The 72,089-nt window shown below is 44.6% G+C and overlaps 1 protein-coding gene across 2 annotated transcripts; it reads left to right on the forward strand.

The window, feature by feature from the left end:
* Positions 1 to 27,901: 27,901 nt before the first annotated feature.
* Positions 27,902 to 53,404, forward strand: POU2AF1 (POU class 2 homeobox associating factor 1). 2 transcript variants are annotated; one of them, XM_070425949.1, is made up of 5 exons: positions 27,902 to 28,008; positions 47,468 to 47,598; positions 48,098 to 48,140; positions 48,223 to 48,488; positions 51,084 to 53,404. In XM_070425949.1, exons 1-5 carry the CDS (start codon positions 27,993 to 27,995, stop codon positions 51,396 to 51,398), a joined length of 771 nt encoding a protein of 256 aa, XP_070282050.1. In that variant the 5' UTR covers positions 27,902 to 27,992; the 3' UTR covers positions 51,399 to 53,404. The 2 variants fall into 2 exon arrangements, with proteins under 2 accessions (XP_070282050.1, XP_070282049.1); XM_070425948.1 differs by lacking the exon at positions 27,902 to 28,008 and adding an exon at positions 43,406 to 43,742.
* The last annotated feature ends 18,685 nt before the right edge of the window (positions 53,405 to 72,089 follow it).

Raw genomic sequence — 72,089 nt, forward strand, 5'->3', positions numbered from 1 at the left:
CCATTTCGACCTGACCGGGGTCGTCCCTACCACACCGGGACCGTTTCAACCTCACCGGGGCCATCCCAGCCTTACCGGGGAAACAGGATGTTTGGCCCTCTGTCCCCTGCCGGCGGCTCCCCACTAGTCAAAATCTCCAGGCATTCCTGGTGGTTGCACATCCAGCGCTCCTGCCCTCCACCAAGTGCACAGACTGCCTGTCTGCTGTCCCGCAGTGCCCCACCAGAGACTGGGACCAGTGGGCATGTTTGTGCGCTTGCTGGTACAGCAGTTCCACAGTGCCGGCCGAGTCAGGCCCAGCCCTGGCCGGCCCCGGACCCGACTCTGCCCCCGCGATTGCATCCCTCCCAGATGCAAGGAGCTGAAATCTGCAGCCTGCTGGGATGGGCTCTGTACTTGGTGCTTCAGCACATCCTACTCAGTCTCTATGCGCTTCTTTCTATGCGAGGAGTTGAAATCTGCAGTTTGTTGGGTTGGGCTCTGTACTTGGTGTCACATCCTACTCAGTCTCAATGTTCTTTCTCTCCTTCCAGTTGTAGAGCTTCCACTGGGCCAAGTTTCCCGTGGTTCTGTATGATAGGTGTTTGTCTGATATTTGGTAGTTTCGATGTTGTTGTGCGAGGTAGCACGCACAGGTCTCTTCCTTATGCCGCCATCCTGGTTCTCCTGGGTCTGCTTCTTGAGTGTGTCTCTCATGGCTGCGAGCAGTTGAAGTCTGCAATTTGTTGGGATAGGCTGCAAAAGCGCAGGTGGGTCTTTTTGTGCACCTGGCACAGCTTGGATGGGGATGTAAATTGATTAAGGCTGAGACTCAGGGAGTCGCCATGGCGGAGCAAATAGCACTGGCTGAGTCTCCGCGGCCCCTTGACTCTCTGCCAGGGCTTTGTGTCCCCCAGTGCCGGCGAGCAGCTGTGCAACAGAGTCTCCCTCGCTTTCTGATGGCTGCAAGGCCGTGCTGCCTCTCCCCGTAGGGTCTGGTGCTTCATGATCCCGCCTGAACCAGCTCAGTGGATTTGAAAGTTTGCAGAAGAAAAGGCGCTTCTACTTGTGGGTCTGGCACAGCCCAGATGGGAATGTAAATTGCGTAGGGCGGGGTCACAGGGAGTCGCCGGGGGCGGAGACTCAGCGGCCCCTTGCCTATCCAGAACTCCAGGACTTTGTGTCCCCCAGTGCCAGCGAACAGCCGAGCGCCAGAGCCTCCCTCGCTTCCTGACCGCTGGAAGGCCGTGCCGTCTCTCGCCTTGGGGCCTGGGGCCTCAGAGACCCGCCCGAACCAGCTCAGTGGATTTGAGAGTTTGTAAAAGCACAGTCATTCCCTCTTGTGCCTCTGGCACAGCCCTGAGGGTAGGGCGGGGTCACAGGGAGTCACCAGCATGGATGAAATAGCGATGGCGGCGTCTCCGCGCCCCTCGCCTCCCCGGGACACCAGGACTTCTTGTCCCTCGGTGCCGGCGAGCAGCCGCGTATCAGAGCTTCCCTCGCTCTCCGACCACTGCAAGGCCGTGGCCCGCCTCTCCCTGTGGGATCTGGGGCCTCAGAGACCCGCCCCGAGCAAGCCCAGAGGATTCGAGGGTTCGTAAAAAACCGAGAATCCATTTGCAGCCCGCGTGGCGTGTGACTGCGTACCTCTGGTTTTGGTGCCTCCGTAGCTCCCACTCAGTCTCACTGCGCTTCTTTCTTTTCCTCCAGTTGTAGATCTCCCACTGGGCCAACTTCCCCATGGTTCTGAGTGGCGGTTGTTTACTTCATAGTTGATAGTTTCAATGATGCTGTGAGAGAGCAGCTCACACAGGTCCGCTCCCTACGCCGCCATCTTGGTTCTCTCTGGTTCAGTATTGTTAACTAGGTTGTAGACTTTATTTGGATGTCATGAGTTTTTCTATTTATCTCTTGTTTCTGTTCCAAGATCCTCTCCAGGACACCCTGTTGCATTTAGCCATCATGTGTCAGCCTCCTCCAATCTGTGGCAGTTTCTCAGTCTTTCCTTGCTTTTATAACTTTGACAGTTTGGAAGATTGCTGGTTAAGGATTTGGGGGAATGTCAAACTGAATTTGGGTTTGATGGCTTTTTTCATTATTACACGGGGCTTGTAATGTTTGGGGAGGAATGTCACAGAGGTGAAGTGCCCTTCATATCAGGGATGCAGGACATTAACATGACTTCTCACTGGTCATGTTGACCTTGGCCTGTTGGTTACAGTGACTGCAGGTTTCTCTGCCATAGTCATTTCCCCCTTTATATGCTCCATATGATAGAAGTTAGTCACTAAGTTCACACTCAAGGGGAGGGGGTATTCCACTCTACCTCCTGGAAGAAGGCTTCCTTTCTTCTTATTTTTTTTCTCACTTACATGTTCTAACTTTGGGATTAAGGGCTTTAAGAATGATATATTATTTTCCTTTTAAGTGATGTTAGTAAAGTTCATAAATTTAATCTGTTTGTACATCACCTTGTTTAGACAATCCTTCATCATTTAACATGAACTCTTATCAGAACGAGAGCGAGAGAGAGAGAGAGAGAGAGAGAGAGAGAGAAAGAGAGGTGTTTCTTTGGAGGGATCTAAAGTTCTTGTTACTTGTAAATTAAATCCAACACTATTGTATCATAAATCAGCTAATGAGATACAAGATGCATTAATAAGCCAATTAATTAGGAGTTGTTCATTACGCACAGCTCAGAGGGAGGTGTCTCTTCTAAATCTCTGAGCACCACATACAGGAAGTTTCCAGTATTTATACTTTTCAAGCTTCTTTGTTTGCAGATATTACAAAGGGCTCTGTGTGAGTTATTGTTACAGACAGTTGTAACCTTGAATACATAATGAGTTTGTACTTGGCATAAGAATATGGGAATTATTATCAGTATTAGTCCATATTAGTCTATTACATTGGATGGCTAGCTTGAAAGGTCAGACAGTTAAGTTTATCTTTTTCTATTATTTGAACTAAAAACAAAGTCATTTTATAGAATAAGAGATTGTCTTAAAGTGACAGAATTTACAATGACAATTTACAGTGACTAAGAACTACCTAACAATAGCAGAGAATTCAAACAGCAGTTTTTTATACAACATGGAGGCTACTATATGCTTCAACACTACAGATGAAATTCCTTTTAAGTTTAATACAGCTGTAACAACTGCTTATCGTATGATTGTAAAGTAGCTGACTCAATAACAATTCAGTTCACATAACTGTGGAATCATAGGGAACATACAAGAATTATTTGGTCCACCCTCCTCAGTTTATACATGAGGAAACTGAGGCCCAGAGAGGAGGCACCAGTTTTCGGAGTCAATTAGAGGGAATCTAGGCTTTCTGCTTCTTAGGATTCTTTTCCTATAAATACCTCTGTCTGATCTCCCCAGCACAGAGGGAGTCTGTACTATCTCTCCCCAACCCCACACCAGCTCTTTCCACAGTGCAGGTCATGAATAAGGCCTGATTCAGGCCATTCCTAGGACACCACAGGATTAAGGAAAATCCAGGTCTTCAGTCAGAATATCTGACCAGCTGTGTTTTCATGTTGCCCATTTTCACAGTATTGGCCGCCATCAGTGGGACTTAGAAACAAAGGAGTGAGAGTCCAAGGAAGTGGCTGCAATTGCAGACTCAAGGGCTCCTCCTGCAAAGGCTTTCATACCCCTCTTGGTAAAGTGAGTGAAGGCAGTTTTTGGCTGCCTCAATTTCCCTCTCCCTGGTGTGCCTCATCCATATCGTCCTTCTGTCTAGGGGCCTTCAATACTCACCCCCTTTCCATTCACTAAAATCTTTCAGAAAAGCTGGGGAACTCACTCACACTAGCATGTAAATCACTGGTTCCACTTTAAAAATGTTAGCCCTTTGAAGGGGCATTGCTTTAAAGAGGCCTAAACACCTACACGCGGTTCTCAGCCTTGGCATGCACCAGCCTCACTGGCGGTTCACTGATAAACATGGAAGCCAGGCCCCGCTCGAACTCTGTACTGTTGGAAAGCTCCACAGGCGATTCTCATGCACAACCAGGGCTGGAAACCATTCCTAGTTTAAGTGAGAGGTCCTCAGTGTGTGGTCCCTGGACCAGAAGCATCGGTATTGCCTGGGAACTCAGGAATGCAAATTTGGGGGCCTGAATCAGACCTCCTGAATCAGAATCTCTGAGAGTGGGGCCAAGCAATCTGTTTTATTGTTTTCCAGATGATTCTATTGCACACTAAAGTTTGAGAACCACTGCTTTAAGCAAAAGGAGCAAGGTCCAACTGGGACATTTTGGTCAGGAGGTGTATCAATGTGGATGGAGGACAGGGGAGACCTCTGAAACCTCACTCCTTAAATCAGCGGTTCTCAACCTGTGGGTCGCGACCCCTTTAGGGGTCGAACGACCCTTTCACAGGGGTCGCCTAAGACCATCGGAAAACACATATATAATTACATATTGTTTTTGTGATTAATCACTGTGCTTTAATTATGTTCAATGTGTAACAATGAAATTGGGGGTCAGCACAACATGAGGAACTGTACTAAAGGGTCGCGGCATTAGGAAAGTTGAGAACCACCGCCCTAAATGGTTGGCTAGTCTGTGTAATAAAGCCTTCTCTGCTTACTTGTGGATCAACTGAGGCTGCCTCAGACTCACAGACCATCAGCAGTGTTAGAACCTTTTGTCCCAGTAGGAAGGACAGATTTAATTTACTTAAGGTGGCCACAACATACATATGGTTGGTGGTATTGATTGGTGGTGGTTATGCTGGTGGCCATAACTCCCCTCTTCCTTCCTCTTCTGCCCCCAAGCCACAGACCACAGTGAGGCTGGTGGACAGGGCAGAGACAGAGAATAAGGGTGCTGTAGGGGAAGCAATTTGATTTGTTAAGCTACATTGGACTAAATTAGAGGCCATGGAACTCTTCTGCAAAGTATTTCTTTATTTTTATGAATTAAATTTATTTTGGCAACATTTGTTAATAACAACAACATATAAGTTTTAGTGCATCTATAATAATAAAAGCATATGCTAATTAGACAGGACATCCTTCCGGACGACCTTCTGGATGAAGCCGGGGCTTCGAGGCAAGCCAGGGTCCCAGGTGCCTGCCAGCAGCCAGAGGGAAGCCCGAGTCCTGGGTGCCAAAGGGAAGCAGTGCTGGCATCCGAGGGAAGGAAAGCCTACTCTTGCACAAATTTTGTGCATCGGGCCTCTAGTATCTTTATAATACAACATCTGTGTATGTTATTGTGCTCTTTAATTATAAACTTTATCTCAAAACAATAGCCCCAAAGCACTCACTTGATGGATAGTATCTTCATCCCTGAAGCATCCTATGTGGGGAATATGTCCTGAAAATTGGCTGAAATTAGAAGATATTTCAGTTTTATTCAACAAGTACTGGGGGATGCATCAATGAACAAGAGGGACACTGTTCATAACCTCAGAATCTCAGAGAGAAAACAAGCAGGTGAGAATGCTGCTGATGAAGAGGAGACACAGAAAGGATGCTGGCTAGCTCCTGGCAGTTTCTCTAATCTTAGTTCTGGGGCTCAGGTAAATCTTTTCTGGATGAGTGATGTTTAATCTGAAAACTGAAGGTTGAAGTGGAATCAGTCAGGTGAATGGGTGCAGGGAAGGGAAGAAAAGAGTGGGAGAAACATTGTAGACAGAGACAGAGCTTGTGTGAGCCCTTGAGTTGAAAGAGAGCCTCGTATAGACATTTTAAGAAGTTCAAACTGAATATGTGGGACTCCAGAGAGCCCAGGCAAAGGCAATACAGGATGAAGTTAGAGAGGTAACAAGTCCAGGTCCCTCAGTGCCAAGGAAGTCAGATGAAGAATTTGGACTAGGGCTTACGGGCAATTGGAAGCCTCTGAAGGGTTTTAAGCAGTGGAAGAAAATGACAGATTTGCATTAAAAATAAATTTCTTGGCTCCATTTTGGAAAGTGGATTGGAGGGGGAAGAGTGGATATTGGGAGACAGGATATGTATGTTTATACAGACTAAACTTATCCATATTTGCTAAGGAAAAATATTAAATGAACTAAGAAATTATGAGATTAAAATAATGTGTATTCCTCATGTTCTTTTCAGCCCTAGTTTTGTTTCTTTGATTGAAACCTATCTGTGGCAACCATCTTCAAAATTGTATGTGTATTTGACACATGGAGTATGTGGCCAATGGAATGAGTAAGTCAACTAATGCTAATTGAACTGGAAAATAAAGTTCACAATTGTTCCATCTGACTCCAGGGATAAACATAAAGGTAACAGATAAACCTGCTGTCCTTTTGCACCCGCCTTGCCACAGAACGGGAAGAATGACAAGAGACAGGACAGTGCAGTGATAAAGGCACGTGTGACAAAGCCCACCTCCCACTGTGCCCCACAGACACAAACCACAGCTGCCTGGCATAAAACATAAAACATAACTTACAATCACCAATTCATTGTTCCTGTATTTCTTGTGTAAACTCCCTGGAATTGAGCTGGTTAATGTGTAATATGGAGGAGTGGCTGCAAAATCTCTCAGATCATGAAGTCTCATCATTGTTTGATATTGGCAAGATGCAATTTTTTAAAATAAAAACCACACGTCACAGCACACTCTGGCCACGTCGGAAGGGCCATGGCCTAGTGCGCCCGCGGGTTGTTCAGGTCCAGCTGGCGGGCTCTGGCCAGCAGTCTGCAGCTGGAGGGCTCCGAGGGTGCGGGTAGGTGACAGGTGGGTGACAGGCAGCCTCCTGAGGACTCAGCGGGGCCCGGCGCGGGGGCGGGGGGCGGGGGGGAGGATGTGATGACGCTGTGCCTGTGCCGCTGCGCAGCGGGAACCCGGCCTTTAAAAAGCTGAGGAAGCGGCCCTGAGCAGGCAATGGCTACACTGGAGGAAAGCACACCCAGGTCTCACATTAAAGAAGCCAAACTGTCTGCTTCAAAGAAACAAGGCAACATCCTGTCATGTAGTTGACAGTCCACCGGGGCTGTGGGGCATTTGCACACCACAAAATAAAACACTGTGCTGGACATCATGGGGGGATTCTAGGAAGGCTTGATCCTTGCCCACAAGAAACGAACAATGGAGTTATGGAAATAAATAAAAACACTGAAACGTTCACTGAAAATGCAAGCAGTATGTGATTAATTATCAAGAAGTGAGGATGGAACCATCAACACTCTTAAAGGAGTTGTAGAAGTCCCTTCACGAAAGACGTCAGTCTTGGGCAAGGCTCTGAAGGGTCCTGGGAGCAAACATGGGGAGGCCAGTGCAGGTGGCGGTGGTGGAAGCAGTAGGCCTTGTGGTGGGATCCAGATTTGTGGTTTCAATTTGTCTTGGTTTTAAGGGAAAGTCGACTGAACCTCAAAGATAATAAAAGCTCAGTAAGTAGGTTTTTGTAAAAAATAAGGGGGCAGTAAACATTCCCATCTTAACTAGTAATCACTTTTCTGCTGCACCTGCTGACAACGTCAGAATAGGGGCCCGTGGGTGCACTTGGCTGGATAGGCTTGTGGCGTTGACTCAGAAGATGCCTGGGAGGGCAGAGGGGCCCTGGCACTGCCTCAGGGGAGTGCGGTGGGTCTTCTGTAACTCTGACTGGTCACCCCAGAGTTCAGTCTGCTTTGGTTTTTAGAACATTACCTTAGTGCCAAGGCAGTTTGGGGAAGTTACATATAACGGAAGGGGGCAATTCTAAAGTCACACCCACCAGAAGCCCCAACTCTTTGCCCCTTGACACTGAGACAATCTTCTTTTGCACGAGTTGAACTGTTTTGAAGGGTAGAGGTGGCTCATAATTGCCCTCAAGTCCCAGGTACAAGTTTTCTCTTGATGGCTACCTGCCACCACCCTGGGCAGCAGGTGGGGAGGAGAATAAAGGGCAGAGTGACTGAAACTGGACCTGCAATGGCAGCAGCAGGTTTGGGCCAGCCTGAGAGAAGACATTTGTCTGCAAGATGAATTAGGGGGTGTCATGGACAGAGCATTTCTAACCCTGGAAATTCCCTGGAGATGCTTGTGGGGCTGCCTGGACCAACGGCCAGACACCCAAAAAGAGCCTATGTGCCCCCCCACCCTGTTCTCACTGGAGTGGGTCCTCTTCTGTTTTATATTTTGGAGGATCTGCCTAATAATTCATTTAAAAAAAGGATTCTGGGAAGACTGTATGGAGTTTCCTCAAAAAGTTAAAAATGGAACTCTCATTTGACCCAGTGATCCCACTTCTAGGAATATATCCCAAGAAACTACAAACACCAATCAGAAAGGATATATGCACCCCTATGTTCATTGCAGCATAATTCACCATAGCTAAGATCTGGAAACAGCCTAAGTGCCCATCAGCAGATGAATGGATTAGAAAACTGTGGTACATCTACACAATGGAATACTATGCTGCTATAAAAAAAAAGGAATTCTTACCATTTGCAACAGCATGGATGGAACTGGAGAGCATTATGCTAAGTGAAATAAGCCAGTCAATGAAAGAAAAATACCACATGATCTCACTCATTTATGGATAATTAAGACCGTTATAAACTGATGAACAAAAATAGATACAGAGGCAGAGCAACATCGAACAGACTGTCAAACTACAGCGGGAAGGCCGGGGAGGGTTAGAGGGTTAGAGGGGTGGGTAAGAGATCAACCGAAGGACTTGTATGCATGCATATAAGCATAACCAATGGACACAAGACACTGGGGGGCATGGGAGGCTAGGGGAAGGTCAAGGGGAGAAAAAAAGGGGGGACATATATAATACTCTTTGTAATACTTTAAGCAATGAAACAATTAAAAATAAAATAAATAAAAAATAAAAAAGGATTCTGATGGCAGAAATGAGTTGAAAATCCTTGTCAATAGAAAGACCTTTTCACAACAGGCTGTGTTGGTCCCTGCTTGAAGGAAGGTCCCCACAGGAGGGAAGAGACTTGCTGAGCACTCCAATGTGGCACCCACTGGCGTGGCAGCAGTGAGCAGTAAGCCCAGGACCTGCCCAGCATGTACAAAGCCGCTGAGGCTCTGCAGGGGTCGCTAGGGGCAAGGATGGGGAGCTGGGCTCCAGAGCTGCCAGGGAGGAAGAACAATGGGCTAGTGTGAGTGCTGCCTGAGGGGCCCAGCGGAGGTGACAGTCCACCAGGGTTGTGGGGCGTGTTTGTCCAGGCAGGAAGCCACAGGGGATCCCAAGCCAGCCTCCCCTGGCACATATCCTGACCACACCTGCTGTGGAGCCTCTGGGCACCTGGAAGATGGCAGGAACGGTTGCTGGAAAGACCATCCCAAACCACCTGGCTAGGCCAATTCCTTCCTTATTCCCTGGTTTGCTTGAAGATTGCACTCCCCCACTGACCCCCCCCATCCCTACCCCCCAGCTTCTGGAATGGTTCTTCATTGTGTTCAGGTTGCTCAGCCTTCTCCCTTAGCTGCCTCATGGCCTCACTCTCTGAGACACTCCTGAGCTGGGTGGATTAAGATCTAATGGAACAGCTTCCAAGAGGGAAGGGTCCCCTGGGGATGGGACACCTCATAGGCTCTCATTGCCATTTATGTGAAATGAATGATTTTTATAAGTGTGCCAGGGCTGTCCCACTGTGTTAAGACTGTTAGGCCAACGCAGGTATAACTGCACTTGGGTGAGTGGGAATAGTATGACAAGACAACACCATTCCTAGTATCAGTCCTTGGGGTGGAGCCTGCCTCTCAGACCAGGCATGGGGCTGGGGTGTAAGGATTGGAGGAGGGAGTCAGGATGGGCCCACGTGGAGTTAAACAGTAGGAATGAGGAGGCAGTGGAGACGGGCTGCACATCTGCCATTAATTTGAACACCATGAATGGAAACAGCAGGATCTGTGAACCATGGGAAAGAGCTGGTTGTAGCAAGCTGGGCTTTGCTGGCTGGATTCCTCACCACGCCTGGTGTCTTCGAGCTCCTTTCTAGTGGAGTCTCTGGCTGTGTTTAGTAATGTAATGGTGGCTGTTTGTTGGGCACCTACTACCACTGGCATTGTGGTGCTCCTTTTCATGCAGTATTTGATTTGATCTTGACAACAGCCTGGTGAGGAATTGTTTAACAGAAGTGGAAATCAGGACACAGAGTGTTAAGTGACCTGCTCAAGGTATCATAGTTCTAAATGGTAGAGCCAGGATTTGTACCTAGCTCTAATTCCACAGATCAAATTCTTAATTGCTTTTTGCCTGTGTCGTCTGTGCTGAGTGTTGCTAAGGGCAGCGTTTGAGTTCAAGCTTGGAGGGAGCTTTTTAAGGGGTGGCCGAGCTCCCTGGGAGGACAAAGTTGCAGTGTGCGGTGGAACTTGGGAAATGGGTCCTATCCCTTGGTCAGTCATCCTTCCTTCCTCGAGTGTTCTTTCCGCACTGGACCTCAGACACTCTGATCTTACTTTTATAAGTTGGGAGCCATCCCCATGGCTTCGTTCTGCAACCCTGCCCAGCCATCCCCCAAAGATGGGAGTGACTAATGAGGAAACTTTGCTAGGAGTCTAGTGGTGCCTCCAAGATTTAGGGCTAAAGTAGATCTCCAAATATATAGTTCTCTAGGTGGCCAGCGTCTCAGGGACCCACACTCAGGTACTTCTTGGTTTCAGCATCTGTTTCTCAGGCATCCATGGGAACTGAGATACAGTCAGCTGCTGAGGAAGTCTGAGGGCATTGGGAGGGCTGGACAGGAGCAGGTGTTCAAAAGTTTGATGTCTGTCATTTGCTTTGGTCAATCTACTCAGTCCAAGCTGGTACCTCAGCCTCTGACAGATGGGAGCAGATAGCTGCCTAGATTAGATTATGTGGCTCACTGTCACTTATGAACTTGTTCCTGAGAAATAACAGGAGAGTGCCATGTCAACATGAACATGGAGGAATCCTGGAAAGCTCCATATAGCACCAGCCCACAGTGATCCTTCGGTGCTTCTAGCAACCTTTGTATTCGTTTATGACTATATCATGTAGTCTATCATCACTTGGTTACCTGGTCTCATACCTCTCTGACCCAGGCAGTACCACAGGACTTCCCTGAGGTCAGGTTATAAGCCCATCCATAATATTGCAAGAGTAGAAGCTATCCCTTTGAGATACTTACTATTTTCCAGGCACTGTTGAGTTGTTTTACACATATGAACAAATCTAATTCTTACAACTTTTTGTAACATATGCACTGAACCCAGATTAGATAAGTAATCAAACCCAGGCATTGGCTGCAAGTCTGGGCTCTCAGTCATCCAACTGTACAACACTGCACTGGCTGGATTAGGCTGGGGCACTTCTTCTCCCCAAATTTTAGAGCCAAGCAATGGGGGATGAAAGAGACAGGCCAGGCTCTGCTTCCTGACAGTGAAGGCTAGGTGTGGTAGAGGGAGAACTGGAAAAGGCAGGGGTTCTCAGATGTGATCCGCAGACCAGCGGTATCTGCATCACCTCAGAATTTGTTAGACATGAAAAATCTCCAGCCATATGCCTGACCTATCAAGTCAGAAACTCTGGTAGTCCTGATTCTGATGCATTGGAAAGCTTGCAGATGGCTGGAACAAGGAGTCAGGAAGCTAGGTTCTAGGCCCATCTCTGCTCTTGCCTAGCTAGATGACTATGTGCAGATAATTTCATCTCTCTGATCCTGGTTTCCTATCTCAAAAATGAAGGGCTCACTCCAGGTTCATTAAATTTCCTTAATCCAACAAGCATTTCTTGAGTGCCTATCATATGGCAGATTCTGAGAAGAAGAAGACACTCTACCTCCTGATTGGAACACAGTGACAGCCAGGTGGCTTGGGAGCATCTATGGTCATCACTCCAAGTTCAACCCTAGTTAATTCTTGCTGGGGCAATTGTTAAAAAGACTCTCTCTCTCTCTCTCTCTACCTCTCATTTCTACTGTCTCCAATATAGCTCCACCCCATTGTCAAAGCCACATTTAAAGGGAGCATGATTCTGACCTTGTTACTCCTCAGTTAAAAACTTCCAACGACTCCCTACTGTCTATGCTTTCCAAAGGGAGTGCAATGAGGGCCCTGCCTGCCTCTGATCCTTGGAAATGACAGAGGCCACAGACACAACTCTGCTTGCAGGCCTGTAGGATGGTTAGAAGGATGGACTCTAGGCCTGCAGAGGTCCTGGGTTCTACAGAACAAGTGGCTGAAAGATGAAAAGAGTAAGATTCTGGTGCAAAAGTTGGCAAGGCTCTGCTCTTCTTTGGGGCTCACGTGATATTTCCCTGAAAAAACCTGGTTAAATTTCCTGCCTGTATTTCAAAACCTTCAAAAAGTTTGGAGCAACAGAAAATGGAAGTGTTAGTTTAAGTTTTGTGTGTGTGTGTGTGTGTGTGTGTGTGTGTGTAGGTGTTTTAAGTATATTTTATTGATTTTCACAGAGAGGAAAGGAGAGAGATAGAAAGTTAGAAACATCAATGAAAGGGAAATATCAATCAGCAGCCTCCTGCACAACTCCCACTGGGGATCAAGCCCACAACCAAGGCACATGCCCTTGACCTCAGTCCGCAGGCTGACACTTTATCCACTGAGCAAAACTGGCCAGGGCAATAAGAGTAAGAGTTTGTCTATTGTGGTAACTGGAGCCATTATAGTCATCAATCAGCATCCTGACTAAAGTCTTGGGACTTAGTGCCTGCAGTTCACCGGGATGGTCTGGGGAACTTGCGCCTGACTTCAGGTGCAGTCACTGATGTCTAACATAATTGTCTCATTCTGAAACAAAAAGGGGCCAATGATTAATTGATCCATGAGACTTTATGGAACACATGCATTGCAATTGGCATTATATACAATTTTCTGGACATAAGAGAAACCCGAGGTGCTTCCCTAAGGAACTCACACTTCCTGCACCAGAATAGGCCATCTGCCAAGGTTTCTGCATTCCATGGCTTGGCATCATCTGGACATTGGACATTCCATACTCAAGCTGAGATGGGTCTGGGACTGCTCAGCCATTATCTGGCACTTTGCCCTGGAGTCTGTGTATCTGACTGTGAAGGCCACCTCATTGGTGCAAAACAGTTGCCTCATTTCAGAGAGATAGGTGGTCTGAGTTGAATCCTAGGCCGTGTATATGGGACTGAAATCCCTTGGAAAAAAGAGGGAAGGTGAGGATGTTCAGGGTCCCATTTAGACTTGTAGCTTCTGGGCTCAGCCTCCCCTGGTAAAAAACGTTTTAAGCATCTGTGACAGAGCCATGGTCCCCACTTCCCGCTATCTGTGTGAGCCTGGGCCTTCCTGTGCTCAGTTTTCATGTTGTCATTATGAGGACAGTGGCTGGTGTCCAGCTGAAGTTTGTTGAATTTGCTAAATGTAGACTATCTAGCTGTAATGCCATTGATGATTTTTGTGTCCCTTAGCTGGGATTTTAGAGGTTTCTTTCTTTCTTTCTTTTCTTTTCTTTCCTTTCCTTTCCTTTTCTTTTCTTTTCTTTTCTTTTCTTTTCTTTTCTTTTCTTTCTTTTTCCTCCCTCTCTCCTTCTCTTCCTTAATATTTGCATTTCCCCCAGCTTTATTGAGATATAATAAACAGATAACATCATATAAGTCTAAGGTGTACAACGTGTTGACATTTATATATTGCAAAATGATTACCATCATAGCCTTAGCTATTATCTCCATCACATCACATAATTACCATTTCTTAATTGCTATTTCTTTTTGGTAGTGAAACGTTTAAGATCCACTCTCTTCACAACTTCCCAAGTATATAATAGAGTATTAATAACTATAATCACCACAGAAATGATTTTCTGAATGTGCTCTGTGGAAATATAAGGCTTGAGGCCTCAAGAGGTTGATTTGGAGAGATATTTTTGATCCACTGCTTTCCTTCTTCTGGTGGTATGGTATTTGTGATATCTCTCCTCCACCCCCCCTGACTCCACTCCAACCAAAATGTGAGCTCTTTGAAGTCAGGGACCTTACTTTTCTTTTTCACTGCTGTATCAGTGCCAGATAGTAGAATAATAGTCAACAAATATTTGCTGAATGAGTGGATAGATGAATGAATTAATTAATGAGCAAATGGATGGATGGATTGATGGATGGATAGATGGATGGATGAATGGGTGGATGGATGGATGGATGGATGGATGGTGGATGGATGGATGGATGGATGGTGGATGGATGGAGAGATTAATGCAGGGATGGATGGATGGATGATTGTGGGGGAGATAGTGTCATGTAGTAGTAAGAGCTGTTCTTATCACAAGAAAACATGTAACTATTTGTGATGATGGATGTTAACTATACTTATTATAGTGATCATTTCAATATATATATCAAATCATTGTGTTGCCCACATGGAAATAATATGTCAATTATATCTCAATTAAAAGAAAAAAGAAAGAAAGAAAAGAGCTGTGCAGTCAGATTGCCCAGGTTGGATCTCTGGCTCTTTGTATGGCTTGTGTGTTTGAGACAAGTTTCTTAACCTCATTCTGTCTGTTTCCTCATCTGTGAAATGAGACTACTACTTCAAAGCATTGCTATGAGGATACAACAAAATAATATGTACAAAGTATTTAGAATAGTTCTTGGCATATAGTCATTGGCCAGAAATCTTGGCTATCACTGGCTTTTCACACTGAACATGTGAAGCTCCTGAAGTTGTTTGATCTCCATTCCCCCTGGCCACCCGCCCCCCCCCGACACACACACACTTTTTAAAAATAGTTTGACTGTGTCTATTTTTGGAGCATGCTAACTAATGGAGATTTTGTTTGTTTGTTTGTTTGTTTGTTTGTTTAGAAACTAGTACTCATGTCAATCAATTTATACTTATTGTGTGCCTGTTATATCTCTGACCCTGTCTTTGGTTTGTACTTTCTCCTGGAGAGAACAGTGGTGACACTGGGCCCAGGTCAAAAGCTTTCATATTCATTATTAATTACAATGATGGTAACAGCAATAATGGCTACCACTTTCAGAGTCTTCGCTATGTGTGGAGCATTGTATACTTTGGTGGCTAAGTCATTGCCTGGACCAGGAGATCATGGATACTCAGGTACTGATTGACTGTCAGTATCTGACTTTGTCCCTGGACTCCCTGAGGCCAGGCTTGGCTCACTGGTCTCTCTCTGTTGTTACCATGGTCACACATACCTCACATAGAGTTACTGCTTGATTGAATTAACTGTTTTGTCTGTGGAGGCAGATCTTTGTTTTGCCTTTGAACCTTCAAAATGTCTAAAATTCTGAATTGTCTTCCTCCATTTCTTTCCCTTTTCTTCTTTATCCACTTATAGTTCTATCTCCTTTTCATCGTCCACATCTCTTCACTCATTCATTCAAGTTGCTCCCCCTTCAAATTAGAGAAGTGGCAGTTCAAAAAAAGCAGCCCAGCTGCCCGCCCAACAGCTCCACCCGTGACTGAAAGTAGCCCAGGACCATGGCACGCATGCAAATAGACTTGTCTTGACATGCTGGAGCCTTCTCCTTTTTGCAGTACACTAAACTTTTGATTCACCAGGAAATGGACTTGGACTTTAATGAACTTCTTATTTCCATAGTGTTTGGAAAATGGTGACCTACACTGGTGAAAACCCTGTCACCAGAGGGCTAGGTGTTTCGGGAAGAGGAAAAGAAGGGGGTTCTTTGTTGCATTTTCAGGACAGATGGTTGACATGCATCACCTCAATCACGGGACAAACTCCCTTCACTTTACTCCTTTGAGCCTGTGGCCCAAGTAGAATAGGGGCCAACTGCCTCCCTTATGTCTACTGTTTTGGTGTCTCTCATCACTTGGGGGTCTTTAAATGCTATACAGAGAAGCAGTGCAGTTCAGTGTTTTCAGTCATGGGCGTGCAGATCGGGTGCCAGGTCACCTGATCACTAGTCCTTGGCAGGGTGCTTGGCTGGGGGGTGGGGTGGGGGGGAGGGGAGACTATAGGGAAGGGATTGCATCTGGGTGTAGAGCATTCATGGTGCCAAGCTCCCTCCTGTGTGTGGGAAATAATGGTTATGTGCTTAGTTAGACAAAGGATCTACCATGCTACACTTAAACTGGAGATTATTTTTCTTCTTAATCTGGGCTTTCTAGGGGCATTCCAATGAATAAAAGTTGAAAGAGGATAGATGGGAAAAGAGGCATTGAGAAAAAAGGGATGACTAATTCTTGATTGCCTAGGTTAGTGCTTCCTAAATCTCAAAGTTATGCCACCCAGATCTTTTTAAAAAAATCCTCATCCAAGATGTTTATTGATTTTTAGAGAAAGGAAGGGGAGAGAGAGAGAGAGAGAGAGAGAGATCAGTTGCCTTTCATACATGCCACAACCAGAGATTGAATCCACAACCTAGGTTTGTGCCCTGACCCGGGATCAAACCTGTATCTTTGGTGTACAGGTTCCAACCAACAGAACCACCCAGCCAACCCTTTTATTTTTTTAAATATTTTTTACTATAATGACCGACCAAGTCATAGGTTACTCCAGATCTACTGAGTCAGTTTAAAAACAACAACAAAATAAAAACCACAGAAATTTATTTACACACTTTAAGAAAAATCAGAGCTGACTATAGCCTTGAGAAAATGCAGAATATAAAAACTTTATCACTTAAATGAAATGTTAAATTGTGGTTACAACTATTCACATAACTGTTCCATGTAGGACTCAGTAGTCAACACTAAGTACAACTTTATTTTCATATGCATCTTTAAATCAGAGCATTCATGGCACATTGCCTCTTAATCCCTAAATATGCAGTTAAAGATGTTTTCAGAAATTACTACAAAACTGATAAGAAAGCTAAAATAATTTCTGAAGGCAAATAGCTATGAAACCTGGACAGAAATCTATAAAGAGACTCACAAATCATTTGGAAAATCAGCCTAGATGTAAACATAATAAAGCATACTTCCTGTCCATTCTTGAAGTTGATCGTTCTCCAGCACCTGTCTTTGAAGATGGCAGTAAGGCCTGACCCTGATACTCAAGCTCTGGTTCTGGGTCAGTTTCCTGGTTTGGATTGGTCAGGAGTCACTTCCTTCTGCATCTTCATCAGTGAACCCAAGTGAGTGCGCCTTAGTCGTATCTTCTCTTTCCGCTCTGCAACCTTTTCCGCCAGCGGCATGATGTGAATATCCATCTCAGATGCATTCACAATGGATGTTGTTTTTAAGAGCTAGCACACCGTTTTGTTGCTGGAAAGGCAGAAGTGACCTCTCCAGGCAGGCAGGGCAGCCTGGGTAGAATACAGATGGAAACCAACGGGAATCCAACAGGAACTACAGAATAAAAGGTCTTAAGTGCTGCCTTTGAGTAAACCTTCAGTGCCAACCAGGAAGGGAGCTTCCGAAACCACGTCATTTGTAACCCTCCAGGAGATAACCAGGCGCCCCGAGTCAGGGAGCCAGGCATGGCACTGCGCGCACTGGCATGAGGCGCACCTTGGGCGGCGAGGACCCCTTCACACTGCGTGTCCCACTCCGTGGAAGTTTACAAGAAGGTTCGTCAGGTGCCATCACAGAAGTCACCCTCCCGCCACTTTGCATACCGAGCGATGGTGCCCCAGGCCCTAAAGTCGGGTGTTTTGAGGCTAGGGCTCAGGAATATCCCTTTATAATCATTATCCCGTGTAACTTGGCTGGGAACTACTCTAGGAATTCTTGTGGGACTTTCCATTATGTTTTAAAAATTAGATTTTCCACACCAGTGATAATTCCTTGAGCACAGGGATTGTGGCTTCCTCACCTTGGTACCCTCAACATCTAAATTAATTCCCAGCACAGAGCAAAAGCATTTGTAGAAGCATCATGGAATATTTTTCTCAAAGGTGGCCATCAACTGTGCAGGCTGCTGGGGAAGGTATTATTGGCAGCATGAAGGTGAAACTGTCAAGTTAAGACTATTATTCAGGGTGTGGTGTCAAATAATAGTAAAACAAAACAAACAAACAAATAAAAACATCTCCCTACCTCCCTCCACCACCACCCCCCCCCCCCCCCACCCCACACACAAAATAACCCTCTTTGCCTTCGAAGGACCACAGGGTGGGTAAAATAGCCTAGAGATATTTTCTTTGGCAAAGGCTGTTTTCCAAAGCTCCAAAGCTCCAAGGGCATCAAAGTAGTAACCACTAAGTTATTTTTTAAAAACTATCTTCCAGGATTATTATGGCAGTCTTAGGCTATCGATAATGATTAAAGACACCTGGCCCTTGGCTTTCTCGTTGGCAAATGGGGACATGAACACTTTCCAGCTGCCTATGCTCAAGAGAGTTGTCAGTATGACTAGACTTCACCTGTCTAGCATCAGACGGCATTCAAAGAAAGCCATGAAGAGAGCTGGGCCCCCTCCCGCCTGCGCAGAGCTGTTACATACAATAAAGCTTCTGAGCACTGGCGTCCGTCCAGGCCACTCCGGCTTTGGTCTGTGCAATCTCTATCTCATCAGAATAAATGTGACTTCCTTTTTAATTGCTCCTAGTCATAACCTCTATTTGAGGCACAATAAAGCTGGAAATCCCAACCATTATGTCTGTTCCTAAATTAGGACCAGCTGTCAGTCATGTTTGCAGATGGTGGGTGGGAGCTGGCATTGATGAGGTGTGCTCAGGACGCTACGATTTCTTTGACGGAGGCAGGGGCACATGCTTTTCTTTTGGGAAAGTACAAATTGGCAAAGCTTGAAGGGATAGGGACCTTTGTGCATGAATTTTGAGAACAAAAACAAGAAAGGGAATTGAGTTATGTAGTCTCTTGATTGGAACAAAACAATGAAAATTAGTGTGTGTAGAGGACTCTACACTAAGCTATTACACTTCAGCATTGCAACAATAACAACTATTATATTATTGTTATTATTATTATTTGGAAAAGAAGGAAACTAAAACTGGGAGAGTTTAAACAATTTACCCAAGACCATGGTACTAGCAGTGCAGCCAGATTCCAAACCAGGTTCCTGACTCTAAATTAAGTAACCTCATCACTATGCCCTGCTGCCTTGTCCAGAGGCAAATTCTATGGAAGAATGAAGTGATAGTCATTGGCAGGAGAGATGGCAAATGGACTTACCTGACTTAGTGACTATCATACTTAGTGTGTGAAGGAAACATGGGAGATTGCCTGCAGGCAGCAATGGAGTTTGATAGTCTACCCACATCACTGGGGGCCCATTACTGTTATAACTGTAATTTTTTACATAAATTTTGTAAAAAATTTATGTAAAAATTTGATATCATAGTATTTCTCTAAAATAAACAGTGGTTTTTAACCTTGGAATCCTCAGGAACTCTGTGGACTGTCTGCCAAGGAAAATGTATATGTGCACACAGGACCCACTTGCCCCCCCCCCACCCCCCCCTTTTAAAATTACCCAGGTTCTCCCCTCTCTCCTACCTCATCTCGATGATCAAGAAATCTTTCTCTAGATACTTGACTTTACAAATTGTTCTGAATTTCTGATCCAGAGACAATCTTTATAGTCTAGGAGTTGCTCAACCTGTAGGCCATCAATTTTTCTATGCTCTAGTCTGTCCATATCTGCATTTATGATAAATCATTTATTAAAATGTCATATGGATTTTTTTGTCTACCCAACACCAAATATTTGGCTTTTGATGCTAACAACTTTCTGTTTAGTTTGTTGCTGTATCCCTAAAGCCTAGAACAGAACTTTGCACAATTACATGATATAATCTATGTGTTTTATTTTTTTGTGTTTAATGCATGTTTCAGAAAATTGTTGTGTGAAAAATATTTAGAAATTAATCACATAAATGTAAAAGATCAACTTGTTCTTAATGGGATTTTATCTATAATTTCTTCATTATATACATCACTGTAGGTTGTTGGTATATAAACTTTACTAAGCTAAGAAGTTTCCTTCTAGTCCTAATTTTCTAAGAGGAATTTTTGTTTTTAATTACAAATAAATGTTGGGCTTTATCAAGTGTTTAGAGATTGATTGAGATAAATTCATAATTTTTATCTTACAGTTTAGTGTGGTGAATTGATAAAATTTCTAATAAATCATCCTTTTATTCTTAGGATAAATTCTACTTTATTTTAATGTATTATTATTATTATTTATTATTATATCACCAGACATTATTTCTTAATATAACATTGAACTCAGCAAACTAATTATTTTCTTTAGGATTTTTGTTAAATTAAATTTTTCATAAATTAAATGGGCCTATAATTTTCTTCTCTTGTATTGACCTTATTTAGTTTTGAAATCAAGAATTAAATCAGTCTTTTATTTGAAAAATACCTGAGATTTGGTTTTTGTTTTAACTATATCTAAGAGTCAACATATTGTTGGATCTTTTTAAAAATTTAAATTCAATCCAGGAATCTGTATGTTTTAATTGGTGAGCTTAATTTTTTTTTATATATTCATTATAGTTGCTGTACTATGCAGACTTATCCTGTTATCTTATTTCTATTTTCCAGTCACTCTATGATTTTTAATACCCTTTCCTGTTTTTATAGAAAGACCCAGTTTTTTTTTTCAGCTGGCTCTAAAAGTAAACATTCTATTTCTGTTCTGGTAGTAAGAACAAAAGTGGCAGTTGCCCCTTACCTCAAACTTACATTTATTTTTCCCTATTAATTTCTTAAATTTATTAATAGCCATTTTCCCCCTTTATAAAACAAAAACATTGCTACATTTAAATTTCCCCTTGATCTCCACTCTAAACACTCTTACCACTACACTCCACCTCTATAATGACTGAAGTCACACAAAAATTTCCATGCAATCCAAGCTCAAATTCTCCAAGAAAACTGTGGCCACAGAGCCCAGTAAGAGAGACTCTGAGATATCCACAGCCGGACACCTAGAGGCATTTGCCCTGGTTCTTTCAGCCTCTTGCACACATGCTGGAATCCTGGGCATTCATTACTTGGTGCCCAGCGAGCCTTTGCAAGATTCAGGAGGGCAGAGCAGTAAAGTGTGCTGCTAGCAAAACCCCAAGTCAAAGGGGAGGCCAACTTGATGTTGAATTTGCATTTGGTAGTTCAATTATTAGTTTGTCGTAGAATTTCACACAGAGGCCAACCCACAGTCACAACTGCACAAATAAATTCAGACCAGGTTAAATAAATAAATAAATAAATAAATAAATAAATTTCCCTTTGATCTCCTTTAGGCCCACACATTTCACTCCTGCACAAATAAAATTTAAAAAATGGTGTTCCCCGAACTTGTGCAATCAATGTGAATATTTTCTATACATTTTGTTCTGGGTTCTTGTGGATGTATTTTTTTCTTTTTTCAGCTTTAAGAGAATTCCTATAATAAACTTTATCCAGATATTTGCCCACCTTTTGCTCCCACGTTTTTTTGTAATATTCTCCTGGATTGCCTTTTTTATTTGAGTGCTTCCCCCAACAGCAATTGTAATGTGAGACCTTGTATGCTTGAGAATATTTTTGTTATGTTACAATATTTAAATCACAGTTTGGTTATATTAAATTTATAGGTTCAATATTCTTTTCAATACTTAAAAATATTTCTTAATTGTCAGTTTGCATCTGTTTTTTCTGTTGAGAAGTATATCATCAATACAGTTCTTTTCCTCAGCTATTAATATACTTTTTGCCCTCAGTAAGCTTCTAGAATTTTCTCTTTGTATTAGTTTTTCTTTAAATTGCATTATAACATATACAGGTGTTATTTTTTCTTTATCTCTACAGTTTGACTATTCATGAACAGTTTTAATTTTACATATTTCATATTTTTAAAAAATGTTAGGTATTTATCTTCATTGTAACTTCAAGACAAGGATAAGACACAAATCCCCACTATCATCATTTATCATAGGACTGGCCAAAACTGTAAGGAAATGAAAGAATTAGAGATGTAGGATTGGAAGGGAAAAGATAAAACTGGCATGGTTTTCAGAAGAGATGATCATCTACCTAGAAAGATCATCATAACCAATGGGCAAACTATTGAAACTAATGAGAGGTCAACAAGTTTGCCAAAAATAAGATAAACTCACAAATATTAGAATTTTCTTACACCAACAATAACCAACTTGAAAATATAATAAAAAGTGAGGGGCTATTCACAATGTCAAAAGTAAGTAATTAAGTAAGAAATTAAGAATTAACTTATCTAAGAATACACTACACTTCCATGGAGAAAATTTTAAAACTCTACTAGTAAAGAACATAGAATATGATCTCAGTAGATAGAGAGCTAGCCCATGCTTAGAGGGGCCAAATTACTCTTATAATGATACCAACCATCCTTAAAGCAATCAGTAAATTAAATAAAAACCAATCAAAATTCCAGTTGGATTTTTTTAGGAACTTAATAAATTTATTCTAAAATTTTAAGATTCACTATAATAAGTAATAATTAAACCTGTAAAGTGTTGGTACAAGAACAGACAATGAAGTCAATGAAATAAAATATAATTCAAAGGCAGGCCCATATACATAATGTAAGTATATCTATTTTAAAAAAGGACGCCATGAGTGAAGTTTACAGATTACAGATTAGGAAGATAAATTTGCATTGATTAAAACTGATGATATCTAGAATTTCACTTGTAGAGTATACAAAAGACTGCTCATCAATAAGAAAAATACAGCAAACTCAGTAGAGAAATTGGCAAAGGAGTGAACAGAAATTTTAGAAAAGAGGAAATGCAGAAGGTTAGCAAACATATGAAGAAATGCTCAAATTTATTGCTGTTAGTAATGTAAAATGAAACAGTGAACTATCACTATACCTATTAGGTTGGTAAAAATTAGAAAGCTGCTGATGCCAAGTCTGGTGGTGACACAGGAAGCTTCATGAGCTGCTGCAGGGAGCCTGGAGAGCAATTTGGTTGTATTTAGTCAGCCCACATTTATGCATATTCTTTGACCTAGGAGTTCTACCTCTGTGCATGTAACCCCAAGGAAATTTTCACATGTCTCTGTATAAGGGTACATAGCAGCATGTTTATTGATGCTTTGCTTTGTGGAGGGAGAGTTGGAAAGAATCTGGTTATGTAAAAGGCAGTGCTTGCATTCCATGAAAAACTTTCAAGTGTTTAGAAATGACAGATGGAAAGTATGCATAGCAATGTGGATGGATCTTACAGCACAGTGATGAGATAAGAAGCAGTATGAGCTCTCTAACACTATAGCACCTACATCAATTAAAAATCCAGGAGTGCAAAACCATACAGATTTTACAAGAACAGGTTACGAATATATTTTATTTACAAATAAAAGATTTAACATCATCCAGGTGAAAATCGTTGCTTTGATTGAAATGACAGGTGACTATTGGAGGTGAATGGAAACAGGAAAAAGAATATGCATGGCCGTAGCGGTTTGGCTCAGTAGATAGAGCATCGGCCTGTGGACTGAAGGGTCCCAGGTTCGATTCCAGTCAAGGGCACATGCCCTGGTTGCAGGCTCAATCCCCAGTAGTGGTGTGCAGGAGGCAGCCAATCGATGATTCTCTATCATCATTGTTGTTTCTATCTCTCTCTCCCTCTCCTTTCCTCTCTGAAATCAATAAAAATGTAAATAAATAAAACAAACAACCCCCTTCCCCCTCAAATTAGTGAAAAAAACTAATATGCATGGAAGGTACACAGAAAAGTGAATGAATGAATGAATGAATGAATGATGAATAAACAAAAGAATGAATGAATAAACAAAAGAATGAATGAATAAATAAGAGAGGGACCTTTTATGGACCAATGGTGATAAAGTGCTATGGATAAAGAGGACAATAAAAACCCAAATGAAAAGAGAAAAATAAGGCCTGATATAGATGATAGCACATAATGAGCACTTAGTAAATATTTGTTGAGTGAAGGAAGAAATGAAATCTGTGGTGAATCCTTTTTGCAAGATAAGAGTTCTTTTTGAAATATGGATCAGTGCTCTTCACTGAATTATTTTAGGAGTTTTCATTTTGGTATATCAATTTTTTGAAAATGTGAGCACATCTGGATGGCATTATCAGATTTTCTTTTATTTCTCTGCTTCTTGAGATATTGCATAAACATGGACAGCTTGTCCTTTTTTTGAACTATGCCATGTAGTTCGACTTCTTTAAAAAGTTATATGTTTATCTGGTTGTCTCAGCGTAGATTTGGTGATGATGGTGATGATGAACAATTATCCATCCGAGTTCCTCCAGAGCTAATAAGACTGCTAAAAAAAAACACAGACAGAATATTTGAGATATTTTTTAAAAGACCAAGAAGAAATTTGAAAAGCCAGCACTAACATACTCATCACATTGTCTTAATTATGTTTTTGTTAGTTATTTCAGAGACTTTTTATTGCCTACTCAATGTGTATCCTCTTTTTAATAAAAAGATTCTCAGGTTTTCTGGGAAAAAAAAATAAAAAATAAAATAAATAAATAAATAAAAAATTATATGTTTATATTGATTTTAAAGCAGGGGTCGCCTAAGACCATCCTGCATATCAGATATTTACATTATGATTCATAACAGTAACAACATTACAGTTATAAAGTAGCAACGAAAATAATTTTATGGTTGGGTCACAGCATGAGGAACTGTATTTAAAGGGCCAGAAGGTTGAGAACCACTATTTTAGAGACAAAGAAAAGGAGGGGGAGGGAGAGAAACATCTATTGGTTGCCTCCAGCATGTACCCCTGTCCAACCCGAGCATGTGCCCTGACCGAGAATTGAACTGGTGACCTTTTGGTGCATGGGACCATGCTCCACTAACTGAGCCACACCGGCCAGGGCTGTAGTTTGACCTTTGATCTGAGTCACAGGAAATGTCTTTTCAGCAAATATTGCCATTTTGATCAAGTCTTGGTTCCCAAGTATCTGCCCATGTGTGGTCATTGATGTCTAAGGTCTTTGTTGGGAGCTCTGAGCTGGAATGTGCTTCCTGAGTTTCGTGGTTGTCTAAGTGGTAGGGTTTATTGCTGGCCATGATGGTGGACTTGCCAATTGAGATTTTTTTTCCCTGACACTGTACAAGATTTGACTTGTCAGAGCACTTCTGGGTTTGTCTTCTTCCTCCCCTCTTTCCAGAGGACAAGGATTTATCCCAGGGGATGTAAACATCTATAGATCAGCTCCAGGTTTTAAGAGCAGTGATCCTATGTTACTACTAATAAACATGGCTAACATTTGGCTTTCACTGATCTCAATTTAATGAATATCTATTAGTATTTAAAGCTCTGTCTCTAGTTATATGAGCTGGGTTCTAACACCTAGCCTGCATCTAACAGCCCTGTGGCACTGAGTAAATCAAATTTCCTAAAAATTTGCTTGTTTCTCTGAACAATGTGGATAGAAGTTTCCTCAGAGCTGTGGTGACTAGATAATGTACAGTGGGGCCTTGACTTACGAGTTTAATTCGTTCTGAGACCGAGCTCGTTAAGGAGCTCGTTAACTCAAATTACTCTGTCAACTCAATGCAAAAAATCGGCCAAGAGACAGCTGGTATCTCAAAAAACTCGTTAGTCAGGACACTCGTAAATCAAGGCCCCGCTGTAGTTAAGGCTTAACATGGAGTTTGGGGCATAATAAATAATTATTATTATGACTTCATGGAAATCATTATGCTAGCTAGGCTTGTGAAGAGAATCAAAGATGAATTTTGAAAAGTTCTCAATGTTGTGAACTTGGAGAGAATAAGACAAATGCCCAAAATACAGATCAATGTGAGGGGACCCGTGAGGTCGCATTCCCCCTAAGAACCGAATGAAACGTCCTGAGAGCAGCTTCTTCAGTTCATAAGCAAGGAGACTGAGGCTCGGAAGGGTTACCTGACATGGTCAAGGGGGCACAGCCAGTGAGTGGCAGAGCCTCGATGGGAACCAGCATCTCCTATGACTGAGCCAGGCCTGATGGATGTGTGTTTCCAGTGGACACGTCTCAGTGTGGCTCAAGGCCTTGTGACACTGCTTCCTGCCAGGCCACTGACCACATGGGGTCTTCCCTGTCCTGAAGTCCAGAGGCTTTGGGGTGAGGGCTCAAAACCCAGCCAAGAGGTAGACTTCTCAGTTTTCAGTGAGTCCTTCATGTGGACAACATTTCTCAAGACCTGCCCTCAAACCAACCCATTAGCAGACAGTAATTTATTAAATCCGTTACTTCCTCAACTGAGCTTTTATTGAGGGACAGATATGCTCCAGGTCGCATGTGAGGTAGCAGGAGACAGGGGAACCCTCCTTGAGGAACCTACAGTCATGTAACAATTTGCTGTCATACAAGGAACAAAGCACTCCAAGAGCTGAGAAAAGGGAGCCTGATATTTTCTCGGCTAGGAGGTTTGGTGGGTCAGAACATTTTTCATCAAAAACGGTACTACTTGAGCTAGATATTGAAAAAGAAGGAACTGGGGAAGAGGAACCGGGCAAGAGAGGATTGTAAGATCGAACGCAGGAAATTGCATGAATGTGCAGAGTGGAGCTTAGAAGTCACTGGGGACCAGTGGAGGGGGTGGTGGTGGGAGGGGTGGTGGTGAGTGATGGAGCTGGAAAGACAGAAAGGGCTAGATTGTGAAAGGCCTTCTGTGCCTCCAGCTCTGGACTGAAGGGATTAGGGGAAAACTTTTTTTAAATATATATATATTTCTTTTCTTTATTGATTTCAGAGAGGAAGGGAGGAGAGAGAGATAGAAACATCAATGATGAGAGAGAATCATTGATCAGCTGCCTCCTGCACGCCTCCCACTGGGGATCGAGCCCGCAACTCAGGCATGTGCCCTTGGCCGGAATCGAACCTGGGACTCGTCAGTCCGCAGGCTGACGCTCTATCCACTGAGCCAAGCCGGCTAGGGCTAGGGGAAAGCTTTTAAAACTGGGAATGGCATGATCCAATCTAGGTTGTGTAAGATGGTGCTGAGGCAGCCGTGGGATACAGCAGCAAGGTCTGCCCTAGGTGGTCTTGATCCCAAGCTGTGGGTCACTGGGGCCCAAGCATGTGGACTTCACATACACATGGCTGAAGGCTTCCAAACTGGGAAGGAGCCCATAGCCTAATACCCTAAACCAGGGGTGGGCAAACTTTTTGACTCGAGGGCCACAATGGGTTCTTAAACTGGACCGGAGGGCCGGAACAAAAGCATGGATGGAGTGTTTGTGTGAACTAATATAAATTCAAAGTAAACAACATTACATAAAAGGGTACGGTGCCCTAAACACTCCCTGATGATGGACCCCATTACCTTCCTCCGAGGGCTTCATGCTGACAGGTGGGGGGCCCTGGGAGAGAGGCCTGTTCACACTGCGCCTGCAGATTCCCACTGTGGAGCCAGCCCAGCTGCAGAGCAGAGCATCCTCTCCTCTCTCCCCTGAGTGAGTTGCCTCCTCTGTGGGCCCATGGACCATCAGAACAGTGTCCCCCTACTTAACCATGAGTAAAACTTGCCATTTGGTGGTGGTTGGGGGGCAAGGAGAGGGACTGCTGTGTTTCAAAATGGCATCAACAGAAAAGCAATATTAAAAGAATGAGGAGGTTGTTTAGTGAGGCTTGAAGAGGCTACAGGTGTTTCCTCCAGCAAGTGAGAATTAGTGACCCCATGGGGATAGCATTTCCCGTGAGCAGGGCCCATGGCAGACCGAGTCCCCGCTCACATCCTGGTGGTGTAGAAGCCTGGAGGGGGGACCACAGCAAACCCAGAGTTTTCCATGGGGAACTTTGGGGCTCCTCGTTTGTGTGGGGACACAGAGGACTGGACACACATCGCACACAGGTCGCCCTCATTCACCCTTTCCCACTCACCACACGTCACAGCACACTCTGGCCACGTCGGAAGGGCCATGGCCTCGTGCGCCCGCGGGTTGTTCAGGTCCAGCTGGCGGCTCCGGCCAGCGGTCTGCAGCTGGCGGGCTCCGAGGGTGCGGGTGGGTGACAGGTGGGTGACAGGCAGCCTCCTGAGGACGCGGCGGGGCCTGGCGGGGGGAGGATGTGATGACGCTGTGCCTGTGCCGCTGCGCAGCGGGAACCCGGCCTTTAAAAAGCTGAGGAAGCGGCCCTGAGCAGGCAGTGGCTACACTGGAGGAAAGCACACCCAGGTCTCACATTAAAGAAGCCAAACTGTCTGCTTCAAAGAAAAAAGGCAACATCCTGTCACAGGCCATGCTCTGGCAAAAATGTAAGTGCTGTGCCTGTCGCTGTCAGAGCCCCATCAGCGTGAGTAGGGGCGGGGGGCTCACCAGTTAGCCTGAAACTGGGAGGTGGTGGTAGTGAAATGGGGGGCGGGGGAGGGGAACAGGGTCTGGGGTCCCACCCAGGAGCGCAGGGAGGAAGGAGGTGGGTGAGACAGAGCCCGTGGAGAAAGCACCCTGTCAGGGTGATCAGGGTGATGCTGATTTTCCAGGTTGGAGGGGAACGAACTACTGTTCCCAGGTGGGAAGGCTGTGGTCCCTCGGCTGCTGGGCATGAATCACTGCGCGGAAGAAAGGGCGGTTTATGATTCACAAAAACAAAAGTCAAATGTGATATTGGTTTGGGGCAGGGAGGGGAAAGCCAGGGAGGTCTTTGCATGACTTTATTTTATAAACAGCTGCTCTGTAGCCCACGGTTCAGTTCCGTGGGCCCGCTGCTCTCTGACTCGCTTAGCCTCTGCCAGGCAGGTGTGGTTTGTATCTGTGGACGCCGGGCGGACAGGGGAGGTGGGCTTTGTCACCCGTGACTTTATCTCTTCACTGTCCTGCCTCTTGTCATTCTTCCCGTTCTGTGGCAAGGCGGGTGCAAAAGGACAGCAGGTTTATCTGTTACCTTTATGTTTATCCCTGGAGTCGGATGGAACAATTGTGAACTTTATTTTCCATTATGTGGGACTGAACGGAGACTCGTGTTATTAATAATTGAAATCATACAGAGATTATCTACAACATTTCTTTCTTGAAATAAGAAAGTCAACTCAGTGGCCGCATGCGAGTTGAACCTTATTGGGGCTCAGATCTGGACTTCCTCAAGAAAGAAGTATTACTAAAAAATGGCTCTATCGATCATTTTAAAATGCTTTTTCATGAATTCAGGCATGCTCTACCTCAAGCAAACTTAATATAAGAAAATCTAGATTTACAGAAAAAGATAAATTAGGGAGTGTATTTATTTTACCAAAGATATTCTATTGGAGCCCTTAAAGGTCTGAAAATATACCTTCATTGATTAAAACATAACTTACAATCCCTTTATCACCAATTCATTATTCCTGTATTTCTTGTGTAAACTCCCTGGAATTGAGCTGGTTAATGTGTAATATGGAGGAGTGACTTCAAAATCTCTCAGATCATGAAGTCTCATCATTGTTGGATATTGGCAAGATGCATTTTTTTTTTAAATAAAAAGAAATGAATTCTAATTTGGGTTTGAGAGTCATGGAATCCTTCCAAGAGAGTTGGGGATATTCTAGTATGGGTGGTGTGTAACTGCTACCAGAGGAGGATTGGCCAGCCCCCTGGGCATGCCTATGGCCAAGGGTGGGTGGGCATCACTGCCTCTACTGGGAGCTGCTGTGGGTCCCTACACCCTGACACTCAGAGCTGAGTCAGTGGGGGTCTATGTGAGCCCCCTGGAGGGACTTCTGCTTTGATTCTTATCTACTCAGAGCAAGGCACTCTTCTTTTATTTGTAATTTTTAGGGTTATCCATGTAAAATGGGGCACAGGTAATAGCCATTCTGCAGCGGCCCCCTGAGTAAGCTGAGATGCTGTGGAAATGATGTTGATTGCCCGGGTTTTGCTTCAGTGTCTGAGACAGGGACTGCTTCTTGCATTCATATTCTCCCCTCTTGGTTACACACTACATTTCTCCTTCTTTAATTCCTCCTAAGAGACTAGAAGTTTTATAATATGGGACGCTAGAGGAATGTGGTCTGCTCATACCCTGGAGGTCAAATCAGGGACCACAAAACCCCATCCTTAGGGAGACCGCGCTATAAGCTCATCAGTGGAATAACTGGGCAAACTTTCTCCATGACAGAGGCACATAGTGAAGATTCTCTCTCATTGTCCTCTGGCACCTTAAAGGGACTTAGGGAAGGCCCCAGGCACCAGAGCCATGCTCTTACCCTGGATCCAAGTAAGGCCCTTGTCTAGGGCACTGAGGGCACCTAGGTGACTAAGCCCTGTGGGAAAACCAGTAAAAACAGGGCAGCATGTGTCAGCCCACTTCGAATCACCTGGTGGAAGGGCAGGGTTTGAAATCAGACACCAAGAGTGCTGAAAAGGCACTTTCTTTTTTCAGAAAACATCCTGGAGGCATGAGCTGAAATGACTGTGCTATGAGGTTCTGGAAAGGGTTAAGAAAACATTCACTTTGTAATTGCTGCCTCCTCCCTACCTGGCCCATGACCCTTGTTTGTGGACTAAATATGAACATGGGCTTTAGTTCAGATCAGCTCAGAACTGCTGGCACATAGACATGGAAATCTTCAAGCCTCATTCATGGACTTGAGCTCTGCTTGACTGATCAATTGGATAAAGTAGTCACTCAACCTGCAAATTCTCCCCCTGGCTTCTGCACTTGGTCCTGCAGGCTCCGTGCAGAGGTGAAGCACTAACATCCACCCCAACAAGAAGCCCTTGTTCAGGCCATTTACTAACAGTCAGTGAGCGGAAACGGCAGGAGAGGAGCGATGGAGTGAGATGAGTCTGGGGTTGAAAATCGGCTCTTCAACCGAATTATCTCACCTTATATTCTTAAAAGCCTAGCAAATGGGGGCTCTAATCACCACCTTACAAGGTTTTTGTCAGAGCTAAATGAATGTCGTCAAGTCTCCTGATAAGTAATGATAGTGATGAGCGAGCCCTTTCCTCCTGCGACACCTCCGCAGACCCATCTCGAGTGATCAGGGTTGCTGCAGATTCCTTCATGCCCTGTCCTTCCCCACAGTTTGATTAGAATGGTTAAAAGGGCACAAAATATTCTTGAGTGATAGGATCTTACAATTAGTTTTCCAAGGCTCTGTCTAACTCAGGGGTCTGCACGCAATGGCCGGTGTGCTAAATATGTTCCAACACATCTGTTTTTGTAAACACAATTTTACAGGAGCACATCCGCATCTATTCGTTTACATGCTGTATGGGCTGCTTTTGTTACAACAGGAGAGTTGAGTAGTTGCCACAGGGATCATCTGGCCTGCAAAGCCTAAAAAAGTTTGCTGACCTCAGGTCTAAGCTAATTTGGGTAGTTCTTTTGGTATTCACTTCCTTAGGTCACTCAATATCCTGGGCTTGCACAAAGCCAACACCAATGGAGACAAAGCTTGCAGTCAATTGATAAAATGAGTTGGGCAATGCCTGAATTAGATCTGGTTGACTTCCTCTTTAAAAGCAATGAGATTGTGTATAATGAACTCAATACCACCTATAGAAAATGAATATATTGAACAACTTTTTTTTTTTTTTTTTTTTTTTTACTCTTGTTACTTGTGTAGGGTAAGACCCATGTGATGATGAAAGGCAGGCCTGAGTGATTGTTTTTGAATTGTCTGGTTGTCTTGATGTCCCATAGACTTAGCTTTGACATTTCTTTGCTGTGGTGCTCAAGGAGGCACCTTAGGAACGGGGAATAGTTACATCAAATTTTATGGTATGGATGTGCCTTTGCTTTTCGACAACTGGAACAGGGCAGAGGTTCAGCGGACAGATAAATTAAGGTCTCAAAATTCTCATTAACATAGACCTCCGGATTTACTCCAGGTTTCCTATAATGGCCAACTCTTTTGAGGCAGTTAAAAATGCAGTCATGCCCTGGCCGGTTTGGCTAGTGTATAGAGCATCGGCCTGTGGACTGAAGGGTCCCAGGTTCGATTCCGGTCAAGGGCTTGTACCTTGGTTGCAGGCACATTCCCTGTGGGGGGTGTGCAGGAGGCAGCTGATCAATGTTTCTCTCTCATTGATGTTTCTAACTCTCTATCCCTCTCCCTTCCTCTCTGTAAAAAATCAATAAAATATATTTTAAAAAATATATAAAAATGCAGTCAAAGATAAGAAAAATCTATAACATACATACACTTTTTGGAACTCTTTCTCCTGTGTAAGTTCAGGCAAACTTACAACAAGAAGTAATTTAGGTCTGTGGAGTGCCTCTAAATATTTCTATTCTGTTATCATCTTTTCTTACTTAATAAGCCTAATAAGCACCTTTATTTCTTATCAAGTTTATTGATTGATTCAGTGGTTTTCTTGATAAGGGCAAGTAGGGTCTAAAAGACACACCGGGATTCAATAAGTGACACACAGGTACTCAGCACACAGATTAATTGGTAAAAGAGCAGATGATTTTCAAGGTGGGAACTTTACTTTGTTTTCTCTATATTTACAAAAAAAAAAATGCCAACTTTGTCTCCCTCTATACCCAGAAAGTCCCTGAGTCAGAGATTGTGAAAGCTTTCTTCCAGTTCAAAGCTGCAAATCTGTTCTGTTGTGAGGATCAAAAAAGAACCAAGGTCATCTACAATTATTAGCTAAATATCTGGATATTTAAGTCAATTCATTAGAAGTCCTGATTATTTTTGCTTTTAAGCTTTTCAAAGTAAAGGTTTAGGTTTTATTTTTTTCCTCTGACTTATTTCTAAAGTTTATTTTCCCACGCAATCAAGATATCCATCAATTTCTCATTTTGAGCCAACCAAACCAAAGTTGGCCAATTGATTCTGATCATTAACATAATTTTCGCCTTTCTGATATATTTAGCAACATTCCAGTTTTTGCATTTTTATAGAACAACTGCTTGATCAGAGTGGGCCTGCCTGGGATGGAGAGGCCTTCTCTGAACCCTGTGGTCCTGGTTGTATGAAGCTGTGGATGAAGCTTCAGGCACAACACGTGATCCTACTTTTGAGTCCATGGGTAGTAAGTGTGGGGCTTAGGCAAGCCACCTCGTTGCTCTGGGTCTCCCGTGTTCCTGCTGTAAAATGGCCTCACATTTCCCTGTTCAGGGAAAAGAGGTTGACCTTGACTGAACTCCTTTTCCAGCTCTAATTGCTGAGCTTTCATGGGTGCTTATAAGAAATCAATATATGCTTTCAAACACAAGTCCCTAGTTTAACAAAAAGGATTCTTGCATCTGCTTGGAGCAGTGCTTTTCAACCTTGGCTACACATCGGAATGCTCCGGGAGATTTAAGAAATACTGATGCCTGGGTCCCAACCGGAGGTCCTCTTTAAATTGCCCCAGGCATTCAATTTTCAGATGCCTCCCAGGTGATTCTAACGGGTGGTCAATGTGAAAACGCCTGACCTGGAGGTTGAAATTGATGACTTCCAATACACTTTTGCTCAGTGTACTGCTGAGAGCAGAAAATGTTCAATCCTTTTCATGGGGGCAAATATCAGCTATGGGGCACTGAGTACTTATTTGATGCTGTGCAGAGTACCAGATGTTCTGTTGGATCACTCTGGATTAGATTTGGTTGCTAGTGAAGGGACTTGAAGCAATATGGATTGAAATAAGACAGTGGTGTACATTCTCTCACATGAAAGAAGTTGCAGTGGGCTGGGCAGGACTGTATGGAGTCTCTACAGTGCCCACAGGGTCCCCGGCTACTTCTGTCATCCTGGCCTGTTTTCCTTCACATGGGGCTTTTATCCTCAAGATTGCTTCATAGTTGCCACTGTAGCTCTAGCCATCACATCTGTGTTTGGAGAAGTAAGAAGAAGAAAAGGGAAAGGCAAAAAAAAAAAAAAAAAGCATACCTCTCTATCATTGCCCCTCCCCCAACACGCAAAACATGTGAATCAGACCCCGAATATTGTCTTGCTAAGCTGTCCCATCTCCTTGTTCTGCTTCTTGTCTCACACGCAGGGCTTAGGTAAAAGCACAGGCCACCTTCCATGTTAGACAAAGAACCAATGGCAAACAAAAATAAAAAATTGCAGCACCTGGCAGATGTCTGTTCATGTCTTAAAAACTTAATTTTGAGGGGGGAGGAGGGAAGATGTTTTCATTAAACATAAACAAAGAAGGATTCCTATCAAGATATATAAAGAACACTTTCAAATCAATGAAAAATTTAAGTTACAGTCAATTACAAATTAGTAAGATGATCTAATAAAAATTGCAAGAAATTTGAAAAGGTACTTCGTAAAATGGACAATAATTATATAACACTATATTAATTCCAGTAAAATAGAAAGTAAAATAATAAATGAGATTTCTCTTCACATTCACCAAAATGCTTAAAAATAAAAATTTTCATTCTCAGCGCGGCTGCATTAAAAAATAAATAAAATAAATAAAATTTTTGATCATTTAAGTTTAGTAGGAATGTGGATCAAACATTCCTCCAAACATTTTAGAAAACATATTGGCATTATTAACTAAACTTGAACATAACATATAATCTGGCAGTATCTACCAGAAATTCATTAGTGTGTATAAGAAGAATACACATATACAATACTATTGATAGCATCATTAATCACAATAGCTAAAAACCAATAACCACACAAATAGCCATCCAGTCTAAATAATAAGTCAATGAAACACTAGCAACAATAAAAACGTTAACTGTAACTGCATGTAAAAATATAAGCGAATCCGACAGTTTTAGCCAAATAATGCCAAAACAAGCAATTATTTACTGGGTTATTCTCTTTATGTAAAGTTAAAAATAAAAAAAAACCCGAATCTACAATGTTAGAAACCATGCTTCTTATAAGCTTTGGAGAGGCAAGAGAGGAACGTTTGGGAGGGAATATGAAGGAAACGTCTGGGATTCTCAGTATTCTGTTCCTTGAACTATTTATCTAGTTAATAATAATTTATTGAATTCCATATACATTTTAATGTACTTTTCTGTGTATATGTTTATATTGATATGGTAAAAAATTGAAAAGGATGTTTGATGCACTTTAGGATAAAGAAAAATGGAAATAGATGTAAATGCCCTTCAATATATTGAAAACTTATTTTTGATGCCTGTGTTTCAGCTCACCTTTTGAAGGAAATGAGGCCTATGCCTGCTGCTATACCTCCTCTGTGGGGCTCTTTGCAGATATTTTAGCTGCAGTGCAGGGCAGAAAAAGGAGAGAAGACCAAGAATCTCCCCAGAATAACCCAGCCCGCCTGTTTTTGTGGACAGCACTAACGGGAAGTCCTGTGTGGCAGTCTGTGCTGGGGGCCAAGGCTTCCTTCTCCTTGCACGTCTCCTTTTTTCTGAACTGATCAGACTTCAGAAGAGTCAGGGTATCCCTTCGTGTGTGTGTGTGTGTGTGTGTAGGTGTGGGTGTAGCTGTGGGTGTGGAAAACAAGGCGTAGGGCAGGGGTCCTCAAACTTTTTAAACAGGGGGCCAGTTCACTGTCCCTCAGACCGTTGGCGGGCCGGACTATAGTTAAAAAAAAAACAAACTATGAACAAATTCCTATGCACACTGCACATATCTTATTTTGAAGTAAAAAAACAAAACGGGAACAAATACAATATTTGTATTTGCATGTGGCCCGCGGGCCGTAGTTTGAGGACCCCTGGCGTAGGGCGTAGGGTTTAATTTTGAATTAGAGAGCGACATCTTTGTTCATTCTTTGCCTTCAGTGGTTTACAGTTGGCCTCTGGGGCAGGCAGACCTGAATTTGAACCCTAGATTTATGCCTTATTAATGTATGATACCGGCAAGTCCATTTGCCTGCTCTGTGGCCATTTCCTTACATATATGGTGGGAATACGGTTCTTCACAGGGTGTGATAGGTGCTCACTACAGCGGCTGGCATTAAGTCAATACTCAATAAATATTAGTTACTATTGTTATTTTCCCATTCCTTCTCACTTTTACCTCTGAGGACAAAGGTGATGCAACTAATTCTAGGTTATAGTTGTGTGTCCTCTTGAGTTCTGCACTTCTTGTGAAATAGCAGGACACGCCTTTCCGTGTAATTCATGGGGAGGTTAGTCACCAGGGCTAATGGTTAAGTGGGCCATTCTGTGACCAGACTTAGAACTTGAACCACAATTTCCTAGCAACCCTGCACGGTGTGGTGGTGAAGGCTGGTACTGATTGGCAAGCTTGTATTTGTTTTTATTTTAGGAGATTGAACTGAGGTGTTTATAATCTAGCTACAAGGAGGACGACACTTGAGTATGCAAAAAATAGCACAAATGATACCGAAAAATGAAACAGCAATGTGCTGCCTCTTTTCTTAGTAATGGTTTCATTAGTATCGCTTTCTGGGAAGAGCACGTAGCCAAAGCATTGCGAACCAGAATCATTCTCAGACCAGGTGTTGGGACCAAAAAGGATCTAACCACACGTAGATGAAGCTGAATTACTTTTCAGTCCTCTGGAAAAAAAATCATAGATTTAATTGGAAGAGAGAAAGAGTCCAAAGATTGTCATAACTCTACAGAACTGAAAAATGCTGGGGAGATGGAAAAGAAAGGAAAAAAGGGAGGCAAGGGGATAAAAAAAATAGGAGCAAGTTTTAGTGCAGAATGAAAAGCAAGATCAATTCAGGAAAGAAAGGTGTACAAGGAAAATCAGCCATCTCTTTATCATCCCATGCATGCATGCATGCATCTATCCAATCATATAATTATTTCTAAATAGAGAATTCAACTAATAAAATAAATTACCTTCAGCAGGAGGGAAGCGAAGATGGAATTAAGGAAGGTACCACAGAGCATATAGCATTGGATATGAAGCCCCAGGAATAAATGATAATCAGCTTGGCCGCTGGTTGAGCATCAACATATGAACCAGGTGGTCGAGGTTCAGTTCCCGGTTAGGGCACATGCCCGGGTCCTGGGCTCGGTCCCTAGTGGTGGGGTGTGCGGGAGGCAACTGGTCAATGATTCTCTCTCATCATTGATGTTTTTGTCTTTCTCTCCTCTCCTTTCCTCTCTCTGAGATTAATAAAAATATGTTGAAAGAAAAAAAGAATAAATGATTATTAGACTATTTGCATAGATGCTGTGAGTAAGAAGGCATCTTAGGACATAAAGTGTGGGAAGAAAATCAGAGAATATCTAGGTTGGTATCTACAACATTTTTGCCATAAATTGCTTTATTTAAACGAAATCTACTGCAGAGCTCCAATACAAAAATAAAAATGAAGAAGCTTTGTGGGGACATCAGAGCTCAGATTGCTCATTCACTCCTCTGCTCCCTTCTCTTTATTGGCAACTACAGGCACCTTTGCTATATTCAGGGTTCTTTAAGCTACACAGATTGACAGCTCTGATCTCAACCAATCCTCCACTCCTTCAGCAAGATCCCTAACAGCTGGTCACAGGTCCTTGGTTACTTCCAGGGTAAGGACCTCATTCCTAGAGAAAAGTGAGTCACTGTGAAACGTGTTAAATTGATCTCCATGAAGCGTTGAAGCTGCAAAGATCATGTTTTCAGTCTATGTGGGTATCTTGTGAATTAGGAGGGGAATACATTCCTCAAAGACTGACCTGGTGACTTCTTTCCCAGGCTTCATATTCTTTTTTTTCTTTTTTTTAAAAAATATATTTTCATTGATCTCAGAGAGTAAGGGAGAGGGAGAGAGAGAAAGAAACATCAATAATGAGAGAGAATCATTGATTGGCTACCTCCTGCATACCCCCTACTGGGGCATGTGCCCTTGATCAGAATAGAACCCAGGACCCTTCAGTCCGCAGGCTGATGATCTATCCACTGAGCCAAACCGGCGAGGGCCCAGGCTTCATATTCTAACAACTTCTCCAATGTCCTTCACAGGGGAATCCCCCCAAATCATGTGGACATTGGTTAGTAAACCAGAGACCTAGCAAAAAAGCTCATCTTGACTGGCAATTATATCTCACATCATGAATCAATGATCAGAGCTGCTTTCACTTACATAGGCTGTACCCCAAGCTACCACGAGCTGGGGTTGGACCCAAAATGTACAGCTGATGTTGAGTTTGAAGAGTCCTTCCTCCAAGGAAATGGTTCATATCTGAGGGTCTCGGGAAAAGTTTATTTCTTTTGAAAGAATCTCTTTGGTTTTGCCCTGGTAGGGTGGCTCAGTTGGTTGGATCACTGTCCCATGTACCAAACATATTTCGGTTTTTATTCCAGGTCAGGGCACATACCTAGGTTACGGGTGTGATCTTTGGTTGGGATGCATATGGGAGGCAGCTGATCGATATTTCTCTCTCTCCTTCTCCCTTCCCCTCTCTCTAAAAATCAATTAAAAAAAACAACAACACATCCTCAGGTGAGAATTAAAAAAAGCATCTTTTTAGTCCCCAAAATTCCAAACTAGTTGTTGTTTAAAATCAAGGGACAAGCAGTTGAATTTCCTCTCCTCTAGCTGCCTAACCATCAGTTTTTCTTGTTCTATATCAGACTGGCAATGCTAGATTCATGGTATAGGTCTTGATCTAACAAGGAAAGAAGTATCAGTCCCCTCTGTTCCACCTCCTCACTCAGGTGCTGCCTTACTATAAAATTCAGGTGGGCACCTTGGGTTGGTTCACCCCCTGATATGGTCTTATGCTCTCAGTATGAGTCCTTTCTTCCCTTTGTTTGATCCCTGCTGTTGTTGATAAGCTGATATGTCAGCCAGAAGTATGCCTTGCCCTAACAGATGACAAAAGTCCCTTCTCTAACCACTGAAGAGCCCTTTGAAGAGGAGTCCATGACTATGGCCTTAACCATGGCTATGTCCCTATCCTTTTGTAGAGACATACAGGTTCCTTGAGGGACCACACCTGATGTCAGGACAAGGACATGCCATCCCATCATTCTTTGCTACTTAAAAACCTCTAATATGCTTCATCTTGGGGTCATCCTTTAAAAGCTCAAACCTGCCACAAATTTAATCCTCTGGTGGCTTCTGAAGAAAGAAGTCCTTCTGCTTAGCTTATGGTAACTTTACAAGAGGCCAATGTCAGGATTTTGATGTCTCCTGTCCAGGCTTTTTTGTATTTGAAAGTGAGGTATTTGACCAGTTTCTCTATAGCATCATTGGCCTCCCCCTGCATCTTAAGCAGGGCTGTCCTGCTACTTGGGGACATCAGGCCCAGGTATCTGAGGGATGATTTCTAGGAGAACAATGAAGGCAGGTTGCAGCAGGCTTTGCTGGCAGCAGAAGGCCCTGAATGTATTGAGGATAGAGACATTCAGTATCAGGATATAGCAGGAGAGGGGCAAGTTAGAGCCACTCTTCTTTGGTGAGTGATGGACCATGGAGATCAAAGGAGAATCAGCCACTTGTTGAGCACCTATTATGTACTGGGTCTTTAACTGTGTTAATTTTACATATTCTTCATGATAATCCCATGAGGTGGATATTACCTCATTTTGAAAATGGGGAAACTGAGGCACATGCCGGTTAAGTGATTTGCCAAGAGTTGCACAGTGATAACCTATGTAGTAGCCATTCCAAACTATGTCTCCTTGAGTCCCAAACTATATTTTACCACTTCTCAATGTCAAGGATTTTAGGTTTGCATTAGATGCTTTTTCCCTCCCAACTGAAATACATACACCCTTAGATGGAGGTGGGCTCTGATTCATTGATGGTAGTGGCAGTGTGGATCAGAAGCCCCTGAAAATTTGAATTTCAGGATATTTGAGACTCAGTATAGAACCTCTGAAGCCAGCTGATTTCCATCTTCAAAGCTGAGTTCCTAGAAATGGTCTTCCCCAGTGGGCTAATCAGGAGAGGATAGGGGCAGCTGGTGGAAACATCTTTGGGTTCATCCAGGATCCCTAGGCTGGGGAAGGACCCTGAACATTTGGGGCTACTTTGTATATCTTGATGTGGCTGAGCCTGGCCCCAAAGCAGTCTCTCTGCATTGGTGCCAGAACAATCATGCTTCTTCCTCTTTGTGCAGCCGGAACACTTCAACTCTGAAGCAGACGCAGCTCTGTCATAGTTCGTAACTCTAGGTTTGCAATTATTTGACTAAGTCTATATATCACACTAGACTAGACAGTAAGCTCCATGATAGCAAGGACATAGTTGCCTCTGCTCAGCAAGTACTTGTCCAGTGAATGCTCTGCCAGAGGTCTTCTGGACTTGCCCCCACCCTGGGACGCGATGCATCTGAGATGGGAGCCCTTTCTGCTCTGGTGACGCCAGTTTCTGTAAAAGGCGACAGATGCAGCTGGGTTCTCAGGTGGACCTATCCACTGTCATTTCAGTCGAAAATACCAAAAATAAAACTTTGCGGGGAATTGTTTGGGTCTCTCAGTTCTCGTCACTGCTCATGTGAGCAGACTGCCGGTAAGCTTCTCATGGACTATTCTCTTCTCTTTAGCCTGGGAACCACCATTTCTTGACCATCAAGGAAGACTGAATCTGGGTGGTCCAAGCCCACACTCCAACTGGAGGGAGGAGGGTTAGAATTGGACAGGGGACCATTTGAGGACGGACCTCCAGTATTACCCAAAGAAATCAACATGACTTGCCTGGGTAAGGAGGAAGCAGGCAGTGAAGCAGAAATGGACTGTGTTTGGAATCACAGGTCCTGGGTTTAGTTGATGACACTGTTATTTATTTAAATCCTTGGGGAAGTCACTCAACATCTCTGAGCATCACTTTCCTCACCAGTAAGACAGAAGTTAAGAGGGACACCTCCCCAGCCTGTTTCAGAAGCTGTGGTGAGACCTCACATGGAATCATTTGTGTCAAAGGCTTTTTGGGGGCACACAACATCACAAAGGTGAGTGTGGTTATTTCTGAGTTCCTGGGAATTAAGGTCATGACCCGGAAACACATAGCCCCTTGGCATGCATTCACTCAACATACACGCGCCTCCATAGAGAAGGGACATTACACTGACACTGTCTCTGGGAGGAGAGAGCAGAGGGCAGCAGCCTTCCCTGTCTTCTGGGTCTACAGGAGCTCTGGAAGGAGGATGGGTGCATGGTATGAAAGGCGCTGAGAGCTCCTGGAGCAAGGGCGCCTCAGTAGCGGTGCATGTGAGGAAAGAGTCTGAAGACTAGCACTACAGGCCTTTTGGCTGACCCTGTCCAAGGTCATGCATGTGGTGGCACATTCAGAATATTTGGGACAATCCTTGTAATCCTGAGGCTGCAGAGTGGGGACACCTCAGGCAGGAGCTTGGTGGGTGAGAGGGGGCTGTGGGTAAACGGGCTCTCTCTGCAAGCCTAACAATTTGAGAGGAGTGCAATCCTGGGTGAACAGTTCTGGCTGGCTCTGGCTTCCTTCCTACAGGGATCACTTGACTCAGAGATCCTTTTTGTCTGGGGCTCTGTGGTTCGGAGACTGAACAATCCTCTGCAGTCACCGCAAACGTACTTGAGGAGCCTCCTCTGGCTCCTCTTATCCGCGTGTTCCCTGTCGGTCCTTTTGGCCTGCTTAAAGCTCTGGGGAAATTCTAGGTGTCTGTGGTTCTCCCTAGTCTTTCCCAGTGACCCACCCATGTTGATCAGTGAGCTCTTTGGGGGTAGATGAGAATATGCCTCTTACAATGGGGATACAGGGAGGGCAAGCACCCTCCCTTTCTCCAATCAGAACCAAGAAACATGAAGACATCATGACTTACTCCTCTTTGGTCGTCCCAGTAGTCTTACAAGCAACATCAAACTTCAGTTGCGGTTCCACTTTCTCATGTGTTTGGAGCACCTTCCTTAAAACCACCTTTCCGCCCTCTGCCTGGGTGTTATCCAGATTGCAAGAATATAGAGTGTTGATATTTCCTGGCTGCAGGGGCCTCTCAGTTCAAATATAGTGAATAGAAAGCCCACATTGACATGCATATGAGATCTCTTTGTTGGCCTACATTAAAAAAAAAAAAAAGTAAACTACAATCTAGTGTAAATTGGGTGGGAAAAACTTTTTTGTAGCGTATCAAGTCTAATTCTGGCCAAAGCCCAAGTTCTTTCTTCCTGTTTGGAAAAAAATCAGCCATTGTCCATGAATGGAAAGAACAAATTTGAAAACTTTGACACTCAGACCTTCACTATAAGAAGAACACTCCTGTTAGTGTTTCAATCAAGGATCTGAATAATCCTTTAGCCAACCCGAGCTACGCTTTCCCAGGAGTCCTCAGCTTGTTTTGGGCCTAGAACACAAACAAGCTTCTTTACATTAAGGTGAGAAGTGTCAGCAACAGTTTCTGCCTTTGCTTCCAGGTAGAAGCTAGGGCAAGTTCGTTGGCCCTAGGCTTGGATTCCTATTGTTCAATTATTTGAGTTTGGTTTGCTACATGTAAAGGGGAAATTATTTGTATTTCTTCTTAATGGGTCTTTTTATAAAAACAATACTGAAGATTCAGCAGCAAAAGAGAAAAATATTTACTGTGGTTGCTTGGAGTGATTAATAGTGCATCACGTGTGTTTCTGAAGGAGGGTTTTGTCTTTCAAAATGCCCTTGTGTTCAAATGCTGCTGCCTTGAGGTTCAACCAGTCCGTTGGGAACGGAAAGTGGTTTCAGAGAGTGAGAGTGTCAAGTTGGGTGGGATAGGCTCCTCTTCCTGGCCCCCTGGTGAGGAACACGTGGGCTTATTCTGAATCCCACCCAGCCCTTAGAGCAGCAGTCCCAAAAGGTGCCTGCTCCAATGGCTTTTGGGAAATCCGTCACAGCACAGTGGCTGGGAGGGAGGAGAGACTTCTTTCAAGAGCCTCTTGAAGGCTGTTCTAGGGAACACCTGTCTGAAGAGGGCTCTTTGAAAACCTCCTAGAGGAGAAGTTACAGGGACCAGTTACAGGGTATGGGCTCTGCTCAGAGCCATTAGGAGGGACTTACCTCCTTAGCCCAGCAGTTTCCTCGCTTTGGCATAGATGCAGTTTGCATGGGGTCACTAAATAAACAAGTGCTGACAATTTTGCATATTTCCTCAGTGGCATTTATTATGCCTTCATCCAGGCACTGGAGGGCCCTGTTTATTTAAATCAGGAGAATCCACATGTCCCCTACGCCTGGTGCAGAGCAAGCATAGTGCCTACATGCAGCCAGAGCGCAGTCTGAGGAGACCCGTCGGCTTGAAGTTGTCATGGTCCCTGCTCCGCAGCGGAACAGCAGCTGCACGACTCTTATTTTTGTGATGTGGGGCATGTCCGGGTGTGTGGCAGGGGGAACTGAAATGTCTCTGCTGACTTTTTATACCTTCAGATTTTTTTCATTGCTCTTTTTGGAAAAGGGAAGCCCTTATTGGGGCGAATTCATAGGTTTTTCTGTAAATGAGTTTTGTGTGTTCCCCACCCCCCACCCCCAGACTCCACTGGTGACTGATTTCCCGTGGTGGAAAGGCAGGATGGCTGAAGTTCTCCTGAAAAAGGAGATTCCCAAAGAGGCCAAGAAGCTTGTGTTTAGGTGAAAAGATTTTCCCCAGTGATGGATATGTGGACGCCCGCGGGAGACCTGAAGGGCCTTCAGAGCACAGGACACGTGGTGAGAAAGCTTCAGGCTTTGAGGGTGTACGACCTGGAGCTGCAGTTTGATCAGGGGAAATTTAAAGTTTCTGGTCAACTCTACTTTGGGAAATTGGATTTTCATCTTCTGTGTAACCTCATTTCAATCTCCTGTTTAATTTTCTTTGGCTTTTCTTTTATTTATTAATTATTATTATTATTTTAAGAAATTATTTTTAATAATCTTACATTTTTCTTTTAAATATTCTGGTTTGGTTTTATTAAAGCTAGTTCGATGCAAAGATCCAGAAGCCCCAAGGCAAGGCAACCATGATTTCAGACAACCTGTTTCTCCTCTTCCAAACTTGTATTCGTGGGCTCATGTCTCATGCTGGTGGCAGTAGGGATTACAGTGTTTATGGTGGCATTAGAAATGTTTATTGTTACAAAGGTCAGTGTGAAATGCACCAACTGCAAGTTTTCACCTTGCAAATACACTTGGCTGTCGGGATCCTGTGGGAATTGTCTTGAGGCTGCAGATTCTGATATTTCCCGGTCACTTTGCGAAGATACTCTCAGAAGCACCGTCGCATGGCCTCCTACCTGCGGTCAGTTACAGGGATCTTTGGCAGCTGCTGGTGGTGGACTCATGGGTGGGCAGTCAGGAGCTCCCTGGGAGCCGTGGGAGTTCTGCGACTGCAATAGTTACTGCTCTCCATATGGTGGTTGTGCCAGGGCACACCTGTTGACACTGTGGGTTCCAGGAACTCCAGACATCAGAGGGTGATGCCCTCTGCTCATAGCACCTCCCCCAAGCTCTCTTTGTTCATTGATTCAAAAACAACAGGAGGCAGGAAGCCTTTGCTTGACAAGGTCCTCGAAATGCCCAGCTGGTCACTTTGCAGCCAAGGGTTAGAGGTGGCCATTCCTGGGAGATAGTGGGATCCGGCATGTTCTCAGGGTCTCGGTTCTTCCTCAGAAATGTACATGCAAATCAGGCGGGGTGGAGGGTTAGCTATAGACCTTTCTTTGATCCGGTCTGAGAAGTGTGCCTGTGGTTCAAGTCTTTCTTGTCCCCCAACTAGAGTGTGACCACAGTGCTCAGACCCCCAAACAACCCTGTGCCCAGAGTTTTTTCTGAAGGCAGAATGCCTGAGGCTGCACTTTGCGCTTAAGAATAGCTGGAAACCCAGTGAGAGACAAGTTTAGGCTGAGGGATGAACAAAGCTGATGTGGCGAGGGTGGCCGTGAGAGTGAGTAAGCAGAGTGTGGGAGGACAGGTGTCCTCTTCTCTGAGCTGTCAGGCCACACCTGGGGTCTGTGGTCAGCACTGGGCATCGCCCGTCATAAGGGGAAGTGAAAGTGGAACTTGCGCAGGAGTAATGCGAGTAGAAAGATGGTTTGAAGGGATTCAAAACACGTCTTTAAGAAATAGCTGAAGACACTGTACAGGGGACCTGGTATCTGTCTACAGATGCTGGGAAGGGCTGCTACTATTACTGCTACTCATGAATATACAGGGTGGGGCAAAAGTAGGCTTACAGTTGTTCATATGGAAAATAATGTAATGATTAATAAAAAATAATACAGGAACAAGCTCTGTGTTTTTGCACACTCACAACTGTAAGCCTACTTTTGTCCCACGCTGTATGAGCTCACATTGACTTGGTGCTTACTCAGTGCAAGCTCTATTCTAAGTATTTACATGTAAATTCTCAAATTACCCTGCAAAGTACACACCGTCATCATTATCTTCTTTTTACAGATAAGGACACTATTAATGGATTATAAATTGTGAGTTTCATTGGAAGGCAATGCAAGGAAAAGTGGTGTTTTGTTACCATATTTTTTTGTTTTGTTTTTTTAATATACTTTTACTAATTTCAGAGAGGAAGAGAGAGGGAAAGAGAGATAGAAATGTCAACGATGAGAGAGACTCATTGATTGGTTACATCCTGCATGCCCCCCACTGGGCATCGAGGCCAGGCATGTGCCCTGAACCAGTGATCTCTTGGTTCCTAAGTCGATGCTCAACAGCTGAGCCACACCAGCCAGGCAAAAATAGCATGTTTTTAACATCTACTATATGCTGGATATGGTTTGGGGAGTTTCCCATGTATTATTTTCGTTAAATCTTCACAACTATTGTGTGAGACAGGAGTTATAATCTCTATTTCACAGATGAGAAAATTGAGGCCCAGGGCGGTTAAATAAATCATCTGAATACAGGCATTTTTGGTTCTCAGGCCCATTTTCACTGCTACTTAGAACAAATGTGATGGCGCACAGGTGGTCCTGGGGCACAGGTAGCAGGCGGGCTCCCTTTGGTATGCTCCCCCGTTTCAGGCTGAATTCACAGTTGTGAATGTTTCATTCATGCTCGTCTCTCCCGCTGGACTGCGAGATGCTTGTGAGTAGCGGCCACACCTATCTTCTTCCATGCTGCATTCCTAGTGCCTAGGGACATCTGGAAGAATGAATGAATACCGGTAGAGATCCCTTGCTATGACAGCGCAAATCAAAAAGAGGGTAACTCATGTCCTATCAGGATGTTGGAGGAAGTTTCTTGTATTGCATCAAGGAATGAATTATTAGTGGTTCTCACCTCGGTACAGTTTCCGAATCACCTGAGGGATTTTTATAAGTCCTAGGATTCCTAGGCCAACATTAAATCCCCAGAACCAGACTGTCCAGGTGCAGGGCCTGGGTACCTGTACTTTGCATTGTGACTTGGCCAGGTCCAAAAGCCCCCATGAATGCATCTGAGTTTGGGGTTCTCTGACTCCACGTCATGTGTTCCTGGGGCTCTGAGACATCCCTTCCCACCACTTCCTGTTGCCTTCTCCACCTGCTGAGCCCCGAGCCCAGGCCATGTGTGTGCCTGGAGCACAGATGGAGGTCTGGTGCTGAGTCGGGCACGGGAGCTTATCAGCTGGGTATTTACCGAGCAAAGTTCAACCCGGGCAGTGCTGCGGATCCGGATTTAACAGATACCCAGGCTTCCGGGCTTTTGATTCAGAGCCCGGTCCCTATGGCCCTTATCAGTGGATGATAATGAGTTCCAAGGGCCAGTGCTGCATGTCACCCTGGGCTGTGGACTGTTGGGGCAGGCAGATGGTCACTGCCCAGTGAGGGCTGCTGCGGACTTGTTCAGCCAGGACAGAAAGAGCCCTGTTGAGCTTCACACTTTAGTTTCCTGGCTTTGATGACAAAAGGCAGAGGGGACCTTCTCTCCGCAGCAAGCCTAGAGACCCAGGCACATGGGTCACCATTGGATATTTGTCATGTATCCCTGGAGCCATGGGGAAAGTGGGAACCGTTTGCTCCAGCCTATTCTAAAGGCCCAGGAGAGGGGAAGGGAAGATGATTGACAGACAGCACATTTTAAATTATCACCCAATCAATGACTCAGCAAATAACTTACTAAGCTTATTATGAATATGCCACTTAGGAAGGTTTAGAGAAATAAGGTACAATATCTGACCTTGAGAAGTTTAGAAACTAGTTAGGGGCATTAGAAATTTACACCGAAAAAGATAACTAATTATTACATAGCAGACTAAAAATGTATTGAATGCTTACCCTGCATCTGATTTTATACTAAGCATATTCTATGCTTCCCATTTACTATGTCAATGATTCCTTATAACATTCCTTTAATAGGAAATTGTAGGGTCAGAAGCACAGAGAGGTATAGTAACTTGCCCAGGATCACACAGCTCGTGAATGTCACAGAGGAAGGTTTAGAGGCCTGTGCCATCTGACTCAGAGTCCCTGCTCTAACTGTCGTCCTCTGCTGCCCCCTGTGATGAATACTAACCAGGTCTGGACGGGCTTGAGAGGCAGTAGGATGAAACAAGTTCTGTGGGCTGCAGGGGTTGGCCAGGAACGGTGCACCAGTCTTGGTTAGGAAGAACCAAGGGGCTGAGAAAAGTGAGAGGGAATCCCGACCATGTGACATCTCAAGCGAAGATGAAGCGGTGAGACAGGCAAAGAACATGTGGAGAAGTCTAGGTAGACCTGGCTGGGGTCAGGGTTTATGTCACAGGCAGCGTGCACAGGGTTGGAGAAATGGATCACCCATTGGCATCACCCTCTGGGGCCCTTTCAGTCTAGACGACGGGGCTCGGTATTAATCGTCTGGGTGGAGGGGAGCCACAGGGGGCTGGGGCAGGAGGAGTGACAATACGGGAGAAATATGCTAGGAAGTCTCATGAGGCCCTCTGCGCTCAGACACCGCTTAGGTGAGCAGGCAGAGCCTTGAGGAGAGAGGCACTTTGAGGTGGAACTTGACCGAGAAGGGAGATGAGCCTCAGGGACACTGTTTCCACAGCCACAGCGCCAGATCAAGCCCCGGCCCCGGCCCGGCCGTACCAGGGCGTCCGTGTGAAGGAGCCAGTGAAGGAACTGCTGAGGCGGAAACGTGGCCATGCCAGCAGCGGGGCGGCGGTGACACCAACCGCGGTGAGGGGGCCGCGGGGGCCGGTGTGCGTGGGGGTGGGATGGGAGAGGTGGGGCAGGAGTGTGCTTCCTTGCCCCATGGGATGCTCGTGGGGCACGAAGGCAACCCTAGCCATGGTTGTGGCTGCCGGAGAATGGACTTAGGGTAGAACAGGTTGGTGGGTTCATGAAATGGGATGAGGGATGCGGGCTGGCTGGCCGGCCCACTGAACGAAGCTAAGGCCTGAGTGAGTGAATGGCTCCCACATCCTGGTGCGAGTTGATCCCTCTACCCCCAGGAAGAGGGCAATACCAGTTCCCCAAGGGCACAGCCTTCTTGCTAAATGGAAACAGGAATCCCTCAAAAGTGTCAGTGGGGGTGGTTGGGATGGGGGCACGTATTTTGTTCTAACAAGGCTGATTCTCCCCTATACGCTCCTGCCCTGGGGCCCTCGGGGCAAATTTCCTGCAGGGGGCGAGTTGGAGATGGCTGAACACTGACCCTGGTCTTCTTCCCCCCCAGGTGGTGCTGCCCCATCAGCCCCTGGCCACATACACCACAGTGGGTAAGCGCTCCCCACAGCCCTGGCCTCCTCCAGGCCCCACATCTGGCGGCCCTGCAGCTCTGTCATTTCCTTCTTCCCACAGGTCCTTCCTGCCTTGACATGGAGGTCGCTGCCTCCACCGTGACGGAGGAGGGGGCCCTGTGTGCCGGCTGGCTCTCTCAGCCTGCCCCTGCCACCCTCCAGCCCCTGGCCCCTTGGACACCCTACACTGAGTATGTGTCCCATGAAGCTGTCAGCTGCCCTTACTCAGCTGACATGTATGTGCAGCCGGTGTGCCCCAGCTACACTGTCGTGGGGCCCTCCTCTGTGCTGACCTACGCCTCCCAGCCACTCATCACTAATGTCACGGTATGTCACTCAAAGGTGGGGCTGAACCAACCCATGTCTAGGGCACTCTTCCAATTTTAGTATATGTGCTGCCGAAGCGAGCACTAGGGCACTCTTTTAGAACATGGCTGGCTTCCTGATTCTTGATCTCTCTTGTTACCGATTCTCAGGATAATTAGGTCACCTAAACACCTCCTCCTGGGAGGACTGCTCGCATTCCCATTGACCTAAAATATCCTCCACAAAGAAGGCTATGGCCTCCCTTGCCATGCCCAATGCTCCTCAGGGTTGGGATGTCTGCTTCTCTGTCCTGAAGCATCCCTGCTGCCCTGTAAGCAGAGAATAGGTTACCACGTGAGAACTTGATGGGGTCTCCTGCCACAGCCAGACTTTTCTTTCTATTCAGATAAGTGAATGGGTGATCACTCACTTAACAATGGGATTTACCAGAGATTGCTAGGTGGAGCAATAGATGATACACGTTGTCAGAAAAGTGTACTTTTGATGGAATCTGACCCACCTGTAGGTCAGATTTTTTGAATTATGCCTCTAGTGTCAGATGGCCTGGATTCAAATCCCTGGCCCTGGGCTAAGTGACTTAATTTCTCTGAGCCTTGGTGTCCTCATCTGTAAAATGGGAATACTAACAAGAGAGTTGATGTCAGGATCAATAGGATGATGCCTGTAGAGGTCTCAGCATAGTTCCTGGGCTTAGCATAGTTCCTGGCATACAGAAAGCGCTTGATTAATGCCAGTTTTTATAATTGTCTCAAAGTCGACCAACAGCATTAACCAAGGGCTGCCTTCAAGTGCCCAATAGGAAAGGAATGGCCTGTACCCAGGAATGAAGGAAGGAATAGAAATAGTTTTATGTGAATGGTACCCATTTGATCAAAGACCTGGGAATCCCCCAAATGTTCAAGAGGAGAAAAGTCCTCTGGTTACAATTGTGTCCAGCTTTAGTCCCAAGAAAACGGGAGGTGGACTTGGGGCCTCATGAGTAGTTGTAGAGCCCACCTTGATGACGAAGCTTGCTTTGTTTCTCTAAGACCCCTGCATTTCCCTCAAGGGTTAAGTGTTATCCTGATGCCCCTGCCCTTCAAGTCTCATCCAGGCATGGCCTGCAGGAGCGAGCCCTCCTACCCCATGCTCATCTGATTACCCAGCAAACCGGTTCTGGGGCCTGGATGGTGGTGGATAGAAAGGAGTTAATTCAACACCTTTCCCAGGCAACTAACTCATTTGCATATCAGAGTGCTTGGGGTGGGAGTGGGGGTGGCAGATTTAATGGTTCCCAACCATTTCATGACCAAGGATTCTTTTCATTATTTATCCTTTCATCATTCCCACCTCCTGCTTTGAAAGTTTCTGTGTATCAAACAAGCTATATTTATTAAGAAATAATTTATTTGTTTTGCCACTTTGTAAATTGACTCATCAAAGCTGGTTAGAGCTACCCAGTGGGCACTCTTGATCAGCAGGAGATAAGATCTGTTATGGAACTGGGTTGCTGTAATTCTATCCCTGAGCAAAATAACCTGCAGTTGTAGTAGACCTGCACAGGTTTATAACTCAAAAATGAAGGGTTTCCTTTGGATTTTTGGAATACTGAAAATAATAAGCCCTTGCTGGGAAGCCAGAAGGCCTCTGAGACCCTTTCCAGCTCCATCATTCCATAGGAAAAAGCCCTTAAGCTTTACTACTTAATCTGTGGTCCCTGGACCAGCCACATGGGCATCAGCTGGGATCTGATTAGACCTGCAGAATCCAGGCTCCACCCCTGACCTCCTGTACTGGAACCTCTGTTATAACAAGGTCTCTAGGTCATTGAAATAAGCTCTTCCTAAATAATTATAATAACTTAGTCTCAAAAACATGGTGGCAACCGGAGAGAAATATGACAGGGAAGGCAGGAGTGGTAGAGGGAGACTTTGGCCTGTCACACATCATTCCATGCAGACACATTCCTCTTCCGTCTGCTTCCTCAGTGATGGGAGATAGTAGGAATACAGGCTCTGTCTGTCTAGGAGGCTTGACCTGGGTTTGTAGGGTGGTCCTGTGCAGGTGAGGGGCATTGTTTGCAGAGTCCCTGGGACCGTGGCCTTGGTGTTTAGAGGTCTCTGCAATGGCCCTAGGGGCCCAGCTGACACATAGAAGATGATGAGGTCATGAGAGGTGAGTGAGCTGTGTTCTGTTAGCCCAAGGGGACCTCAGAGTGCTGCTGCTGCTGTGTGGAGTGAGGACTGTCTTCATTTGTGGGTAGCACTGTGCCACCTTTGTGATACAGCTACTATGCTATGCGGCAGGCTTATTGCTTAGCATAGAGTATTTTCATTGATTTTAGCATTTCTGAAGTTGGGTTGCATTTTATATTCAATGAAATAGGCTTCTAATGTAGCATGAGCAAGGACTTGGAGCTAGTGAGTCACAGAGTAAGGGATACAGCCTGTGTGAGCCTCTCTTGTCAGGGAGGCTTTGAGTCGGTGCAGGTGGAGCCCCCTGGAGTGAGACAGCAGGAAAGAGCCTAGTTGAAGGGAAACAGACCCCCTAGAGGACAAGGGTGGCAGTGAATCCTCCAGGGTTCTAACCCTCGGTCCTGTGTCTCCCCCATTGCAGACGAGAAGTGCCACCACACCCACAGTGGGCCCCCAGCTGGAGGGCCCAGAGCACCAGGCACCGCTCACCTACTTCCCGTGGCCTCAGCCCCTGTCCACGCTGCCCACCTCTACCCTGCAGTACCAGCCTCCGGCCCCAGCTCTGCCCGGGCCCCAGTTTGTCCAGCTCCCCATCTCCATCCCTGAGCCAGTCCTTCAGGACATGGAAGACCCCAGGAGAGCCATCAGTTCCCTGACCATCGACAAGCTGCTATTGGAGGAAGAGGATAGCGATGCCTACGCGCTCAACCACACGCTCTCCGTGGAAGGCTTTTAGGGCTGGCTCCCACCTGAGAATCCTGCTCCCTGCACCTGGGATCGGACCTCAGATTTCTATCTGTATGGAGCAGCCATTTCTTAACTACACTTTTTACCCCAGAATAGAATTGCAAATTGACATCCTTCCTCTCTCCCTCCTTCTCTCCTTCTTTGTTTCCTTCCCTTCTTTCATTCCTCTCTTCCTCTCCCTTTCTCATCCCCTCCCCCCATTTCTGTTCCTTTTGGGGAAGGAATGCTAAGGATTTTAGAGGGAATATTTGATGGCATGTGCTGCAGATCTGTGGTCTGGGTGGTTTCATTTCTGCCGTGTTTCTTTCCCGGAGACCACCCTTCTTGGGGTGTTCACTACTTCTAGAGCTGCCCTCTGTCATTTTGAAATGTATGGGGTGCCCTGTGGAAAATGGCCCTGCCAGCACCTTCGAGGCCAGGCCCAGTGCCACAGTTCTTGAGCCCTGAGTTCCCACAGTTGCTCCTCTGTATAGCCATTCTCAGCATTGGCCAGATTTACAGTCTGCACAGCAAGGTCTCGAGGCCTAGGGCCCAGGGGGTGGGGGAGACAAAGCAACACCAGCCCTGATAGGTGTGACCCTGTTGTTTCAACATTGTCCTGTGCACCAAGGGGTTCCCAGTTTGATGACTGGTCAGGGCACATGCCCCGGTTTCAAGTTCAGTCTCGGTCAGGGTGGGTACTGGAGGCAGCTGATGGATGTTGTCTTTTTCTCTCTCTTTACCTTTCTCTCTCTCTCTCTCACTCAAATCAATAAAAACATTTTTTTTTTTTTTTTAAAAAGGGATGCCAGAGCGGGTTGGGGCATGGTCAGAGGGACAGAGGAGGGATGGGTACATGGTGTGTGTATATGGGGTGTGTGTATGTGGGATGGGAGGGGGATGTGAGGGGAGGGGAAGGTCGGGTTTTACGGGATAGTAGAAGAGTTGAGGAATGGTTTCACTCCAGATTAGTTGGTGATTAAGAATAAACTTAAGAAAACTTGTCTTACGTGGTTTTGCTACTTTCTTTGAGGAAACTTGCAAGGAAAGCTGAGCTCTTATAAACAGGAAGAGGGTTGTGTCTGGCTGCTTCTTCCATCAGACCCTCTGTGGTGCTGTGTGGAGGCCCAGACCCACTGAAGTGGCGACTGCATCCTGGTTTAGTGCTGTCACATGTGCTTCTGTAGTGTCCTAAAAGCCTCCAGAAGCCACCGACATGTGGAGCCAAGTCCTCTTCCCGGAGCACCGTGCTTCCTGGGAGCCTCTGCAGCCTCGGCCAGAGGACCATTAGATTTCATTTTCTTTTTTTGTTGTTGTTTTTTGTTTGTTTGTTTTTAGCTGGAGAAACATCAGATTCACTGGGGCCTGCGAACAGTTGTCACTGGGAGTGCTCAGCTCCTGACAGTGGCTGTGTGCTTGGGGACCTGGCACATCTGTCCGCTAATGACATCATTGTCACTGTTAGGCAGACACATCAGTTGGTGGAATCCATTTAGAAATAATGGACTTTTCTGGGAAATGACAGTTTCTTTGACACCCCCATTTAAAATGAAAACTGGAGAAAGTTGCCTTTAAAAAAATTTTTTTTCTGCTTTGGGTTTACTATGACCCACATTTTTCAGTATCTGAGTAAAATCCCAGTACAAATATCTTGAGTTATTTTTATTCAGACCTAATTTTAAATGTAGAAGCTTAGGTAGCATTTTAGATGATGAAATTCCATCTTTGTTGCTAGTGATGTAGGGCCTGGTGATCATTAAGTACCTTGGTTTCTTATAGAAAACACTATGCAAGATTTTTCAGCTCACTGTTTGAGAATTTGACGGGGTGCAGAAGCAATCTCCATAAGGGAGTATAAATTGGCAAAAACTGGCAAAGAAATAAAGTATTTCACGTATTTAAATGGTGTCCATTTTATTGTTGAGGTAAAACGTTTTGATTGCAGTAGCCCATCCAGGTTTCTTCCTGGTTGTTTTCTGCTAAAATGGAAACATTTGCAATAAAGACTTGCTCAGACTTTTCTGTGCTGAAGTGTTTTATTTCTTATCAAATCAATCCCCCTTTAGGTGCAGGCCCATGTCTGCTGGTGTCATTATAGGAAGGAGCACCACAGAGGGTCTGATGGAAGAAGCAGCCAGACACACTCCTCTTTCTGTTTATAAGAACTCAGCTTAAGATCTGGAAACAGCCTAAGTGCCCATCAGTAGATGAATGGATTAGAAAACTTTGGTACATCTACACGATGGAATACTATGCTGCTGTAAAAAAGAAGGAACTCATACCATTTGCAACAGCATGGATGGAACTGGAGAGCATTATGCTAAGTGAAATAAGCCAGTCAATGAAGGAAAAACACCACATGATCTCACTCATTCATGGATAATAAAGACCATTACAAACTTTTGAACAATAATAGATACAGAGGCAGAGCTGCCTCAAACTGATTGTCAAACTGCAGTGGGAAGGCCAGGGAGGGTTGGGGGACAGGAGGGAGGGGAGTAAGAGATCAACCGAAGGACTTGTATGCATCTATATAAGCATAACTAATGGACATAAGACACTGGGGGATAAGGGAGGGCAGGGGTTTGTGAAGGGTGGGGGGGGATAAAAAGGGCACTTATGTAATACCCTTTGTAATACTTTTAGCAAAAAAAAAGAAAAAGAAAAAGAACTCAGCTTTCCTTGCAAGTATCCTCACTGGTCTTGTTGATTTTGCAACTTGATCTGTTGCAAAGTTCTCCCAAGCAGAATATTTGAGGCTGGTAGATGGGTCTCCAGGAAAGCGAGGATCTGAGGAGAGGAAGGAAATATTTTAACCCTATTGCTCTCCCTGTCGGTCACATTCCATGAGTAACTTCTCATGACCTGGGTGTCCAGGGGTACGTTCAGCCAGTGGCATTTCCACAGCAGGCTCTTAAAGTCCATCAGTCAGAACCCTAGGGCAGGTGACATGATGCAGAATGCTATGCCTGCAGGGAGCCAGCTCATAGAGCCAGACATTACAATGGAATGGAAATTTAAGCCAGCCAGTCCCCTCTAACACCAACCCGTGAACTCAATAACGGTTTGGAGGGGTCTCCTTTTCCTGGTGGTTTTCTGAGTTCACTAAGAGCTTCTTAGCTCACTGCCTTCATTGTTAATCTTTACTGAGTAATAATAATTATTTTTAATAATCCACCTAATTCTTCCATAGCTCTTGTTTTCAGATTTTTTTATTGTTTTTTTTTTGTTCTTATTCTCCATATTGTTCATGATCCAGAAAAGGGATTTGAGATATTTTTTCCCCTTAGCTATTTTTTAAAAAGTCCTCATTGAGAATATATTTATTGATTTGAGAGAAAAAGAGAAAAAGAAAGATAGAGAGAGAAACATCAATCAATTGCCTCTCATATGTGCCCTACCCAGGACTTGAACCTGCAAACTTTTGGTGTATGGGATGGTGCTCCAACCAACTGAGCCACTTGGCTGGAGCCTCCCTACCTTTATTGGGGAAGACCTTTTAAAAATGTGAAAGATGCGTGAACCACTTGATCAGCAAGGTGAGGAGAGTGTAGAGTGTAGATTTACCAGTGCTGATCCCTGAGTCTGTGTAGCTCCAGCATGGCCGTGAGGAGCAGGAAGGAGATAAGCATGTGGTGTAATGAAGAAGCTGGACACCTACGAAAGAATGAAATCACATCAAGTGGCTCAGATTCTCTGAACATTAGTCTGCACCCACCTCGATGTGGAAGTTTGAAGATGTGAACTAAAGCTAAACATAAATTTTTAGAAATCGTAAATCATAGATAACTTATTTCATATTAACGTACTTCATTTGTGAGTCAAATATGAGGCACTCAGTAATTCCTCATTGAGCCCTAGCCAGTTTGGCTCAGTGGATAGAGCGTTGGCCTGTGGACTGAAGGGCCCCAGGTTTGATTCCGGTCAAGGGCATGTACCTTGGTTGCAGGCACATCCCCAGTGGGGGATGTGCAGGAGGCAGCTGATTGATGTTTCTCTCTCATTGATGTTTCTAACTCTTTATCCCTCTCCCTTCCTCTCTGTAAAAAATCAATAAAATATATTTTTTAAAAATTCCTCATTGAATTGAATTAATTTGGGAGGTTCTCTATTACATTTCCTTTTAGGAAATACTCATGTGGATGACTGCAATTGATTACAGTGATGTCTCCTTCGCTAGACTTATAGATACATGATGCTTCTCAGATGTTTTTTTCTGAGTTTTTGCTTGGGTAGAAATCTTTCATAACTGATGCTCTTAATCTACTCATCAGTTCTTCCATTTATAGCTGTGGTTTCTGTAGAAGGGCTTTCAATTTTTTTAATTAAATTTTTTTAATGTTGGTAAGAACACTTAAGAGATTTATTTTAGTAATACATTTTAAGTGTACAATATAGTATTGTTATATATAGGCACAATGCTGTCCATCAGATCACAAGAACTTACTCATCTTGCATAACTGAAATTTTATGCCTGTTGCCTGTCACCCCTTAATTTCAGCACCTAAAAATGACAATTCTATTCTTTGCTTCTCTGAGTTTGACTACTTTAGATGCATCACATAATTAGAATCATGTACTTTTTGTCCTTCTGTGAATAGCTTATTTCACAGAATAATGTCCTCAATGCATAAAGAAAAATGTGATATATATATATATATATAATGAAAAATTATTCAACCTTAAAAAAAGAAATTCTGCAATATGTGACAACATCTATGAACCTTGAGAAGAGGTTCATTCATTCATTGAACATATATTATTGAACACCAACTCTGGGGCTAGGTAGGCATCATGAATTATTACAGATTGCTACTTTGAAATAATTTTCTCTCAGTGACCTTATTTTTGATATGTGCCCATTCTTATAGTATATGTATATTAATTTACTTATAAATTATATCTCTGAACTATTCTATTAATATAATATCCATTATAAAACAGTCATAATAATATAAATTTAAAAATATAAATATAAAATAGATAATATTTTAACTATAAATAATATTTAGAAGGAAGAATGTTATCATATATATATATATATATATACATATATATATATATATATACATATATATATATATATATGTATATATATCCTATCTAATAAAAGAGAAACATGGTAATTAGCAGTACCTCTGCTACCCTTCCCATTGGCTAATCAGGGCGTTATGCAAGTTAACTGCCAGCCAAGATGGTGGCTGGCAGCCAGGCAGCTTGAAGCGAACAGGAGGCTTGCTTGCTTCAGTGATGGAGGAAGCCAATATTCCCCGCCTGCGGCTGCCGGCCTCTGAGCTTGCAGTTTGAAACATTCTTACAAATATTTGTTATAGAAGCTAAACAAAACCCCAGTAACCTGCTTTCAGCCAGCCGGGATCTCAGAGCTGGAGTTGAAACAGTGTTTCGATTATAGAACCCAAACAAACCAGATACCTGCTTTCAGCAGCCGAGGCCTCAGAGCTGGAGCCAAGCCTCAGAGCTAAAGCTGGCCCAGAATAAAAAAAAAAAAGAAAAAAAAGACAGGTTGGGAGCTTCAGTCACCCGCCAGCCTGAAAACAGCCCTCATCCCCTCACCCAGACTGGCCAGGCACCCCAGTGGGGACCCCCACACTGAAGGGGGTGTGACCAGCTGCAAACAGCCATCAGCCCCTCATCCAGGCTGGCCAGGCACCCCAGTGGGGACCTCCACCCTGATCCAGGACACCCTTCAGGGCAAACCAGCCGGCCCCCACCTGTGCACCAGGCCTCTATCCGATATAGTAAAAGGGTAATATGCCTCCCAGCACCGGGATCAGTGGAGCAGCGAGGCCTCCCAGCACTGGAATCAGCGGAGCCGCGAGACCTCCCGGCACCAGGATCAGTGTGACAGGGGACAGCGCCCAAACCCCCTGATTGCCCTGCAGCTCTGTGTGTGATGGGGGGAGCTCCCTATCCACCCTGCTCTGTTCATGACAGGGGAAGGCGCCCCAACCCCCTGATCAGCCCTGCTCTGTGCCTGATAGTGGGGAGCTCCCCAACCCCCTGATCGCCCTGCAACTCTGTGTGTGACAGGGTGTGGAGCCCCCCCCCCCACCCCAGGGGCCCTGCTCTGTGTGTGACGGGGTAGAGCCATAACCTCCCCATCGGCCCTGCCCTGAGTGTGACAGTGGTGGTGCCCCAACCCCCTGATCTGCCCTGCTCTGTGGGTGATAGAAAGTGGTGTCCCAACCCCCCCCCCCCCCCCACTGGCCCTGCTCTGTGTGTGACCGGGTAGAGCCATAACCTCCCCATTGGGCCTGCCCTGAGTGTGACAGGGTGCAGAGCCCCAACCCCCTGATCTGCCCTGCTCTGTGTGTGACAGGGGGCGGTGCCCCAACTCCCCTATCGGCCCTACTCTGTGCGTGACAGGGGGGAGCTCCCCAACCCCCTGATCAACCCTGCTCTGTGCGTGACAGGGTACGGAGCCCCAACCCCCCTGATGGGCCCTGCTCTGTGAGTGACAGGGGTCAGCGCCCCAACCCCCTGATCGGCCCTGCTCTGTGCATGACAGGGGGTGGCGCCGCAACCTCCCCATCGACTCTGCCTTGAGTGTGACAAGGGGCGGTGCCCCAACCCCCCAATCGGCCCTACCCTGAGCGTGACTAAGGGTGGCATCGCAACCTCCCAATCCACCCTGCTGTGTGCATGACAGGGGGTGCCGCCCCAACCCCCCAATCGGCCCTGCTCTGAGCCCGACCAGGGGCTGCACCTAGGGATTGGGCCTGCCCTCTGCCACCCAGGAGCAGGCCTAAGCCAGCAGGTCGTTATCTCCTGAGGGGTCCCAGACTGCGAGAGGGCACAGGCCGGGCTGAGGGACCCCCCTCTCCTCCGAGTGCACAAATTTTTGTGCACCGGGCCTCTAGTATATATATATAATTGCTTTAAAAAATCTTTGTGACATTCCAATTTGAAGATCTGGGTCTAAGTTCAATTGATATTAGTACTTTGAATGGTTGTCATAACTGAAAACTATGTAACACAAAGCCATTTAGATCCAAATAAAAATAGTGTATCATTGGTTGTACTAAATACTATAAAAATCATTTTAAAATTCCATCCATCAGTTATTCAAAGGTTGTATTTTAAAATTTGGCTAGTACATTTCCATCTTAGCTGATGTCAACTCTTCTTGCAACTGACTGAATGTGTTGCCTTTTTATATTTTTAACACATTGAGTTAAAGCCACCTAAGTTCTTTATTTAGAAAATCTTTAAACAAGCTGAAAAATTCCGCTACCACTTTTTAAAAACACAGTGTGAAGATTTGAGAGTTTTTATAGATGACATGTACCTATACTGTTTTCAGCAAAAATAATGATGGAAATGTGCCCAAACATCCACTAAACTTCCACTTTCTAAATGTTTCTTCCATGGATTTCTCAAAGGATCATTAAAATGTATCGTTACCTTGATGAACCGGATTAAATGCAAATTATGTTTATTATTTTAAAAATATTTGGAGGTTACATATTTTGGATAATCAACGTATCAACCAAAAGAGATCAGCAAATATAGTATGATTATATTTGCATTTTAAATAAATATATAATTCATATTTAAGTTTGAATTAGTCATCCGTTCAACCAATCAAAGCATAATATGCTAATGACATACTAAGGCTGCTCAACTGCTTGCTATGACGTGCACTGACCACCAGGGGGCAGACACTTCGGCTGGTAGGTTAGCTTGCTGCTGGGGTCCAGCCAATCGAGACTGAGTGAGAGGGGCTGGACACCTGCAGCCCTCCTGCAGTCCCTCCCCAGTTGGCCAACCTCCTGCATCCCTCCCAGGCTCCGATAGTGCACCAGTGGGGTCCCTCAGCCTGGCCTGCACCATCTTGCAATCCTGGACCCCTTGGGGGATGTCAAAGAGCTGGTTTCAGCCAGGTGATAGAATGACCCGTCCTATGACGCACACCAACCACCAGGGGCAGACACTCAATGCAGGAGCTGCCCCCTGGTGGTCAGTTCACTCCCACAGGGGGAGCACTGCTCAGCCAGAAGCTGGGCTCATAGCTGGGAAGCTCAGTGGCAGTGGCAGGAGCTTTTCCTGTCTCCGAGCACCACTAAGGATGTCCGACTGAGGACTTAGGCCTGCTCCCGTGGGGAGCCTAAGCCTTCAGTCGGACATCTCCCGAGGGCTACTGGACTGCAAGAGGGCGCAGGCCAGGCTGAGGGACCCCCCTCCCATCCCAAATGCAGGAATTTTTAAATATTTATCTGGCAGCATGAGACTTTTAATGTGTGTGTACTCCCAAGCAAATGCAAGAATAAAACATAAAGGAAATAGCAGGATGTTGGAGTCCCTCCCCCTTGTCTCGCCTAAGTACTTCTAAACTTTAGTAATGAATTGATGTATTCAAATATGGAGCAGGTTGGGCCAGCTGAAGAGATAATGGACAGAAGCTATGGTAGAATCCTCTGTTTAAGTCTTTGCTGTGGTCAACTCAGGGCCCTCGCTGGGCCAAAGGCTCTGTGACATTCAAGCCAACTCAAACAGTAAAGAATGAAGAATGTAGCTCTCAGAAATCTGCTTATTCCAATAACCAGGATTAACTAAGTTATGACTGATGTCCTTTCTTTGCTGTTTTAGATCTTATATATTTCAGTGGAGAAATATATATAGAATGCTGGAGGACTTGGCTCCCAAGAGCCTAAGGAAGGTTGTCACCAACTTCTGGTAAATAAGACTGGAGACCCTTGTTTCATTTACCAAGTGCAATAGCATTTATGTGCTGGATACTATCAGTCAAAGGGAGTACCACTGGCCCATTTCTTAGGGTGAGGCATTTTGAAGATTAATAGATTGTGGCTGCAAAGCATTCAGTGCAAGATTTTCATAATCCAGGACATGGTGATGATAGCTTTATTTCTATTATGCTTCTTCTTTTTTTTTTTTTACATTCCTTTGATATTTTATTCAGCCATTTGACAAACTCTTTAGTGAGTTAAATTCTGCAACTTTATCCTGACCTTGTCTTGCTGGAGATAGCATCTGGTCCCATAGATTAAGGGCTCATTTCCAAGAGAAAACCCCTCTTCAGATGCCAGCTGCAAGTTCAGGTTGTCACCTGTGCTTCTGACTGACTAGCTACAGACTGGAACCTCCAACAGCCTCCTGCTTGGGTTTGATTAATTTGCTAGCACAGCTCACAGAACTCAGTGAAACATTTTACTTAATAGCCAGAGAAACAAGAGAAACATAGGACAAGGTACAGGGAAAGCCCAGGCGCTTCCATGCTTTCTCCTAGCAAGCCCACCACTCTCCCCACATCTCCATGTCTTCACCAACCAAGAGACTCTTTGAACCCTCCTTTCACCCCGTCCTTTTTGGGTTTTTATGAAGGCTCCTTTACCTCTGCGTGATTAATTAAATCTCCAGCCCCTCTCCCCTTTCCACGCCCCCCCCCCCCACATCCCCCTTCTCCACCTCCAAGGTTGGGGGTGGGGTGAAAATTGGGACTGAAAGTTCCAATCCTGTAATCACTTGGTTGATTCCCCTGGCAACTGGCAACCAGCCCCAGTCACCTGGTTACCCGGGGCTTTCCAAAGTCGCCTCATTAGCATAACAAAAGATATCTTTCCACTCTCACCTATCTTTACTTGGGAAATTCCAAGGGCTCTAGGAGCTCCTTGCCAGTAATGGGAGGATGACCAAATATATATTTTTCCTATTATTAATCAAAGTATCAGAGTGAGCAGCTCTTATGCCAGCTCTGGTGCTGGGACTCTTTCCAAATGAAGAATTTGTTGCCTTGCTTCTTTGTCCCCTAAAATATTTAACACTAACCAGAATATTTAAGGGGTTAAAATAAAATGCATTAAACATTTTGGTCAATTTCAACACAAGATTTCGTTCTGGTAAATTATTCATTAGAGTCTCCAAATCTGTATTTTTGTTTCAAAATTCCTTTTAAAGGAAGGAAAAATGTAATCAATATGAAGTATTATAGAGATAATTTCGAAATAGGTACTTTTCTCTGTTCTGAAAGGGATTGTCTTTTGTTTTTCAAATGACTTAGACTCACATGGCCATGTCCCTCTCCCTACCCCACCCCCCAAACAGAAATCTCCAAGCCATTTTACAAAAAGGAAATAGGATAATCCCTCTGCATATCCCATAGAGTCCAAGGGGGAAAGATGCACAATAAAGTGCCTCAATGCCATGGCCAACCTGGAATTCTAGCGGCATGCCTTCTTTCTACCTAGGGAAGTAAGCCAGGATAAAGACTGTTCAGAGTTGCAGCATTTGGCCCTGTTCACCTCCGGGGAATAGTGATTCTGCTCTATGTTCTTTAAAACATTTTTTTGTTGTTGTTAAATATATTTTTATTGATTTCAGAGAGGAAGAGAGAGAGAGAAACATCAACAATGAAAATCATTGATCTGCTGCCTTCTGCATACCCCCTACTGGGGATTGAGCGTGCAACCCAGGCATGTGCCCTGACCAGAAATCCAACCATGACCTCCTGGTTCATAGGTCGATGCTCAGCCACTGAGCCATGCTTGCTGGGCTGCTCTATGTTCTTGAGGACAAGGGATCCTCAGTGCTGAAGGGGCTTTTGAACAGACCTGCCAGCTCACTGCCAAGCTCTGGACGAGTTCAGACTGCTGTGACTTGCTGCTGTGTTCCATGTCCAAAGTCCTGATTGCATACATGTTTGCAATGGAGCATCTTCAGCAAGGGAGCATCTCTGAAAGGGATCACTCATGCAGGTGTGTGAGTTTCCTCAATGCAGGGTTTATTAGGGGAGACCACCCTGATAAACAAATAGAGTCACACACAGGAAACACACAGAGAGCAGGAGCTTACACCATAGAGGAGAGGAGAGCGAACATCCTCCTCAAAGTCCGGCATCCCCCAGTGGAGAGGCAGGCATCAGTCCCCAGCCAGGTGCTGCAGTGGTGGCACCTGTCCAGTGGGATGGGAGTCTAGCAGGGCTCTGTGCATGACCCATGTACAGCCAAGCTCCAGCCTGGAGTGGTTGGAGCTCTGAGTTCTCAGAGTCCACAATGGGTGAAAATCTCACTTATATGTGTCCAGATGAGTCCTTATCCCAGTGTCCAGACTTGTGATTTGGGACATCCTGGGCCCTTGACAAGGCCTTTCCCATTATATCCCACTAGAGGCCTGGTACATGAAATTTGTGCACTCGCAGTTCGGGAGCCTTTGGGGGATGTCCAACTGATGGCTTAGGCTGCTCTCCATGGAGAGTGGACCTAAGCCAGCAGTCGGACATCCTTAGTGCTGCCGTGGAGGTAGGAGAGGTTGCCGCCACTGCTGCTGCACTCGCCAGCCATGAGCCCGGTTTCTGGCTGAACGGCGCTCCCCCTGTGGGAGCCCACTGACCACTAGGGGGCAGCTCCTGCATTGAGCGTCTGTCCCCTGGTGGTCAGTGCGCATCATAGGAACTGGTCATTCTACTGTTGGGTCGATTTGCATATTAGCCTTTTATTATATAGGACTAGGGGCCCAATGAACAAATTCGTGCACCTTGAAAGTAACTGTGGTCCACGAGGCTGCAGTGGGAAGAGAGGCAGGTCTTGGCCCATCCTCCCATCGTAGTCCCCTGTCTGCCAGCAGCCACGCTCCCGCCGCCGCCACTCCCACGTGCTTGGGGCCGATGCCAGCAGCGGGTGCGAGCGCTCCTCAAGGAGCAGTGGGAGGTCGAGAAGTCAGTGCCATCAGCGGGTGCGAGTGGGGCCAGTGTCGGCAGTGGGTGCAAGTGGTGGCTCTGGCATTGGCAGCGGGGGCCAGTGGGGCCGTCGCCAGCAGGTGCAAGAGGTGGCTGCCAGCCCCAATCAGCCTTCAGGAGCAGGGGGAGGTGGAGAAGCCCTGAGAGGTGACTGGCGCCGGCAGCCACTGCTCACACCTGCTGATGGCGCTGAGCAATCGTGGCTGGCACCGGGTGCCAGCAGTGGGTGCAAGCGGGGCCTGCGCCGGCAGCAGGTGTGAGCACTGGGTGGGACAGCGGCTCATGGGAGCAAAGAATTTTCAGTAACCACGAGGCTTGCTCTGATGATAGTGACCAGTGGTCTGGTGCCCCTGCTCACCTGCTCCACCATCCCACCATGGCTGACGCCAGCCATGTTCCTTACGCACCCCCTGGTGGTCAGTATACGTCATAGCGACCAGTTGTTTGTTCAGTTGTTCTGCCATTGGTCTATTTGCATATTAGGGTTTTATATAGAGAGATTATTACTTCAGTCGTGGCTGGCAGTGACTCTATATTGGATTGTTAAAGATGTCCAAAAATTGCTCTGCTCTTGCTCTATACATTAAGTAACAGGTTCTTTCATGTGTCAAAATCCTTGGTACCTCACCCAAGGCAGTGTAGCATAGTGGAAAGAAGAGCAGTTTTGTGCAGACAAAACTAGGTTTGAATGGAGAAAATATATGTGATAATATAATGAAAGTGCCCACTGTGATGTCTGACATGTCATGTCTTCCATAAATGGTAGTTCCTCTTAAGTAGACAGTTAGAAGGTCTTCTTGTGTCTTAAGTTTTTAAAATTTAAAAACAGCTCACAGGTATGCTAAAAATATTTTATAAACAGAATTTACACACAGATTAGTTTTCTTATAGCTGATATTGAAATAGAATCTCCTGGCTGGAAAATAATTTATCTTCCTGTTTACAGCAACCATTTTTCACCAGTTCTAGGTCTGAAATAAGAGTAACTTTTCTGTACTGAAATAATGTAGTTGTCATAAACTTTATCATACTGGTAACCACAGTTATTAAACTTAGAATGTACACTCAGACTTACTGAAAACACTGTATATTTTTCTGCTGGGAAAATTCAGTGCAATGACGTGTGTCTATCAAAAGCCTGTCCTATGATACCTGTGCAATGCCGTGGGGAGAGGTGAGGCCCACCTACCAGCGACTCAATTCCTCAGGGTGATACTGTGAGGTTACCAGGGAGAGTCTTGGTATTTCACACCAGTAATACTTTTTTTCTACCCATTTTTTTATTATGAAAAATTTCAAACATGGACAAAAATTTAAGGATTGTACAGTGAACACTCATATACTCACCAAGATTCTCTAATAAACATTTATCTGCTTTTATAAAAAACCTATCCAATTTATCCATCTATCCTCTATTTCTTCGTTAATCTCTCTTATGTGTAGATGTATTTCAAAGTTGCAGACATCAGCACACTTACTCCTAAATACTTTAGGATGTATATATTAAACTGATATTAGATTCGGCTTCTTGTTTTTATTGTGAGGACCAATTTACATATCGTGAAACATATAAATTCAATGAATCCATCTGTGTAACTTAAATTTCTATCAAAATACAAAACATTGCCATCAACCCCCAAACTCCCTCACGCTCCTTAGCAGTCAATCTCTACCTCCACGTCTTTAGAGGCAACCACTAATTTTTCTTTTTGACATAGTGTTACCTATTGTAGAGTTAACATGAGTGGAATCATACAGTCTGCACTCTCTTGTGTAGCTCTTATGTCATAATGTTTTGTATTCATCCATGTTGTTGCACATATAAGTAGTTTGTTCTTTTTTATTGCTGAGTAGTGTTTATTGCATAAATATACCACAATTTGTTTATCCATTTTCTTTCTTATTGATTGACACCGGCTATTTCCAGTTTTTGGCTATTATAAATACAGTTGCTAAGAACATTCTTATATAAGTTGGTTTACTTTATATATATGTATGTGTATATACATATGTTTTTATTTCTTTTGAGTAAATATATAATATTGAAATTACTGGATCACACAGTAGGTGCATGTTTAGTTTCATGAGAAAACTGCCAGAACTTTTTCCAAAGTGGTTGTGCCATTTTACACTCCTATAAATAACATGACAATTCCTATTAGTCTACATCCTTGCCAACATTTGGTTTATCTCAATTTGGTTTGAATTTGCATTTCTTGGATGACTAATGATATTGGACATTAAGATAACCATGCAGTTTTTCCCTTCATTCTGTCAATATGGTGAATTATTGGCAGGTTTTATTTGAAAGTTAAATTACCCTTGTATTCCTAGAATAAATCTCACTTAGATACAATGTAATTCCTTTGGGTAATTTTTTGTCTATATTCATGGGGGCTGTTGGTCTGTAATTTTCTTTTCATGTAATGTCTTTATTAGGTTTTGTTGTCAGGTTATGCTAGCCTCACAAAAATGATCTGGGAAGTGTTTTTTCTCCATTTTCTCTAACAGTTGGTATAAGATGGTGTTAATTTTTTTCCCCCTGAAATGTTTGATTTAATTTACTGGTGAAATTATCTGGGCCTGTGGGAATGTTTATGACATATTTAATTAGGGTTGTGAACCTTCACTATTGACATTTCTGACTGGATGATTCCTTGTTGTGGGAGGCTGTCCTATGCACTGTAGAGAATGTTTAGGACCAACCTTAGCATAAATATACCACATCTGGTGGCCTCTACCCACCAGATGCTAGTTGCTCTCCCTCACCCAGTCATTACATTAAAAATGCTTCTAAGCATTGTCAACTGTCCCCTGAAGAGCAAAAATCACACCTGGTTGAGAATTATATTTGATGTATATTTTAAAAATCTATCCTAAGATCATTGATTTTTCTTTAATACCTTTTCTACCATATATATCTATATCAATATATTTAATTTAATTTTGAGAGAAAATACGCTACAAGATGGCAGTCTTTTTAAATGTGTTAAGACTTGCTTTATGAACCAACATTTGATTTTTCTTGGTGAACATAATATGTTCTCCTAAAAAAAGCAAATTCTTTACTTGTTAGATGAGGAATTCTACAAATGTTAATTCACTTAGAAAGGTTGATAGTATGGTTTAGATCTTCTATGTATTTACTAATTGTTTTTTGCCTCGTTATTCTATTAAGTACCAATGAAGAGTGTTAAAATCTCTAGTTATGATTGTGAGTTTATTCCTTCATTTAATTCTGTTGAATTTCTGTTCATTATTATGACTACCACAATATGTCTTTTTAAAAAATTTTTTTATTGTTGAGTGTATTACAGATGTCCCCTCCTCTTCCCCCCATTGTCCCTCTCCACTGCTCCCCTTCCTCCTCACTCCACTCCAAGCCTCTTTTGACACAAGTATGTTGAATCTCTGTTATTAGGTAAATACACATTTATAGTTGTTATGCCTTCTTTTTATCAATAGGTCCTTTTATCATTATGCAATGAACCTCTTTATCTCTAGTCATAGTGTTTGTTTTGAAGTCTAGTTTATTTGATGTTAATGTAGCCACTTTCACCTCATTATGCTTCCTGTTTGCTCTATGTATTGGTGTTCCTTTGTAAGTAGAAATAATACTTAAATATTTTATATTTATAGTGCATAATTTATGAAGAGATTTAGCTTCTATGCTCTCCTTTGATCTTCCCAGTAATCTTACAGAAAAATGATGCTGGTATCTCCATTTTACAGAGATAAAACGGAATCCACAGGAATTAAATGACTTTTCCAAGAACACAGTAGTTAGTGAGTTCCAGAGCCTGGTTTCTGTCTTACTTCAATGCCTGGCTTTCGGCTATTATGATATGCTTTCTTCACAGATTGAGATATTCTGTTTGACATGTTAAATGATAAGTGAGGGCAAACGTAGGAAGTGTATGTGGAGAAAGTGGTTGAATTTCTATCATCTAAAGATGTGAATGCTCACAGTTCTACTCCAGGGCTCAAGGTTGACTTTAAAGAAAAAGCTTTTTATTATATAGGTGGTGAGACATTCACCAGAGAGTGAATGAAACCATCAAGAGCTCTGAATATCAAAGGAGAGGCTGGTATGTGAACATCAGTGACAACACACATTTGATGAGCATCAGCCAGCTATTTATCTTCATTAGGCTGTATGTAGTACAGTTTGGCCTAGAGGTAGTGGGAATGATAAGATGATATCTGGTTGGCTGCCTGCCCTGAGATTCTATGACTCCATCTTACAGAAGCCACAAGAAAAGCTGATGTCTCAAGCTGCTACTTACCTGGAGAAAATGACCTTTGCTTCTCACCGGGTAGTCTAAACTCCAGGTGGCAAAGCTGTTGGTCTTCCTGTGGCATGGCTGCTCCAGCTGGACCCAGGAGCTCAACTATGCAAATATCAATTGCAAGTTTGTATTTGTGCAGACCTCACCTTCTGGTTTTAAACCTCCAATGCCCATCAGAAAGGAATCTGTCTAGGGGACTTTTTTCTTCTTCATTGTTCAAGTGGTGAATTTTACAACTTGTGGACATAAACTTACGATTTTATTAAATAGTCTTAGTTTTGTTGCAGTGATTGTTTGAAAAAAAAATTTAGCCTTTTTTTGCCGCCTAGTCCACTTCATTTCAACCACTTGCTGTTCCTCAAATAAGCTGTGGATCTCACCTTTCTGCCTCTGTGTCCTTGACCTGCCCTTCCTTCCTTGTTCAATGCTCAATTCAAATACCACTTTCTCTGAAACACCCACAATCTGGTCAGTCAGAGTTAATGAGTCTGAGCTCCCAAGGCCCAGGGAAGGAATCCTCTCACCTCCAGTGAGCCTCAAGGATCCCCTGAAAGGAATGTATTCCCCTTCAAGAGGATGGATAGACAGGCCTTGGGCTTCAAACCCACTGTAAGGACAAACACACTGATGAGTCCCATGCCGTCTTACCCTCTGTTCATCAGGTTGTCATGTCCTGAAACCTCTTTTTTCTCCTCCTCCTCCTCCTCCTCCTCCTCCTCCTCCTCCTCCTCCTTCTCCTCCTTCTTCTTCTCAGAGGAAGGGAGATAGAAACATCAATGACAAGAATCACTGATTGGCTGCCTCCTGCACGCCCCCTACTGGGGGAGATCGAGTCTGCAACCCAAGCATGTGCCCTTGGCTGGAAATTAACCTGAGACCTTTTAGTTAGCAGGCCTATGCTCTATCCACTTAGCAAAACCGGCTAGGGCCTGGAAACCTCTTTGCATTGGTTAGCAATGTCTGATTTTGCTCTATAGCTAGGTGGAAAGGGTTAAGCAGTTAGACAACCCCCTGAGCTTGGTAATTTCTGGAGAATACTGGCATGAGTGATTTGCATAATGCACACTTATTTCCTGAAGGATGCAGTGACCTGCAACCCCTATATCAACGAACTCCAGCTGTAATACCTCTTAGGCTTATGAGCTTATTGGCCTATTCCTGGGAGCCCTTGCAGAAGGTCAGCCTTCCTCTCTCTGACCCCAAGAACAGCAAAAGTACAGACAGAACTTCTTATGTCTGGGGTTAGAAGTATGCCAGAGGTGACTATTACCACCTTCTGATCACATGGTGTTAGGAGTAAGGTCAGGAGTTTGAAAGGAGCTAGCCCCACTCCTCTCCTTCATTTGTAGGCGTCATCATGGCCACACAGATGTTTAAGGTCATCTTCTCCTGTGGTTCCACAGGCTTATTATTATTATTGTTTTGTTAATCCTCATCTGAGGATATTTTTCCCATTGCTTTTTCAGAGAGAATACTAGGAAGGGAAAGAAGGGAGACACATTTTCTGGTTGCCTCCAGCATGCGCCCCAAAGGGGGCAGAGAACGAACCGGAGACTGAGGTATGTGCCCTTGACAGGGAATTGAACACATGACACTTTGGTGCACAAGCCAATGCTCTGACTACTGAACAACATCAGCCAGGGCAAGGCTTTTTATTCTTTAATAAACACTCATATAGTGCTTTTTATGTGCTAGGCATTGCTCTAAGTACTTCACAGTATTAACTTAATTCACCTTACAGTAACCTCAGGAGTGACTCAGTCAGTGATTCTGAGAGCATGACCTATGGGCCAAACAGATCTGATTTCAAATTCTGATTCTATCACTCAGGAGCCAAGAGACTATGGGCAACTGGCGTGGTGCCCCTCTGCTCTGGTTTCTCCATCTGTAAAATAGGCCTTCAAAGGATTGTCATGAAGATTAGATGAGATAATGTATGTAAAGCACTTAGCCTGAGGCCTGGCATCTAGAGTGATTGTGGCTGGAATGACAAAGAGAAAGAAGCTTGTTTTATCAGAGACTCCTCTCTGAAGCCTGTGCCAAAATATTCTCCCCAGAACAGAAGACCATCTGCATGTTCTGCAGACACGTGGCTCCTCTCACTGAACTCTGGAACTCCACCAGGGGTCCACTAGAATCCCACCTGCTTGGGAATCCCCATCTCCTTAGATAATTTGCTGACTGTTGAGGAGTAAAAGGGAACAAGGGATGATGACACTGGATCAGAGATCCTACCAGAAAAGTCTAGGATACTGTGCAAACAGAAAACCCAGTCATGTGCAGTTGTCTTCTGATCAGACTCCTCTTCCACGAGGGGGGGAGGGAGGGGAGGAGGCGAGGGAGGCAGAAACCTCTAGCTCACACCTGCAGAGTAGGCCTCTCTCACCCCGTCCTCGAGGAGAAGACCCTCACGGCCTCTGTCCACAAGGAGACCTACAATGGGGATCAACCTCCTCATCTCCAGGGAGATAATGCATTCTAATCCCGCCCATTTTAGCAGAATAAGGGCTAGGACAGGGGTCTTGAGCAGGGTCCTGGGCTGCTCCCAGTGAAGACACAGCAAGAGGCTGGGGCCCTGGTTGGCAGAGACAGTCTGGAGGCCCAGCGTGATGTTAATCGGGCAAGTCGGGACTGAGGATAACCTCCTTCCCTTCAAAACTTCACTTCAGGCTGGTCCTTTCCTTGAGGCCTGGCACTCCTAGATGTAGTCCAGCAGGCCCCACTGACCCCGGGGTTGGAAGGACCTGGATTTGGTGAGCAGCCTCTGGTATCGGGAGCAGTAACCAGCCCTTCACTCCTTCCTAGTCCCCACTCCCCTGCATCTGCAATGTAGAAAGATAATGAGTGGTTTATTAGTCCAACAGGTGTTATTCCTGCTCTTTGCCCCCCAAGCCCAGGTGGCTGATGGAGAATCTCATTTTAGGGGCGGAATTCGGAAAACATATTATGTACCTTAGAGCAGTTTCTTGCAGTGATGGCTCGTGAGGGAACTCTGAGGTGCATGGTGAGGGAGGGACATTCTGCCCTGCACTGCTCCCCAGGGAAGGGGTTTCCTCGGAATCAAGATAAGGCAGGTAGAGCTCCTGTCAATATTTAATCAGGAGACGCAGGATCTGCCTCTGTAAAGGCAGCGCTCAGGGCTCTGTTTGCAGACTCTGGCTCAGCACCAAGGAAAGTATTCATCCCTCCCAGGTTTTAAGGGCAAGATTACAGGGTTCTTTTCCCGAAAGCCAGGAATTCAGGTGAATGCTCCATGCTATAGCGCCCCTGAGACCCCCACAGGCCCAAGAGCCAAGCTGGGGTTCTGTGTCTGGGCTGGGCTGGGAGGGGCAGCGCCTGGATCCAGCTCTTCTCCCTGTGGAAAGGGCCCTCTTATAGCCCCTGCGGTAGAAGGGAGCCGGTGAATCTGCTCTGCTCACTTCCTCTGCTCGGCCAGCAGGGAGCAGGGTCAAACCAGCGGTGGCCTTATGAGAAGGATGTTCTCTTTAGTTCCTCGTATTTGTTTCTTTCTATTTCCAAATGACTCTTTCCAGGGGTTTGGTTTCTCTGGGGGTGCATTCCTGCCCTCAGAGCTGAGGGTTCTGCCATGTTGGGGGTAGGACGTTAGAGACACTGAGGCTGAGTCCTGGGTCCAGGCCCTGCTTCTCTGAGCTCAGCAGACAGGTACTATCATCCTTTTTCTCCTCCCAGCTTTCCTCTTGGATATCACTTGCGCTTTCATTTCTTTTCCTACGGTGTGTGTGTGTGTGTGTGTGTGTGTGTGTGTGTGTGTGTGCAGGGGTGGCAGGGCACAAGCCCTCGGTTTTTTCCTGATAGAAAGCCTGGAGCTGTGATGGATAATTAGGATCCCACAAGATCTCTGCCAGCTCCAGGCATACATCGCAGTTCCTCAGAGGTTTTTAGAAGCAATAAAAGTTGCCAACAATTATGAATCACTATTTATGCTGTAGGCAAAGGGTTAAGAGTTTTATCCATTAGCTAATGTAATTACTCACTGAACTTTCTGAGCTGAGTGTTTTTATCAAGTTCATTTTCTAGGTGGGGCTAAAGAGACACCAAGAAGTTAAGTAACTTATTTGAGGTTACATTGCTACACAGCTATTGATTGGTCAAGCACTGGGCAGCATGGGAAGCTGGTGGGTACCTCCCATGCAAGTACCAGATCACCATGAAGGCTTCCAAGGAGCAGGTCTGCAATGTGTGACCCCTTTGTTTCTCTTGAGCTGCAGATTGCGAACACTTGGAAGCTCCTGTCTCGTGAGAGGGCAGGACCTGGGGTATCTATCTATCTATCTATCTATCATCTGATGAGACTGTTCAAAGAAGATACACTCATACTTGTTAATTCCCTTTTCCATTCTCTTTCTGTTATAAAAAAATGAGACACATGACCTATTACTATGAGGCTCAGATCCCTCAGGACCCTGAGAAATGGACCTTTAGCCGGGGAGCACGGGCGGTATGTGTGACGTTGGATGGCTGGCGGCAGTGGAGAAGCAGGTCTGGCCTCCTGCATTCTTCTGTGTGTTTCTAAGCCAGATTAGGGCCAAGCCCTCAACCAGCCTGGAGCCTGGGGAGAGATAACAGGCCCCGGCCCAGGGCTGACCTAGGAGTGTGGGGCCCTGCAGCCACTAAGGAGATAGGAGCCCGGTGGCTTCAGGGGTCTTTTCAAGCTGCCCCAGGACTATGGCCTTGGCAT

Source organism: Myotis yumanensis, unplaced genomic scaffold, assembly GCF_028538775.1.
Source record: "Myotis yumanensis isolate MYYU_CA2020_CCGP unplaced genomic scaffold, mMyoYum1.0.hap1 SCAF_10, whole genome shotgun sequence".
In the NCBI taxonomy this organism is placed as follows: Eukaryota; Metazoa; Chordata; class Mammalia; order Chiroptera; family Vespertilionidae; genus Myotis; species Myotis yumanensis.

Excerpts from the sequence above, each read along its gene's own strand:
- POU2AF1 (XM_070425948.1), top strand. The coding sequence starts at position 43,523 with ATGCTGGTGGCAGTAGGGATTACAGTGTTTATGGTGGCATTAGAAATG. Across the intron at positions 43,743-47,467 it reads CGCATGGCCTCCTACCTGCG|CCACAGCGCCAGATCAAGCC; the intron begins GTCAGTTACAGG and ends CTGTTTCCACAG. Across the intron at positions 47,599-48,097 it reads CGGCGGTGACACCAACCGCG|GTGGTGCTGCCCCATCAGCC; the intron begins GTGAGGGGGCCG and ends CTTCCCCCCCAG.